The sequence below is a fragment of the Balaenoptera musculus genome, chromosome 8 (genome assembly GCF_009873245.2).
Source record: "Balaenoptera musculus isolate JJ_BM4_2016_0621 chromosome 8, mBalMus1.pri.v3, whole genome shotgun sequence".
Taxonomy (NCBI): Eukaryota; Metazoa; Chordata; class Mammalia; order Artiodactyla; family Balaenopteridae; genus Balaenoptera; species Balaenoptera musculus.
The window spans coordinates 45,369,935-45,442,023 of NC_045792.1; the positions used below are offsets into that span (position 1 = coordinate 45,369,935).

General features: G+C 37.5%; 1 protein-coding gene across 1 annotated transcript; it reads right to left on the reverse strand.

The window, feature by feature from the left end:
- Positions 1-5,542: 5,542 nt before the first annotated feature.
- On the reverse strand, positions 5,543-38,300 carry EED (embryonic ectoderm development). Its single transcript, XM_036861744.1, is given in 13 exon segments — positions 5,543-5,878; positions 6,295-6,368; positions 7,103-7,261; positions 15,522-15,627; positions 18,163-18,296; positions 20,104-20,195; positions 25,111-25,192; positions 25,841-25,966; positions 27,018-27,083; positions 30,346-30,438; positions 32,409-32,561; positions 37,786-37,943; positions 37,946-38,300. Coding segments are annotated over 13 exon segments (1,542 nt in total). The 5' UTR covers positions 38,118-38,300; the 3' UTR covers positions 5,543-5,751.
- Between the last annotated feature and the right edge of the window lie 33,789 nt (positions 38,301-72,089).

Sequence of the window (72,089 nt, forward strand, 5' to 3'; positions counted from 1 at the left end):
CTACCTCTGTACTTATGGTCATGCAAAATAATATATTTTTTTCTATTGCTTAAGCCAATTTTAATTGACTTTGTTGTTACCTATGGCTGATGTTATAATTAACACAACTCTTACTAGAATATAAGCTCCGAGAGGGCAGGGACCCTGTCTGTTTTGTTTGCCACTCTATCTCCAGTGCCAAGCCCAGCATCTACCCCCTAGTAAGCATTTCATAGTTATTTACTGAATGAATGAAAGTATATCAATGATCATTAAATACATCCGCGGTTGACACTTGACTAGATAGTATAAACATCTAATTAGGGAGCCTGACTCTTCTTGATTGTGAGCCCTTCAAGAACGGGACTCTATGTTTGCTCCCCAGTACCTGGCATACAGTAGATCCTCTCTACACGTTTGTTGAATAAATGTTCTATGATACTGAATTCTGCCAACTTTCCAGCAGGGGGTGCACACAACTAGGTGTTCTGGGCGCTAGGTACTCTCCTTTATCGGCTCATCAGCCTCTCCTCTGCCGCCTTCCCCTCCACCTTCCCCGCAAGGAGCTAAAGACCACAGCAATGCCTACGGGGAAGCCCAGGAGAAGGGACTTTTCCATATTCAGAACCTCAGTGTCTGTCCTGTCCCAGCTTCCAGCACCTGTTAGAGAAAGCTGAGAACATGCTCTATAAACAGAGAAAGTTCTCTTTAGTTCAGGGTCAAGCAAATGTTTTCTGTAAAAGGTCAGATAGTACATGTTTTGGGCTTCCTAAGCCATAAGGTCTCTGTGCTGACATGCCTTTATAACACCAAGAATTGTGGAACCAACCAGCCTGGGAGACTGCCCTACCTCTGTACTTCTGGTTATGCAAGATAATATATTCCTTTATTGTTTAAGCCAGTTTTAGCTGGCTTCATTGTTAATTATAGCTGAAGATATAATTAACCACCCACAACTAGAATAAAAATTCCAAGAGGGCAGGAAACTCAATAAGTACATACATAAAAGAATAAGTAAAATAAGTAAAAGGAATGGCTGTGGCTCTGTCCTAAAAGCTTTATTAACAAGAACAGACAGGGACTTCCCTGGTAGTCCAGTGGTTAAGAATCCACCTTCCAATACAGGGGACATGGGTTCAATCCCTGGTCAGGAAACTAAGATCCCACATGCTGCTGGGCAACTAAGCCCACGTGCCACAACTACTGAGCCCATGCACTCTAGAGCCCATGTGCCACAACTAGAGAGCCCGTGTGCCACAGCTAGAGAGCCCACGCACCACAACTACTGAGCCCGGGCACCGCAGCTACTGAGCCCATGTGCTCTGGAGCCCGTGCGCCACAACTAGAGAGAAGCCCTCACACTGCAGCGAAGAGCCTGTGTGCTGCAACGAAAGGTCCTGCAATGAAGATCCCGCGTGCCACAACTAAGACCCGACGCAGCCAAAAAAGAAAACCACAAGAACAGACAGCTGGCCAGATTTGGCTGAGCCCTGCTTTAGGTAAACAGGCACTGCCTAAGGCAGTGGTTTTCAAACTTTAAGGTTTGTCAGAATCACCTGTAGGGTATGTTAAAACACTTATGGCTAGGCCTCACCTGAGTTTTTCAGTAGGTCTGGAGTAGGGCTGAGAATTTTAATTTCTAAGAAGTTAGGGTTGCCAAATAAAATACACGATGCCCCGTATATCTTAAATGTGAATTTCAGTTAAATGGTGAATGATTTTTAGTTATAAGTATGTCCCAAGTATTGCATTATTATCTGAAATTCAAATTTAATTTGGTATCCTGTACTTCATTCTAAGTCTGACAGCCCTTAGGCAAGTTCCCAAGAGATGCTGATGCTGCTGGTCCAGGAACCACACTTTGAGAAACACTGACCTGTACAATCTCTTACATACTGGAGCTCTGCTATTTCAGAGGTCTTAAGCTGGGAAGAATACCCACCAGCCCAACTCAAGAATCTGAGCACTCAGTCTGTACATGTGAACATGTTCCTCCTTCATTCACAAAAGGGTTTTGTGCCAAAACTAGAAACTTTAAATATGCACTAATTTTTTAAAACAATTATCCATTTATTGTGCACTTACTATGTGAGAGCTTGTTTTCCAGGCTCTAGAGATAAAACAAGAAATAAGGATGATCAGGCCCCTTGCTCTCATAGAGCTGATGTCTGGGACTCATAGTGGCTGTCTGGGGGTAGATATGACTGGACATCCATCTGAGAAGTTACTGGCCTGCACATTGTCAGGTATTTACTTAAGACATATAAACTATTTCGTCTATCACCATGGCTATAAACAGGGACCCTGCAGTTAGAAATTAGTTCAAATCTCAGCCCTGCCACTTACGACACTGTGCAAGGTATTTAACAGCTTTAGTCCTGATTCCTCCTCTGTAAAACTGGGACAATAATTTATACTTCATGAGGTTGTTGAATAGTAAATAAAATAACTCACATAAGGAACTTAGCATAGTTCCTTGGTAGGGAATAAAATAGTCAGTACTCAACTAATAGTATAGCTACTACTATTGAAAATTCAGTGGTTTTCAAAGTGTGGTCCTTGGGCCAGCGGCATCAACAGACCCATGAACTTGTTAAAAATGCAGATTCTCTGTGCCCCACCCCAAACCTACTGAATCAGACACTCTGGGATGGGGCACAACGATGCGTGATTTAACAAACCTTCCAGATGATTCTGATGCATGTTAGAATTTGGAAAACACTACTAAAGAAAATATTATAAGAAGCCAGAAACTGTATGTGCTAGGGGTTAAGAATATCAAGGCCAATAAGGCACAAATCTTCCCTTTCTTTTCCCAGGACAGCTTTACATAAGGCCTAGTGGTGTTCATCTCTCTATTCATAGTGTGTGTGTGTTTGTAGTCCATATGCCCGAAACCCATCAGAAATTCATTTAAGCAAAGATTTCTTAGCTCATTTTTCATTCAACATCCCATTGAGGGCCTAGTGTGAACCAGTGTGTTGAGATTGAGATTAAAAAACATAAGGAAACACTTCTCTGTTTCAATAGCTTTTACTCTGGCACTGATTTCATAACATAGGAAAACACAACAGTGCACGCATTTCAGTGGGATGCTAAAATAAGAGTTTCTACCAGAGATATTATGAAGGGAAGTGGAAGAAAGGCAGTTAACTGGGAAAGGTAGAATCTGTTTCCAGAGGGCAAACATTTAACTGAGCCCCTACAATGTGAATGCAGAAAACAGCTCAGCTACCCGGAAAGCCTCTGCCAAAGCCTGGCAAGGCCACCAGAAGAAAAGAGAAAGGGCATTGGCTAAGTGAGGGGCCCTGGCCAGGAAGGAGAGAGAGACTCCAGTCTATATGGGGTCTTGAACAGCCCCTGTCAAGTCCCAGTCTGTTCACAGCTGTCTCTCTTGGATGTCCTGATCTTGGTTGTGGCCCAGAAGACTAGAGAAAGGCCGTAGAAAGAGGGGAGGCCTGGCAGGAAGCTGAATCAGGCCCCCATCTGAGAACTGGGACAGAAACAATGCTAAATCCCAGACACAGAGGTGACCCAACAGAAGAACTGTTAACAATTCTCCACCACTCCCAACAGTAGCCTTGAACATGAGTTTGAGAGGTACTAGTTAGCCACAGAGAAGTTTCAAATGACTGTGGAAAGTTGTATGGGGCTGGGTTAAAATAAGCATAATCTGTGCAGCAGAATCATCTGGGTGAGTTTTTAAAAAAATACTGAATTCAAATCTCTCAGGTTGGGGCTCAGAGATCAGTCATATGCTCCCTAATGATTCTGGTGCACTCACTCTTTCCACCGACCAGCATCTGGGAACCATTGCATGGCACAGGTTTATACAGGGACCTAATTAATGCAATGCTTTGCACACCTGGCCAATTAAGTTTATAAATAAGTGACTCTCTCCTGTCTACTAGGAGCTCACATTTTAAGGCAAAGGTAATAAATTATTATTTTAGAAGGCCCTTCACAATGGGTTTTGACTTCCAAGAATTACAAACCCTGTTGCAGCCAGCTATTTTCAGGGATTTGAGGGAAACAATACAGCAACATAGGTAGCTACTCAGAACTGGGATTATTAAAACCTTGATTTGCAATCAGTCTTTCAGAATGATAAATCAAACGTTTTTTTATACAAAATTTTAGTGGTTTAAAAAGTAATTTTGCATTAAAAAAAATCAAATAATGGCCAATAGAGTGCTATACATTACTCACAATGATTTTCTGACAACCCATGATTAAATGGTTTTAGAATTAAACACAAATACACACTCACTCATTACACAAAACATAACAGAAATCACCCAACGTTTTACATTTCACATCAGCCTGGGGTAACTGAAGCAAGGAAGGTGAAATGAGTCTGCTTTTATTCATCTGAAGTCTCGCTCTGCATCAGAAAATAACCACAAAACACCAAGAATCTCTTTAGAAATCCACCAGTTCAATTCCAAAATGATAGTCATTTTCTACAAATCACAACAGGTTAACCACTGCGCCACCAGGGAAGTCCCTTTAATTCTGTTCTTGCCACTGCGTACAAAGCACCCTATGTTTGGGACAAAAATCACCAACTACTTTTTTTTTTAAATAAATTTTTATTGATTGATTGATTGATGGCTGCGTTGGGTCTTTGTTGCTGTGCGCGGGCTTCCTCTAGTTGTGGCGATTAGGGGCTACTCTTCGTTGTTGTGCGTGGGCTTCTCATTGCGGTGGCTTCTCTTGTTGTGGAGCACGGGCTCTAGGCGCACGGGCTTCAGTAGTTGTGACACGCAAGCTCGGTAGTTGTGGCTCAGAGGCTCTAGAATGCAGGCTCAGTAGTTGTGGTGCACGGGCTCAGTTGCTCCACGGCATGTGGGATCTTCCCAGCCCAGGGCTCAAACCTGTGTCCCCTGCACTGGCAGGTGGATTCTTAACCACTGTGCCACCAGGAAAACCCACCAACTACTTTCAACCCTATGATATCCTCAATTTACTTATTTCTCTTAACCAATACCCTTCTAGAAAAGGGGACAATAACTCACTATACAAACGTACTCCCCATTTCTTTCATTTTTCAACCCACTGCATTTAACCTTCTATGTCCTCTCCTTCCTTGCTCTACTGATAGTATTTCCCTAAGATTACTAATGACCAAGTTGTAAATCGAATGGCAATAATATTTTTTAACTATAAAGATAGGTTATTACAACATTACATGTCACAACTCTTACAGAATTTACTTATTACAAAATTATTATAGAAGAAATCATTAAGAAATATAAAACCATAGGAAATACAATTTCCAATAAAGATAAGGGTTTAGTGTGGTCAAGTACTGTTCTAATTGCTTCACATGTATTAAATCACTTGATTCTTTTACTTACCCTAGGTCAGTTAGTGGCAGAGCCAAGATTAAAATTCAGTTTGTTCTAGAGCTTATACTTAATCACTATATTATATAGCTTTCTCCAGTTACACAAATAAAACAATAATAATCACTGCAAAAAGATAAGGTGTAATTTTATTACTTTCAACATTTCTTTTCATCACAATGAACAAAACAAAATAAACTAAAATACAACACAGCTTTACAAAAATAAATTTTTATTAAAAGCAGTAGAGTCTGAGCAGGAGACAGTACAAAGAGTGTAAACAATGTAAACATCACTACATTCAGCTCAGCTTGATTGAACGCTGAAAGACAACTCTAAATGCTCTATGTGCCCTTACTAGCAAGATACGTTAGTTCTACTGTACACAGAAAACACACTCTAATTTTGATTGAGAAAAAGTATTTTATCGAAGTCGGTCCCAGCGCCAAATACTGGCATCATCACAAACAGCTATAAGAATGCTGCTATCCCTGCTAAAACTGGTTTGTCGAATAGCAGCACCACATTTATGATGAGTCAGTGTTGTGCATCTAGGGAGAAAACATGACAACAGGTTAAATACCATGCATATATAATGCTGTCAGTATCTAACTTAAAACAATGAATCAGAAAATGAATAGATGTTCCAAGTCATATAGAAAGCACTTGAAACCAGAATACACTTCACTAAGAGCCCAATCTCAAATTTCATAAAATTTGGGTATATTTTAAATCCAAGAGGCACCATGTGACTTATCTTAAAAAAAGAGAAATAACTTATTACCAAAGTACTTGGGAAAAACAATCATTATTAGAATAAAAAAGAAATACTTTACAATACTCTGAGAATGTAAATGTTACAAATGATTTAAGGATGTAATTGATACTTGCAATGCCTTCCTCTATGCTGACATAACACTTTGGAGAAAAAGTCAGAAATTATGAAGAGGAATTTCTAAATACTTACTTGGCTTTATGAGGATCTTCTACTTCTAAATCCCAAACATAAAGTTTGCCAACCTGATTGCCCAATGCAAGCATCTGTATAAATATATTAAAAAAAAAAAATCAAATTATTAAAATAAGCTATAAAGATTTCAAACAATCCTAAGACATCTTTCTTATTTCAGAAAAACATCAGCTCCAGCCTATGGCAACGTTCTTAGTTATTTCTTTGCATCTTATATTTCCTATATTGTGTAAATGAGGATAAGAGCAACTAATGCTTCACAAAGATGTCTTGAGTAAAATAAGGAGGTTATTTTGCAAATTTACAAAGAACTTTACAATTTATTTACATAGTTAGCATGTACTCTTTATTCTGCCTTAAAGAACTGTAGTAAAAGCCATAGGAAATTTCCAAAGCTTTCATATAGAAATAAATACCCAAGTAATTTGTTATCACAAAATTCTAACACCAAATTTTAAAAAAATTTTAGGTAACTAATATTTTGTCTCTATCTTCCACGTTGGTTTTCTATATAAAAAGATTAACACCCTAATCCAAAACAATAAATCTTAGTAACAGATGTTATGGAAAGTAAACACCTAACTGCCACCATTGACACCTGTCGATTTTATTTATAATAAGCACTGCAGATGGTGTGCAGAGCCACAAGGGTAGAATAAATAACATCAAAGGCTAAAGCAATTAATACAAAAAAATCAAGGTAGATTAAACTTAGAGGTAATAGAATACAGATACACTACAGAGAAAACTAAAATTGCCATGGTTTTAAGTCAAATACTTTCACAATGTAAAAATATGTTGCTACCTTTTGCCAGAAATCCATAGAAAACCTCATGTACCAAATGTCACACTGGCTGTAATCAAATCGCCCAAGAATAGTCACATTAGACTCACTGGGTTTAATTTTATCTATATCATCTTCCATTTTGCCAGGTTTCCAGCATACAATGGCATTTTCACAAGACTTTAAAAAAGACAGAAATGAGAAAAAAAGAAATGTTAATCAAAGAACTGAATTTTAACCATTAAAAACAAAGCTTTTTCTCTACTATCATTTCAGAACTCACAGCTCTTAGAACCTGGTTATCCATCTACTGAGTCCAGCGATATACATTCATTTATATTTACAGAGTCAGTATCCACACTTACGGACAAGAAGTCTGATTATCAACAGATTTTGACAGTACAAAAGCATTACACTGTCTAGAATATTCATTTTTGAAGTCACAATTTCTCTTCCAAACCAAAACAAATTCAGCTTTAGATACTTCAGCATCCAGAGACTTGAAGTATTTTATAGCAAACGTAAAATTACAAACACTGTATTAGAATACACAGTTCTTCAATATGGCCCCTGCTTACTTCGCTAGTTTCATCTTTCCCCATTCCACTTCTAAACCCCCGTGGTTCCCTTTGTATCTGGTTAACTATTAATCCTTCTGTCTGCACTACATGATAGGTGCTCAAGAGATGTCATAGGAAAGCTAATGAATTCATAGAAGGGGCCTTAGAGATCAGATTATACAGAAGGCAATAAAAGCAGTGGTTCAATATCAAGACACTGATAAGGGGATGGGATTAAAATAGGCTGAGTTACACCTTCCCGGTCCTGCAACACTGAACCTTTACATATATTCTCTTCAAGCAGCAAGTGGTAAAGAATAGAATGGGAGGAAAAAATGCAAAACAGAGGGCACTATTTATATTCCTGTGTAGGTCAGTGATTTGCTGGCTAAGGGATATTTGGCAATGTCTCTGGCTTCTAGTTAATAAAGGCCAGAGATGCTGAACACTTTGCAAGGCAAAGAACAGCTCCTGCCACAAAAAAGAACTGTCTTACCCAACGTCCACAGGGCCAGGACTGAGAAATCCTGGTGCAGGCAAAGAATGCCTCCTGGAACTTTACAGGATACAGCCTAACAGCCCCATGTGGTAGCTCTGTGGGGTCACGGGGAGATTAGGGAGTGGACAATATGCTTTTTTTCTTCTCTCCCCTTTTTGGATTATATAAAATCCCAGGGATATGGATCTGTTATACAAGTTCTTTATTGTAAAGTATCTTAGAGATCACCTAGTCTGATGACTCTTAACTAAGTACACAATTGGATTGATATAGACTGTACAGCTTTCTTTAAAAATTCAGCTTGACCCCAACCCTACTGAATCACAAACTCTGAGAGGGGAGGCCAAAGCAGCAGAATGTAAAACACTTCTTTAAGTGCTTCTTACTGACTATACTGGTAAAGGATCCTTAATCAGTGGAGTTCCCTCATGGAGAACTAAATAATTGCACTAATGGATGGCTGTACTAGAAAATCATCTAGAGAGTTTTTAAACATTACAAATTCCCAGGTCCTTATGCCAGATTTAGAATATCTGGGGATGAAGCCTAGGAATCTATTTTTGCAATGTCCTCCCAATAGTTCTAATGTGGAGCCAGAGTTGAGACCACCAATATTCAGTTCAGCTTCCCATCTAAAATGCAGAAATCCTTTCCTGTATCCTCTGATTAAGTTCTAAGAGCAGAAATTTTAGAGCTACTCCTTTTTAAATTCTGCTTCCAAAACAGATGAAGTAGAGGTACTCTTTCCTATTTATCTCGTCAAGTACAGCTTAAAAGTCTGAAGGGTAGGGAGGAGGCAGACTGGTTAGGGGCCCTGGGACATGAAGGACATTGAGTTGCTTGGTTTTCTTTTGCCTCTTTATGTATCCCAGACTGGATGCTAGAGAAGGTAGCAACTCAACAAAGCTAACAAGTGAAGACAAAAAAAAAAAAAAAGCCCCAACAAAAGCCTACTCTCTGCAAAGGACCAGGAAAGTGGCAACCTAACATGAAAGAAAATTTTCAGGTAAACACTTAATACCACAGAAAAAACAGTGGACCCGTCCACACATGTGGACCAGCAAAGTCCCAGTGGGGTCCCTTCTCAGATGATAACTAAACACTTCAAATACGTAACACCCTGACTCCTCCCTACCCCTCATGGTAATGAGGTGACTCTCCTCCTCCTCCTCTGCCTGGGGTGGTATTAGAGGAAGCCTAGCAGAGTCAGAACGTTCACAACCACCCACCACTCTCAGTGTCAGTGGAGACCACTCAGGGAGCAGTACTGAGGCCTCCCAACCCCTCTTGCTAGGGTGGTATCACCTGAGGCCCAGTGAAAAGCCTGAACTCCCACCCCAGTAGTAAAGAGACATCATCACCAAGTCAACCAAGTGGGGAACCTGAACTTCCCTTGCCACCTGCCAATAATGAAGCAGCACTCCCCTTCCCCAGCTGAAAATTTATCAAAGGAAGCCTGCTTAAATATCAGTAAGATCCAGAGTTTCCTAACAGTAACCAAAATATCAATATCTTAATCAAAATTCACTTGTCATACCAAGAAATGTAAAAATCTCAACTTTAATGAGAAAAGATTATCAAGAGATACCAACACTGAGATGACATAGATGTTAGAACTATCTGACAAGGATTTTAAAGCAACTATCATAAAAATGCTTCAATGAGAAATTACAAACACATTTAAAACAATAAAAAAGTTTCAGCAAAGAAATAAAAGATAAGAATCACATGTAAATTTTAGAACTAAAAAAACTATAACCAAAATAAAAAACAACTGAAGGGCTCACCAGCAAAAAAAGAGAGATGAAAGAGTCAGTAAATTTAAAGTTAGAACATAGAAATTACCCAATTTGGACAAAAGAAAACAGACTTATTAAATAATAGAGTCTCAGGGACCAAACAAAAATTATAATATTCACATCATTAGAGTTCCTAAAGGAGAGGGGGAAGAAAGTGGGGCTAAATAAGAATTTGAATAATGTCTGAAAAGTTCCCAAATCTGGGACAAATTATGTCCCCCAAAGACAAACCTACTACAGATTCGAGATGGTGAGTGAACCTCAAAAAAGATAAACTCAAAGAAATCAATATCAGGCATATCACATTCAAATTTCTGAAAACTAAAGACGAAGAAAAAAAAATCCTGAAAGAACACCTTACCTATAGGAAAAAAACAATTCAATGATGGCAGATGTCTCATTACAAATGACAGAGACCAGAAAGAAGGGGAACAACATTTTTCAAATGTTTAAAGAAAAGAACCATCAACACAAAATCCTATATTCAGTGAATATATGCTTCAGGAATGAAGGGGAAATGAGGACATCCTCAGACTAAGAAAAACTAAAAGAATTTGTCACCATTCTAAAAGAATGGCTACAGGAAGTTTGATGAACAGAAAGGAAATGATATAAGAAGGAATCTTGGAATATCAGAAAGGAGGAATGAACAACAGAAAAAGCAACATGAGTAAACACAACATTCTGCTTCTTCTCGAGTTTTAAAATTCTGTTTGGCGGTTGAAGCAAAAATTGTAATACTCTGATGAAGTTCTCAGTTGTAAAGGGAATATTTGAGACAATTATAAGTGGAGGAGAAAGAGAGAGGTAAGCTTCCTATACTTCACTTGAAGTGGTAAAATGCTGATATACTGACTGATCACATATATATCATATATATATATATAGTAACACCCAGAGCAAATACCTACACAAAGAAATATACTCAAAAGTAGTATAGATAAATCAAATTGGAATTCTAAAATATGTGCACATAGGTGAAAAAACCCAGAGAAATGAAAAGAATGAAAGAAAATTAAATGGTAAACTTAATGTAATAATTGGTTAGTTAAGGCTCAAATATAAATGGTCTGAATATACTAGCTAAAACACAGTTTGGCAAAGTGAATTAAAAAAATATGACCCAACTATATGCTGTCTTTAAGAAACTCACTTCAGGTATAACAATACATGTAGATTAAAGGTAAAAGGTTTGAAAAAGATGGGACTTGCCTGGTGGTGCAGTGGTTAAGAATCCACCTGCCAATGCAGAGAACACAGGTTCGAGCCCTGGTCCGGGAAGATCCCACATGCTGCGGAGCAACTAAGCCCGTGCGCAACAACTACTGAGCCTGCGCTCTAGAGCCCGTAAGCCACAACTACTGAGCCTGTGTGCCACAACTACTGAAGCCCATGCACCCTAGAGCCCATGCTCCACAACAAAAGAAGCCACCGCAATGAAAAGGCCGTGCACTGCAATGAAGAGTAGCCCCCACTCGCTGCAACTAGAAAAAGCCCGCGCATAGCAACCAAGACCCAACACAGCCAAAAATAAATAAATAAACTAAAAAAAAAAAAGGTTTGAAAAAGATATACCATTAATTAAAGGAAAGCAGGAATGGCTTATACTACTGTAAGACAAAGGAGCCATCAAAGCAAAAAATTTACCAGAGACAGAGACGGACCTTACATAATGATAAGAGGGTCAAGCTACCAAGACAAAGCAATACCAAATGTGTATACACCAACCAACAGAGCTGCAAAATGTTAACAGAACTGAAAGGAGAAAGGGAAAAAGCCACAATTACAGTTGAAGACTTCAACAATTATTTCTCAATAATTTATTAATTATTAGACAGAATAGTGGACAGAAAATCAACAAAGACACAGAAGAATTCAACCACACTGTCAACTGACAGGATCTAACTGACATTTATAGAACACTCCACCCAACAGCAGAGTATACATTCTTTTCAAGCTCCCATGGAACATACCCAAAACAGGGTCATAAAACAAATCTCAAAAAATTTAAAAGAATCAAAATCATAAAGAGTATATTCTGACCAAAATGGAATCAAACTAGAATCAATAAGAGAACGATAACAAGAAAATTTCCTAGCACCTAGAAACTACACAACACACTTCATATCAAAATTTTTATGAGATGCCGCTAAAGCAGTGCTGACAGGGAAATTTATAGCACTAAATGCTTACATTAGAAAAGTCTCAACTAAATAATCTAAGCTCCCGTCGTAAAAATAGAAGAACAAAAACAACTCACAGCAAACTAAAGGAAAGAAGGAAGACAGGAGATAACAGAAAAAAATTTGACAAACCCTTAAAAAGAGTGACAGAAGAGAAGACATAAATTACTAATTTCAGGAATGAAACAGGGGCTATCACTAGAGACCTTGCAGATATCAAAAGGATAATAAGGGAATACTACAAACAACTCTCCACACATAAATTTTATATTAGATGGAATGGATTAACTCCTCAAATAGCACAAACTACCACAATTCACCCGATATGAAACAGTTCATTCGAATAACCTTTTCACTTTTAAGGAAACTGAGTGTTTAATTTTTAAACTCCTCCTCAAAAATTTCTAGGCCTAGAGGCCAGTATTATTGAGACCAAAACCAAAGGCAATATAAATAAGAAAACTTCAGACCAATATCATATCTCATTAATACATATAAAATCTTTAACAAAATATTAGCAAATAGAATTCAGCAACATATAAAAAGAATTATACAGCAAGACCAAGTAAGCTTATTCCAGTGATACAATATTCAGAAACAATCAGTGCAATCCACTGCATTAACAGGCTAAAAAAGAAAAACCAGTGATCATACCAGTTGATGCAGAAAAAGCATTTGACAAAATTTAACACCCATTCATGATAAAACTCTGAAATAATTAGGCAAAAGGACAGCTCTCAACTTGATAAAGAACATCTACAAAAATCACAGTTGATAGACATACTTGTGAAAGACTGAATTCTTTCCCCCTTTAACATCAGAAACAAGCCTAGGATGTCTGCTCTTAACACTGCTATTCAACACAGGACTAGAAGCTTACCAGTGAAATAAGACAAGAAAAGGAAATTAAGAAAAATACAGTTCAGAAAGGAAGATATAAAAACTGTCCTTATTTGCAGATGAAATTATGATCTATGTAGAAAATCCCATGTAATTAACCAAAAACAAACAAAAACCTTCCTGAACTATAAGTAGTTCAAACAGATTGAAGGATTCGAGATTAATACACAAAAATCAATTTATTTCTATATACTAGTAATGAACACAAAGAAATGGAAATCAGAAATACCATTTATTACACTCACTCTAAATGGAGAGACATACCATAGTCAAGGACCAGAAGACTAAGTAGAGTAAAGATATTAATTCCCCACCAAACTGATATACAGGTTTAACACAATTCCAATCAAAATCTCCCCGCCCCCCAAAAAAAATCCCAGTGAGATTTTTAGTAAATGTAGACAAGATTATTCTAAAATTTATACGCAAAGACAAAGCAACCAGAATAGCTAAAATAATATTGAAAAAGAATAAAGTGGAAGAAATCACTCTACCAACTCCAAGACTTATTATAGAGCTAGAGTAACCGAGCCTGTGTTTGTAGTACTGGTAGAGGGAACAGAATAGAAAAACCAGAATCGGCCTCATACAAGTATGGCCAAACAATTTTGAAAAAAGTACAAAAGCAATTCAAAGGAGGAAAGATAGGCTTTCAACAAACGGAGCTGGAACAACTGGATAACTACAGGCAAAAAATGAACTTTCTACCTAAACCTCATACAAAAATTAACTTAAAATGGACCATTAAATTTAACATAAACCATTACAATACTTTTTGAAGGAAACACAGAAGAAAATCTTTAGGACCTAGGGCTCAGTGAAGAGCGTTTAAACACAATATCAAAAGCATGATCCATAAAATAATAATTTTTTAAAAAAATCAATAAATTAATTGAACTTTATCAAAATTAAAAACATTTGCTCTGTAAAAGACCCTGTTAAGAGGATGAAAAGACAAGCTACAGACTGGAAGAAAATATTTGCAAACTAGTTATCTGACATAGGATTTATATTTAGAATATATGAAGAACTCTCAAAACTCAACACAGTAAAAAACAAAACAAAACAAAAACCAATCCAATCAGAAAATGAGAAGATATGAAGAGACATCATTGAAAGGATATATGGATGGTAAATAAGCACATGAAAAAGATGTTCAACACCACTAACCATCAGGGAAATGCAAATTAAGACCACGATGATGTATCACTACACACCTATCAGAACAGCTAAAATAAAAAATAGTGACAATACCAAATGCCGGCGAAGATTCGAAGACACTGGATCTTTCATACATTGCTGGTGGGAATGTAAAATGGCACGGCCACTCTGGAAAATAGTTTGGCAGGTTCTTAAAAAACTAAACGAACTTAACCATGACCTAGCAATTGCTCTTCTAGGCATTTATCCCAGAGAAGTGAAAACTTAAGTAAGTCCACACAAAAACCTATACACGATTGTTCAATAGCAGCTTTATTTGTAATAGGCCCAAACTAGAAAGGATCAAAATGTCCTACAATAGATGCATAAGGTTAAATAAACTGTGGTACATCCATTCCATGGGATACTACTCAGCAGTAAAAAGGGAGACCTATTGATACACACAACAACTTGGATGGCATTATACTGAGTGAAAAAAAAAATCTTAAAAGGTCCCATACTGTAACATTCTTGAAATGACAAAATCACATGTGATAAAATAACATAGAACTACACACGCACATTGTACAATGTCAATTTCCTGGATTTGATATTGTATTATAGCTATGTAAGATGTAATAACCAATGGGGGAAATTGGGTGAAGGGCAATATGGGACCTCTCTGAACTGTCTTTGAAACTTCCTGTGAATCTAATTTCAAGATCAAAAGTTAAAAAATAGAAAGGTAAAACTATACCCTCATGGCCAAGGAAAAAATAAATCAGGCTCTGCCCAAGAAAATGTGAAATGCCCTGAAACCTGTATCAAGAAAAGAAACTAGATAGCAGTTTCTCCAAATCTGACAATCCTAAATGTTCAGATGACATCACCACCAACTTCTCTAAATTATCAGTAAAAAATATATATATAAACATATGTATCAACATACTAGAGCAGGGGTTGGCAAACTACATCCCATGAACCAACTCCATCTGTCTGTTTTTGTACATGTAAGTTTACTGAAATGAACACAAACATTAAAAAAAAAAAAAAAAAACCAACCACACTACTGGCTTTAGATATTGGTTATCTTACAGTAACACTGGATATCAGAGAACAGTATCAACTTGCAAGTTAACATTTTTCATCTTATTGGAACACAAATTATAATTCATCAGGATGTTTTATGTCTAAAACAAATTTCCAAGTCTTTCGATGTTATCATAAGACTTAAAAAAAAAAAAAAAAAGCAATTTCCCATCTGTTATCCAATTTACCAACTGCATAAAAAACTGTGCTCCCTGCAAAGTTCCAACTCACACAAACAATGGAAATACAGCTTAACAGCAGTTACCATACCTTGGAAAGTATCAAATCACCTAACCATCGCACACAATCGACATAATTTCTATGTATGTCTCTGGTAGAAAAGTCAGGAAAATGAATTTTCTGAGAAATAAATGGCCTGAAATGGAAATATCAAAAGTTAAGAGAAAAACGTGTAGCAAAAGCTCACTAATTTTCCTTTTTGGATTTATAAAACTTTGAAAAATAAAATATATGAATACTAATTCTTTTGTGTTTCTACAAAACTAAATACCTTCTTATCTGTTTACTCGGAGCTAAAATCTCATTCCATTTTTGTTTCTACATTTTACGCCATTATTAGCTCTCAACTGAATTTTGTATTCATCCTATGAAATTTCATTTATAAAAATTGCACCTTCCTGCCTTACTACATATAGGCCAAAATTAATCACTTCAATTCTGGCTATCCTAACCAATAACCAAAAACACCTGATTACAGAGCTGAAAATTTCTCATAGAAAATACTAAGCTACCTACTCCATCCTTTAAAATTAAGCATTAATGGTCTATGAAAGTAAACACATCTAGATTATTTCAAAAGATAATTATCTTTTAGGAACAATGACATATCATTTCAAAGTCTGCTAAAGGTAAAGTTAGGTGAGAATCCTGCCCAGAACAACAATTTCTGAAGGTGACATCTGACAGGAATTCGACATTTATTAGTTAGAACTTCTCCTGTATTTAGAAAAGTAAAATATGGTGCAACTTTTCCTTAAAGATGTTTGTGAGAAGACCATAAACTAGAGAAGTTGTTACCAATTCTGAAGTTAATTAAATGTATACCTAATATTTCTAATCTAGTAAGTGATTCAGTTTTATTTATTTTTATTTATTTTATTTTTGGCTGTATTAGGTCTTTGCTGCTGCACGCAGGCTTTTCTCTGGTTGCGACGAGCAGAGGCTACTCTTCATTGCAGTGCACAGGCTTCTCATTGTGGTGGCTCCTTTTGTTGCGGAGCACGGGCTCTAGGTGTGTGGGCCTCGGTAGTTGTGGCACACGGGCTCAGTAGTTGTGACTCGTGGGCTCTAGAGCGCAGGCTCCGCAGTTGGGGCTCACGGGCTTACTTGCTCCACGGCATGTGGGATCCTCCCGGCCCAGTTCTCAAACCCGTGTGTCCCCTGCATTGGCAGGCAGATTCTCAACCAATGCGCCACCAGGGAAGCCCCTGATTCAGTTTTTAAACTGAAGTAACTGCAGAAGTATCATATACCATGAATTAGTTGTGTCTTGGGCAACTCACATGTCCTCTCTTTGCTTTTCCCTCATATGTAAAAAGGATGTTGGGCTGAATCATTTCAAATACTCTTTCCAATTCAAATTCTGGGATCTTTTCTTTTCTTTCTTTTTTTCTTTTTTTTTTTTGCGGTTTGCAGGATCTCAGTTCCTCAACCAGGGATTGAACCCAGGCCATGACAGTGAATGCCTGGAATCCTAACCAGCAGGCCACCAGGGAACTCCTGGATTTTTTCTTTATTAAAACATTAAAATGCTGTTAATGATCTGATATAAATTCTTAACTGCTATAATTTTATTAATTACGTTTTAGCCAAATATATATTATAACTATGGCTAAACCTCTCTCAAGAAGACCAGCATAATTTACTGTTATTTTCTGTAAGCTGTAAAATATAATTTCTATTTATTTCAGAGCTCTAGAAAATATAAAAACATAAACTGAATATTATACTAAGCCCTGGTGTTTTAAAATAAAAATTGAAAGTCATACTAACTCTTAGAGGCTTGAGATCTGATGCATGTCTGTGTATTAAAATATTTACTGATAATTACAAATTCAACTACCAATCTATTAATAATCTGGCTTGATAACCAGAAAATTAACTCTGCTAAAATGAAAAGGGCAAACAAAGTTAACATTTACAAACATATGATAGTCACAGTGAAAGTGTTAATAATAGCTTGATAAGATTCTGAAAAAGATAGTAAATGAATTAAGAGTTGAGGTTTTTAAAAAATATACTAAGAAAACTGCCAAGTTCCCACAGCTAGTCCCTCCCCTTGGTTCAAAGCTCCTGCTTTTGAATTTTCTCCATTTAATGAAGTGAGTATCACTTAAAGGAAAGCATTATGTTATCATGAATTAAAGCTAAGAACCCCATTTAAAATTATGATTTACTTCTTCTGTTTATATAATCATCTTACACAGATGTGTGAGTTTTCAAATAATTTATCTTCTTAGAAACATAATCAATATAATAGTTTCAAGGCATATGAAATTTAAGGACTGAAAATAAAGCTCTTTCATTATGAGTGAAAAATAAAAATAAAAATTATGATTTACTGTCTTGAATTAGAACTTACAGTATTGACAAGCAGTGCTAATAACATTAGCACATGCATACCTAAATAAAAGTAAGTGAAATGTGCTACTAAATTAAGATAAAAATACAACTGAAAGGGATTTTGAAAAATGAGCCACAAACATATTAGACAAAAATAAAGGCCTTCCATTTAAAATCAGTGAATTGTATGGCATATAAGTTATACCTTAAAGTTATTAAAAGGGGATTCTAAAATCAGTGTTGGAGACGTATACAACAATTTTGGAAAAAGTAAAACGCTATTCAACAGCATGAGATAGCAAATTGTTTTAAGTACTACAACTGTTACCTGTTAGTTTTATTTGGGTTATAATCATAAGATTCCTTAATTGCATTCATCATTCTCTTTGAATTGATCCTCCAAAGTTTAAGAGAGTGATCCATACCACAGGACATTATTTTTTCACCCAAAAGATCATAATCCTGTATGTAAAACAGAAAAGCTTAAATTAAATATATAAATTATTTCCCCGAATTATGCTATCTAATTTTCATCTGATGTCCAGTATTGTGAAAAGTGTATTTTGAACCACCATACTAACATTTTGGGTTTCATATATGTAGGCCATAAGTCACAAAGTTTTTACTGCTTTTGAGATTTATTTTAACTGATGTGTCACCACCACAATATATGAGCTTATATAATATGGAAGGCAAAAAAGTAAACTGAATTTAGTTTTATCTATTCAATTATCTTTATTCAAATATTTCCTTTGCTTGATTTTGAAGGTGAATCGAATGATGAGGTAAAACAATTATTCTATGACATAAAAACCTAAATGGTTATGTTACTTTTCTTTGTCTAACCCTGATCAAGCAATGAAACTGACATCTGTATGTGAAATTATGAGTCCTTAAACAATTGAAATTTTAGATTATTTGTACACCTAAGTCACAACACTTCAGGTACCTTGGTTTTAGAGTTCACTTTTTAAATGAATAAAGGAAAAAATGTCTAAAAAAGGAAATAAGATATTTAAACTTTTTCATTTGCTGTTTACTAATTTTTACTAAGCTCCTAACAGATCATCCATTATAACCTTATTCCACCTCATTTCATAGATAAGACACTGAGGCACAGAGATGATATTTAATTTAGCACATGGTACATACATGTGTTAAGGAAAATCTCACACATCAATCCTTCTAGCAGTGAACTCTTATTGTTACAGAGAAGAGATACAGACTCCTGCTCTCATTTTAAGAAATAACAGTAGAGAGTTCTATTTAAGGAGAGTATTTTCCTCACTAATCTAGATATTCTGTTAATCCAACCTTTGAATTAATCATGGACACTGTTTTACACAGCCTGAGAGCTTTAGGTTTGGTGTTTATTGAATCCACAAGTCTGGTAGCTGCTCTTTTCCTAATAACCTCACTGTCAACAGCAACAAGACACCCTTAGAGCCAGGAGCTCTCATTAGTTTTTAAGGAAGGTCAGTAGTCTTTTCACACATAAAGCCAGGTGGAGATTGCTATTGCAACTTCTAGAGAATCTAAGTTGCAAGTTCTAGAAAATCCTTTAAGGTAGGTATAATTCTCACAAAAGTATACAAACCCTAACTATAGGAATAGTTAGTACCTCCAATTAAAATGTCACAAGCTTCAAAATATGGTGCCCCTTTAAATAGTTTTAAAAAAAAAGAAGAAAAGAAATGAGCTATAAGGCTACTAAATAAGTAAGCTCTACACAGAACACAAGTAAACCTGAAATAACATAAAAATCTGAAACTTGACTAAAAACATTTATATCATTACAATAGATCAACAGATTATAATACATAAGTATAAAGATAACACCATGCCATCAAAGGGAAGAGTTATCTAAAACTCAGTGTGAACAACACTTCCTAGAAATGAGTAACTTATATTTCAACTTCAAATAAAAGATGAAAAAGCTTCTTAATTACCAAGTAGGTTAACCTTTTCCTTTAATAACTGAGAAACAACAAAAGTTAACTTGGTGATTTTAGATTAAAAAACGAAAAGAACAAGTTCATAGTACTCATTCATGAGAATCCAGGCACTGAGTACAGATAAAACACAAAGAGCCTATTTGCTTTACTTCTTCATCTGTAAGTTAAAACCTTCTCTGTCACAAGTAAATGAAATAACTGTCTGCCAGACTAGATGAAACAAACCACATGCTTTCTTATAAGGAAAGAGTTCTATGGGTATTGTTCACAGCTTTGTACACCTGAAGGTCACTGCCCTGTAGCTTTCAACTTACAGCACTTAGAACTTCATCTCTGTGCCCTTCTACACCTCCAAATATTGCCACCAGAGTGTCCGTTTGGATATTCCATAATCGTAAAGCATGATCTAGTACAGACATAAAAAAATTAATATGAACTTTTATCATTCATTTACTGTGGACTTTCAAAAGCTCTTTAAAGAAGAAAAAGCTACCAAAGTTTGGACTAAACTTACTCACAGTAAAGATTAAGAAGGAATCCATACCATATAGGAACTTAAAATGATATCACCTGTAGATTTAACTAGGTATGAGCTCATACTTTCAAGATAAGAAAGAAATATTTCTCTGGTCCTAAATTTGATTATTGCATGTACCATAGAACAAGGTACTAGCTTTTCTCTCTACCATATCCACATTTACAAATTGAAGAGGACAAAGTAGATTTATAAGATTTCTATAGTAAATCCCAAAATAGGATTGAAACATACATAGTGACATAATTTTAGAGTATTATAGACCTTTCAAACATGCTATAACTGTAAATTGAGCAATCTAATTTTCCACTAAACATCAGCAACAAAATAAACAGACGGCAATATTCATAAATATAATACTATGCAGAGCTTGAAATATAGCAATGTCCATACTGTACATGAATATTGACATATTACACAGGTAACACTAAGAGGCAGTAATATATTGTGTTAGTGGAAATTAACATTGCTACAAAAATGATTTCTTGATTCCAATTTGTGTCCAAGTTTTTGTGCAGACATATATTTTCATTTCTCTTGAAGACATACACACTTAGGAGTGGTAATTCTATGTTTAACTTTTCAGGACTGCCAGACTGTTGCCAGTCCTTACATTTTACATTCCCACCAGCAATGGATGAGGGGGGTTCCAATTTCTCCATATCCTAGTCAACATTTTATTGTCTGTCTTTTTGATTATAGTCATCCTAGTAGGTGTGAAGTGGTATCATTTTTTTAATTAACATCTTTATTGGAGTATAATTGCTTTACAGTGTTGTGTTAGTTTCTGCTATAAAACAAAGTGATTCAGCTATATGCATACGTATATCCCCATATCCCCTCCCTCTTGCATCTCCCTCCCACCCTCATCCCACCCCTCTAGGTGGTTGCAAAGCACCGAGCTGATCTCCCTGTGCCTTGCAGCTGCTTCCCACTAGCTATGAATTTTACATTTGGCAGTGTACATATGTCAATGCTACTCTCCCACTTCATCCCAGCTTACCCTTCCCCCTCCCCGTGTCCTCAAGTCCATTTTCTACATCTGTTTCTTTATTCCTGTCCTGCTCTAGGTTCATCAGAACCATTTTTTTTTTTTTTAGATTCCATATACATGTGTTAGCATACGGTATTTGTTTTTCTCTTTCTGACTTACCTCACTTTGTATGACAGACTCTAGGTCCACCCACCTCACTATAAATAACTCAATTTTGTTTCTTTTTATGGCTGAGTAATATTCCATTGTATATATGTGCCACATCTTCTTTATCCATTCATCTGTCGATGGACACTTAGGTTGCTTCCATGTCCTGGCTATTGTAAATAGTGTTGCAATGAACATTGTGGTACATGACTCTTTCTGAATCATGGTTTTCTCAGGGTATATGCCTAGTGTGATTGCTGGGTCATATGGCAGTTCTATTTTTAGTTTTTTAAGGACTCTCCATACTGTTCTCCAGAGTGACTGTGTCAATTTACATTCCCACCAACAGTGCAAGAGGGTTCCCTTTTCTCCACACCCTCTCCAGCATTTATTGTTTGTAGATTTTTTGATGATGGCCATACTGACCGGCTTGAGGTGATACTTCATTGTAGTTTTGATTTGCATTTCACTAATGATTAGCGATGTTGAGCATCCTTTCATGTGTTTGTTGGCAATCTGTATATCTTCTTTGGAGAAATGTCTATTTAGGTCTTCTGCCCACTTCTGAATTGGGTTGTTTTTTTTTGATATTGAGCTGCATGAGATGCTTGGATATTTTGAAGATTAATCCTTTGTCAGCTACTTCGTTTGCAAATATTTTCTCCCATTCTGAGGGTTGTCTTTTCGTCTTGTTTATGGCTTCCTTTCCTGTGCAAAAGCTTGTTTCATTGGGTCCCATTTGTTTATTTTTGTTTTTATTTCCATTTCTCTAGGAGGTGGGTCAAAAAGGATCTTCCTGTGATTTATGTCATAGAGTGTTCTGCCTATGTCTTTCTCTAAGAGTTTATAGTGTCTGGCCTTACATTTAGGTCTTTAATCCATTTTGAGTTTATTTTTGTGTACGGTGTTAGGCATTTTTCTAATTTCATTCTTTTACATGTAACTGTCCAGTTTTCCCAGCACCACTTATTGAAGAGGCTGTCTTTTCCCCACTGCATATTCTTGCCTCCTTTATCAAAGATAAAGTGACCATATGTGCGTGGGTTTATCCCTGGGCTTTCTATCCTGTTCCATTGATCTATATTTCTGTTTTTGTGCCAGTACCATACTGTCTTGATTACTGTAGCTTTGTTGTATAATCTGAAGTCAGGGAGCCTGATTCCTCCAGCTCCGTTTTGCTTTCTCAAGATTGCTTTGGCTATTCGGGGTCTTTTGTGTTTCCATACAAATTGTGAAATTTTCTGTTCTAGTTCTGTGAAAAATGCCATTGGTAGTTTGATAGGGATTGCACTGAATCTGTAGATTGCTTTGGGTAGTATAGTCATTTTCACAATGTTGATTCTTCCCATCCAAGAACATAGGATATCTCTCCACCTGTTTGTATCATCTTTAATTTCTTTCATCAGTGTCTTACAGTTTTCTGCATACAGTTCTTTTGTCTCCTTAGGTAGGTTTATTCCTAGGTATTTTATTCTTTTTGTTGCAGTGGTAAATGGGAGGGTTTCCTTAATTTCTCTTTCAGATTGTTCATCATTAGTGTATAGGAATGCAAGAGATTTCTGTGCATTAATTGTGTATCCTGCTACTTTACCAAATTCATTGATTAGCTCTAGTAGTTTTCTGGTAGCGTCTTTAGGATTCTCTATGTATAGTATCATGTCATCTGCAAACAGTGACAGTTTTACTTCTTCTTTTCTGATTTGTATTCCTTTTCTTTTTCTTCTCTGATTGCTGTGGCTAAAACTTCCAAAAACTATGTTGAATAATAGTGGTGAGACTGGGCAACCTTATCTTGTTCCTGATCTTAGAGGAAATGGTTTCAATTTTTCACCATTGAGAATGATGTTGGCTGTGGGTTTGTCATATATGGCCTTTATTATGTTGAGGTAGGTTCCCTCTATGCCTACTTTCTGGAGAGTTTTTATCATAAATGGGTGTTGAATTTTGTCAAAAGCTTTTTCTGCATCTATTGAGATTATCATATGGTTTCTCCCCTTCAATTTAATATGGTGTATGACATTGATTGATTTGTGTATATTGAAGAATTCTTGCATTCCTGGGATGAACCCCACTTGATCATGATGTATGATCCTTTTAATGTGCTGTTGGATTCTGTTTGCTAGTATTTTGTTGAGGATTTTTGCATCTTTGTTCATCAGAGATATTGGCCTGTAGTTTTCTTTTGTTGTGACATCTTTGGTTTTGGTATCAGGATGATGGTGGCCTCGTAGAATGAGTTTGGGAGTGTTCCTCCCTCTGCTATATTTTGGAAGAGTTTGAGAAGGATAGGTGTTAGCTCTTCTCTAAATGTTTGACAGAATTCGCCTGTATCACTGTGTTTTTGATTTGCATTTCCCTAATGATTAATAATGCTGAGTGCCTTTCTATGTGCTTATTGGACATTTGTGCAAGTTCTTTGGAAAGATGTCTATTCAAAACCTTCGGCTGTTTTTAATTTGGTTGTCTTTTTATTACTGAGCTGTATGACCTCTTGATACAAGTCCCTTATTAGATACATAATTTGCAAATATTTTTTCCTTTCTATAGGTTGCCTTTTCCTTCCTTGAGCATTACTTACAGAAAAATTCCTATTCATTTTGAAAAGCTGTTTGAAAAATGCTCTTACTGACACAGTGGGGGAAGAACAGGGTTAAAAAGTTGTGACATTAAGAACAAGTAACGCATTATGGCCTATGTTACTTGTAAAGGAATACTTGAGCCCAGCTAATGTTATTAAGAGAAGAGAAAAAGTTATCAGCTCTCTTCTTAGGTGTCTATTTCCAAACAAGCCTTGATAGTTAAAGAAAAATCACACTGAAACATGTTTCATGTAAGAGTTTTAATTTGAGGACATCTTTTAATATGAGCAGATTGTGGGGGTTAGGTTATCGGTGTGACAAGCCATTAAAAGAATAAACTTGACTAGAATAATAATGTAGAAATGAAATGAGAAAGGGCAATCGAAAACAGAATGTAGAGATAAGAACAACCCAAATCATTTTAGAGAGCTCAGAAATGATTAAGAATGATTAAGAGGACTGTCTGAACCCAGAATAAACTTATAATGCCGACATAGCCATACAGAGCAAAGCAATGCTTTCTCTTTATACATAAGGGAAAAATTTCAAAGAGCTTACGCTGGATAACTTAGCATTTTAAGGAATTCTACAGGGAATCCTTTATAAAACAAAAGTTTTATATAGAGAGAGTCAAAAAAAAGCAATATCGATCTTCAGATGCGTTATTTCTTACTACATGATTGGAAAGAATGGTAAGATGACTTGCAAAACTACCTTCAAACTATTAAAAATGTCATAACTTTGGTGATCTGCCACTTAAAATTAATGAAGCTTAATATGATAATTCAATTGCAGATAAAGTTCTAAAACTATCATAATGCAATATGGTAAATAAGGGTAATACACACTTAATCCTCAGTACCAATTATTTTATTTACATTGTATGTTAACAGTGTATTTCAAGGTCCCATCCTCCAATTCTTGGTTTGGAGATGCTAATGTAGCCTAAGATTTTTCTAAAACTTACTTCTTTTTAAATTTGGCTTTTTTCCTTAGAACGGTTTGTCCCTAAAATAAAAAACTCACTCCCAAATAATAGAACTAAAGAAACATATGCTTCTCTTACCTTTACTTACTGACAGGAGAAGATTTGGATCTCTTGGATGGAATTTCAGCTCATTGATAGCATTTCCATGGCCAACATAGTGCTATAATAAATTTAAAACATTTCTTCAACTTTCATATAAAAATCAATAAATTCTTTTTCATTAATCTTAGGAGAATGGAAAAATAGTTTCACTTGAAGTAGCGGTTCTCAACCTTGGCTGCATATTAAAAGCACCCAACTTGAAGGAAAAATAAAAGATGTTCAAGTCCCATTTGCAGATATTCTGAGCCACAGCAAGGATTTAAAAGATTATCAGATGATTCTAATGTATCCCCAAGGTTAAAGTGATTTGTGAAATTTCTTTTAGTATCAACTTCCAAGGCTTCACTTTTCAGTTCTTTACAAGGCGCTCTTGACTCTATACCCCCTATTTAGGGGATTTTGGAAAATGAGCTCACTCTTTTCTTATTGTTCATTTAAAGCCTCTCAGACTAAAGCAAGACAAAAGGACAGAAATTATTTTAAAAGAAAATAGTTCAAATGATAAAATTTTCCCACTTATTCCTTAATTTGCATTACCCAAGTGTGACAAAGGTCTCAAAAGACTTGTCTAAATGAAGCAATAGGCAAAGTACAAACCAAATTAGAAATTGCACAGACATTGACTCTGTTTTAAATTCAACGTGACAAGCTTTTGCAGGTGTGCATTCAAAAAAAAGCAGATCTGTAATTTAACAAGAAAACCCACCTTTATGCATTGCATTGTTATGGGATTAATTATCCTAATTATGCCTCTAGATCCAGCTACAGCTAGCAGAGGATGGCTTGTATTGCTATCATATGTCCATGCACAAGTGTAAAAGTTCTCATCAGCCTAAGAAATGCCAGTTAAGAAATATAATTTGTTTTTGAAAAGTAAACACATCAATGATCACAATACTATTCACAAAAACCTCCAGAGAACTGCTGAAGTTTTTGACAAAGAAGTTCCCATTTTTCTTTACACTACCAGGTTTAACCAATGGAGATTTTAGGTCTAAAATCTACACCAAATGATCAAACAAATCCAGTCCTTCCACTCAGATTTGATTACTATTTTGCTGTTTGCACAACTATTTACCTCTGTCTTTTGAAAGCAGCCATAGGCAATGTGTAAATGAATGGGCATGGCTGTGTCCCAAATAAAAATTTATTTACAAAAACAGGTGGCCAGCTCTATAGGCTGTAATTTGCTGATCCTGGCTCTATCTCAGTAACTCTATGTGCCTCTAGATAAAGATCAATAACTATTCAGTTTTCCACCTTTTCCTGTGTGATACCTTCCCAATACGGGCTACAGGTCACTTCTTTTCTTATCACCTAAGGGAAGACTAAATGTTCCTGCTTTTTCTTATTTGCCAGCTTTTTCAAATGGATCTGGAAGAAGTCTTATCACCAAACTTTGACTGTTGTACCCTTTGGCTTTTTAAAGCTTTTTCTTTATAAACCCATGTTTTACAGTATTTCCTAAACAAATTGCACATGTTTATTTTTTCTCTGTAGGCTTTGATGACCAAATACTCAGTATGACTGCCAGGCACAGCTTCTGATTAACCCAAGTTCACCAATATAACTGCCCTGAAATGATAAAATTCCAAGCAAGGTCAAAGAAACAGGAAGTTTCTGCTATCATTTTCTATTACAGGATTTCCAATGCTCATCTCCAGACACGCACACTGTCCTCCTTCATATCCACCCTACAATGGCTTTCTAGGAATCAGGAAAACTAGATACTAGGAATCTTTTGGGTGACAGTGAAGGAATAGCATTGGTTAAAGTTAAGAAAGGACAATGTAACCTTAGAGAACTAATTTACAAAAGTTTTGGGGTACTTATTGAAAGTCAATTTCTTTAGCCAACAATATTGAAAACCCAGGAAAGGATACATCAGCATCCACATAAGATTGCAACAACCGGATTTCTCCTTGTGAGTGACATTCATATAAGGTAACCTAATGAAAACAAAAATACAGTAAATTTTATCTCAAATGTAGAAACACACTCTTCAGCTTTTGAACATATTTTAGTCACAAATGTATCTCAAAGATGCTACAGAAACTACTGCTTTAAAAGAGCTCCTTTAAACTTAAGGAAGCTATTGTAAAGCCTAATGCATCACATAATTTCCAGAATATATTAAATACTACAGTAATAATAATGGTTTCTATTTCCAATGTTTTCAACTTTTATCTCATCCATGTAATTGCACCAACTCTTCCAAGTAAATAAAGTTGAATACCTCACAGTAAAGTATAACTACTCCCTAAAATTGTAGTTTATCTTTTTTTTTTTTTTGGCTGCACCACAAGGCTTGCAGGATCCCAGTTCCCTGACCAGGGATTGAACCCAGGCCTATGGCAGGGAGTCCCAACCACTGGACCATCAGGGAATTCCCGTGGTTTATCCTCTTTTAAAGCTTTAAAGTCTTTGGATAGTTTTAGAGCATTATTAATTACATATAAGAAAATCTAGGACTTCCCTGGTGGCGCAGTGGTTAAGAATCCGCCTGCCAATGCAGGGGACACAGGTTCGAGCCCTGGTCCAGGAAGATCCCACATGCCATGGAGCAACAAAGCCTGTGCGCCACAACTACTGAGCCTGTGCTCTAGAGCCCGGAGCCACAAGTACTGAAGCCCGTGTGCTACAACTACTGAAGCCCGCGTGCCTAGAGCCCGCACTCTGCAACAAGAGAAGCCACTGCAATGAGAAGCCCGCACACCGCAACAAAGAGTAGCCCCTGCTCGCCACAACTAGAGAAAGCCCACACACAGCAACGAAGACCCAACGCAGCCAAAAATAAATAAATTAATTAAATTAAAAAAAAAAAAAGAAAATCTAAAATTTGCCTAATAATTTTCTCATGGACACTGCTCATCAAATATTAACTTTCTGATATACAGTGGCCTTTTTGTCACATATTCTAATGATATATACACTTTATTCAATTATGTACAGTTGTCCCTTGGTACCTGCCGGGGATTGCTTCCAGAACTCCCCACAGATACCAAAATCCGAGGATGCTCAAGTTCCTTATATAAAATGGCATAGTGTATGCATATAACTTCACACATCCTCCCATATACTTTAAGTCATCTCTAGACCACTATGACATCGAATACAATGTAAATGCTATATAAATAGTTGCCAGCACAAAGCAAATTCAAGTTCTGCTTTTGGAACTTTCTGGAATTTTCTTTTCTGAATATTTTTGATCCACACTTGGTTGAATCTGCGGATGTGGAACCCACAGATACAGAAGGCTTACTCTATAATACTAAATTTTTTATAAATTTCTTTCCATTCTTCTTACAGCTTAGTCATGTTAGCAATAACCTGTTATTAATCTTAATAAGAGTCTATAAGAACTCTATAAAGATCCTTTAAATCATCTATTATCACCTATTAATAAGATAATTTCTACATTAATATTCTAAAAAAATTCCTTATATGGATGCTAACTAGGTTGGCTTAAAAGATTATTTTGTTTTACTTTTCTTTCTTTTTTTAAAAAAAGAAGTCCAAACAGCAGAGCTTTTTATAATTCAGTAACGTATAATTCAATGTCATTTTAAATGAGAACAGGGATTCTTTTTGTTAGAAAGCCTGGAACATTACAATAAGCATACTGGAGCACAAATTATACTAATTCTAATTATACTAATATGATGGTGAAGTTAGTGAAGTATAATCAGGCTTATAGTGGTGTCTTAAAAGTGGATTCAAATGAATTAATGGATTATGTTCCCAATTTTCGGAAAAAATAACCTTAATCTCTTCTTCAAACTACATCAATTTCCCTCTGAATTGTTGTTGTCAAGCTACATATCACAACCTATATTTGGCTAAACACCAAAAAAACCTGTTATCCCAGGTTATCAACTTGAGTATTGAGTTTCAAATTTTCATAACTTCAATGACCAGTAAAAGCAACAGAGCCTTAAATGTAATTAAAACTTCCTTAAAGACTTCCAGGAAATTACTTAAAGCCAAATTTTACTTTCTAGAAAACAGGAATAGCAAAGTTCTAGCCCAGAATAGATGCATGTGTGTTTGTATGATCCTCAAACTTTCCGAATAAAAAAGGAAAAAAGCTTGGAAATATGCTGACATTTGAAAAATACTCAGCTGACAACTCCCAAGTTAGTTTTGATTGAGAACAGAATACTAACACTAAAACAGCAAACAAATATAGGAAACGGCGTGCATTAAAAACCATGGTCTTTTATTTCTCTAAAAAGCTTAGCACAATTACTAAAGAAGCATAAAATTTAATTTCACTCAATTAAAATAACTTATGGAACACCTCAGATTCACCTCCTTTCCCTCCCCTCTTGTGCTAAAGGTAAAAAAAGTGACTTTGTTTATTGTCAATCCATACCAATTAGTCAATTTCTTCCATCTTTCTTTTTCCAAATACGCCAATCTATTTCTCTGTTATTTCTCATAACTCTTAGTACAGTACTAATGAATAAGCAGAATGTCAGCTAATATAGTAAAGACTTATCAGGAGGACAATTTTTCCGTAGTGATTTCAGATTAACAGAAAACTCCTGATTCTCCCTGGTAAGCACTAGGGAATCATCCTTTTTCCCATTCATTTAGAAGTGAATGGAAATAAACAAGTCTTTGCAATCCACTTTTTCAGCCCCAGGTTTAACTAAAAAGTTAAATAACCATTTACATCAAAACATGCCCAGCATGGTTTTTTCCATGCATTTTCTCAGTTCAAGATACTCTGGCTTCCTAAAATAAAAACAATTCAAAACAAATATTTATTGCATATAAGTAAAATATTTTCAGTAACTATTACATAAATCCACTGGATTTACGCTTTCCATTTACAGAGAGCAATTAATTATGTTTACTATTTTTAAGAAATCACAGACTTCTTACCCTAAATTGACAAACAACTATTACAGTCACTTCTAAAAAGCAAGGTCAATTTTTTCAGCCACTCAAAACAAAATATTTATGAGTACAAAATGTAAATAGAAACCTGTTTCATGAACAATTGGGAGGATGTATGAAAGAAAGATATATTTTCAGTCATGAATATTACTTTTAATTTTGTCAGTTTCTAGAATGCTTCACTTTTACATAAAGGAACAATACTGTCAAACCAGCTATACAAAGTTTACTTCAAAATCATTACACTTCAATGTTGTATTAACACCAGACTCTGATAAGCCAAATGCCAGTCCCCTTAACACTCACTCTGTTGCTTCCTACAGTTGCAAACACTAATGGATCTCCTTCTTTACTGTGCCAGTTAAACTGAACTCCAAACAATGGTTGATTATGATCTTCCTATAAAATAACCAAGAAATAAGAAAAATTAATATATTTTAGAAACCAAAAATGGTACTAAACTGACCATTCCCATTATAACTTTTTTCCAAAATGCAAGCTGCAATTTTATATATCATACATAAACTGACTTTTGACACTTAAAAGGTATCTGTTAGTCCAGTTTTCACATTTTAAAATACTGGTGCATGATAAAGCTTTATAACAATTAAAGATTTAAAGCAGAGGTTAGGTAACAAGTACTCATCAATGAAAATACTTTGATAGTTGCCTTCTATATTCTTAAACCCAACTGCACGCTTCTGAATCAAAATAAAATGGATAATTGTGGCAAAGGCATTTAATCCCTTAGGACATAAGGACACAATTTATTTTTCTGAAATAACAAATAACCTAACAGTTAATATAGTTTCTCCAGTACTCATTAAACTTTATTAGGTTTAATTTCCCTCGTACAGTGAAGCATATCAGACTCCATTCAAATCATTGCTTTCTACAGTTCTATAAAAACAACTTTAAATAACCTTGAATTTGGGTCCTAAAAGAAAAACAACCCAAGAAGTTTTATAATGAACAAGAATACTTGAACAGTGGGGGCCAGGGGAGGCAGTGGGCTGTAACATCACAGTTACCAGGAGGATATAAGGAGATGTACAAAAAACAAGTATTCAGGGTTTTTTTTCATTTTTATTTTACATTGGAGTAGAGTTGATTAACAACGTTGTATTAGGTTCAGGTGCACAGCAAAGTGATTCAGCCATACATATACAGCTTTTTCAAATTCTTTTCCCATTTAGGCCACCACAGAATATTGAGCAGAGTTCCCTGTGCTACAAGTATTCAGTTTTGTTCACAAAGTTATTTTTCAGCCTTAGGATTATACTGACAATCTCCTGGTGTTTAATAGTAACTTTCATATTCACTTTAAGGCACTGTTTTCACTTTTAAAGTATAACAACATTCATTTCTTATCCTTTAAAAAGCCATAGCTTTAGGCTTTGGAAATATTTAATCAAAATATCCAAATGGCAGTTAAAACCACCTTCCAGATATACTACGTAAAAACAGGTTAATATATCTAAATATTAACATGAAACTACAATGGACACTTTGCTTTAGAAGAAGGAAAAAAAAAAAAAAACCACCACCACTGAGATTAATTTTCCTCCTTTTAAGACAGTATAATTTGACACACTGAGCAATGAATTTTGCTACATAGACAGGAAAATAATTTCCATAAAGCCATAGCTTCTTATGCTTTCCGAAGACTTTAAAGTATATTTAGATATTTTAAAAAGAATCTATCTAACATATGTATAAGATAATATAATGCATATTTTTGCTCAGCACAGGAAAAACACCCCCAAATTTAAAAAACAGGAAATGAATACATGTAAAACATTTAAAGTAAATATCAGTAATCCTTTTTAAAAATAAAAAGACTATTGAGGAAGGCAGTAATATAAATAACTCCAACCTATTATTTTTTCCAAATATTGAATATTCAAAAAAATTTTAAATTTCTACTTTTTCTTTGAAAACAATTACAAATAAAAGAGTTAAATTTTTAAAGACTGCACAAAGTAAGACATCTGTTTCAATTTATGTTAACTCAAAGTTAATGAGTCACATTCAGTTTTTTTCAGTAACAGGTACCAGGAAGTGGTTTATGCTTTTAAGTTTTACCAAAATATGAAGAGTAACATTTCTCAAAATCAATAAAAACAGTAAAGAAAAACCAGATGCAATACTAGGTACTACCCATTTAATGTAAAACAAACAAAAAAAAAGCTAAACAAATGTGGAATGGATTATAATAACTATGCAGTCTGCCCTACAAACAAAACTTCAGATTATTATAATTTTATAATATTTTTAACTTAGAGTATCTTGAGCATAAAATGTTTACCACTGAGAAATAACTCTGGAGCCCATCATTCAGCACACAGACTGTGTCTTTCTGTACATACCTTGAGACTATTTACACATTTGAAAGAATATTTGCATTTCTTTGACTTCCATTTTCCCTTCCCCCAACTTTTCCTTCCAGGCGCGTTTGGCGTATTTGTAGGTGTATCAGGGCGTTCAGTGTTTGTACCACTTTCTATACTGACAGCATCATCCTATGAGCAGCAAATCAGAAAAAATTATATGAAACAGCAATACTGTACTTAGGAAATGAGTTCATACTGGGTAGCTACTGACTGGCCTAAAAGAATTAATTAATAAATCCTGCAAGAAATGAAGAAATTTATTCTTGTCTCCAAACAAGAATAAAACACAAACACATTAGGATTTGTGGATATTTGATATTTCAGCAAAAATATAAACAAAAAAAGCTAACCATGATGATGCTAATGGTAAGAATAACACTGCCTTTAAATAACAAGGCACTGGTCTGTGCCAGCCACTTTACTGCATTGCCTCACTTCATCATTACTGCTCTTCATACAAGGTACTGTTAGATAAGGAAGTGTTGCTTAGAGAGCCTAAATGGTGTCTTGCTGGTTAGGGCTGCTGGGATTCAAAACCAAAAGCTATGACTCCTAAATCTGACTGACCTACATGTCTTCATAATTTATTTGACTGCTGCTCAGTTTGGAGCATGAGAGTGGGTGGCCGTTTGAGGCTACAGTGTTAGTGCTTCCTACTTTAGATGAAAATCCTGATTATCATTCAAACTCTGCTTATTTATAACACTTAAACCATTTAGAATTTTTTTAGGTTCTACATGTTATGTGCTATATACAAGTGAAATTTGACTCATAGCTCTAAAATACTCATACAATAGAGCTCCAAAAACTCACTGTAAAGTAAAATCCTTCCAAATGTAGAAATGACTGCAGGAAACCTTGAAAATTCACCTAATTTATACCGTCTCCAGTCCACAAGCTATATTAATGGTCCTCTACTCTGAGAAGAGGATTTCACTACCTCCTTTCATTACACATTCCAAAGTGTTCCTTGGAATAAAGAGATTTATTTAAACCTATATCACCTTAGGGCAGTAGTTACTAAATTCATTCCAGAGGAAGCTTTTTTTCATGGAGTGCCTATTAACATCTATGAGAACACATATTAGGAACCATTGTCTTAGAGGTTATTTTTAAATTACTGCTTCCTAAAGTTGGTTTTATGATATTACAGAATGTTAAAAATTAACTGGAGTATCAAAAAGTATATTAAAAATTCATATTAATTCACTTAAAAACTATACGGTATTATACAGTAGTTCTTAGGGGTGGTTTTTCAAAATGAATGGTTCCTACCAAAATGGAACGCTTTTAAAAAAAATACACAAATCATTCTAAAATATACTGGTTATCTAGGGTGAAAAAAGAGAATGAAGTGGATAGATGGCACACAGTAATGCCCAATATCTAGACTGTAATTTAATGTAAATATAATCAGCTTTTATAGATACAGAAATGTAAAACTTTAAGAGTTCAGTTCCTAGGTTGAAATCACTGGGTTTTTTGTTGTTGTTGTTGTTGTTTTAATATTTATTTATTTATTTAGGCTGCCCAGGGTCTTAGTTGTGGCATGCATGTGGGATCTAGTTCCTTGACCAGAAACTGAACTCGGACCCCCGCATTGGGAGTGCAGATTCTTACCCACTGGACCACCGGGGAAGTCCTGAAATCACTGTTAATCTCTATTTCTCCCTACCTTTCAGTTGTATTTACACAGTTAAAACCTAGCGTAGAAAACAATTCTGTGTTTCACTGGAAAACTATGTAACTACTGCACGCTCTTCCATGTTATCAGATTCTAGCCCCCTTCACTGCCTTTGAACAATCTTACATCTCTTACACTGTGCATAATCCAAAGGTAGAGGTTCAAAATGTCTTCCCTTTCACTCTGAAGAGAAGTTTTTGTCTCCATTTGCAATTTCATCTCTACATTCCTTTAATCCATATACATTTGTACCATTTGACTTACACTTGCCCAGTTCCCTCACATGAGTAAAATGTTTCTGAAAATTTATTCTTTTTCTGAAAATTATCTTTCAACACTAGAGAAATGAAATAATAAAATGGTTAGACATTTATTCACTAGCTTCTTCCCAGTCTGGAAAATTCTTCTTTCCATTCTAAAAATCCAACTGCTAATCAAGAAGCCACACAAAACATTGTTAATAATTGGGGCACATTACATGTATGTGTATGTGTGTGTGTGTATGTGTATAAACTTTTAACCACTTAATTTACCCATCTCTTGAAATAGGCAAATCAAGATCAAATGGAAATCAAACAGAGTCAAATGGAAATGAAATACAGTCACAATGCTTTCATTTTATCCTTAAATTCAAACCTTTCCTAAGTATCTAATATGTGTACAAGCTGACTTCCACCTTGGTCCCTCCGCAAAACATAGAATGGTACTACGCAACAGATATGGCACTACCATCTGCATTTGCTCAACAAGGAAACAGGGATAGTAATTTGGCCCTTAATCTTGCCACAGGCTGCTTAAGCAAAAGACATGTCTCCAGATTCAGCCTTCTGATCTCACTACCAGACAACAATTCTTCCATAATCTAACTACTCTGCAGTCATATGAAAAAGTTAATAAAATGGCAGATACATATAAAACAAACTTAAAATAGGTCAGATGTTAACTAGATTTATTGTGCTGATCATTTTGCAATGTATACAAATATCGAACCATTATGTTGTGCATCTGAAATAATATGTTATTAGTCAATTATACCTCAATTGAAAAAAATTTTAATGTCCTTTCAATTCTTTGATTCACTTTAACTGTAGCAAGCGCTCAGACTACCTCCACTCCAACTCAAAAACATCACATTCTTTCCTCCACTTGCTTTTGGCCTTCCTGTCATTATTTGGCTCCCTCAAGAGTAAAACCACTGCCCTTGTTAGCTTTTTCTGAACTCATTTTTATACAGAGTTCTCTACTCGCTTCCCTTAACCTATGTCCTAGATCTGGGTCCCTGGATGCAATTCAGAGGACCTGTGACCTTAAGTGGCAATATAAACAAATACATAAATAAATTTAAAGTTGCATTTTAATATTCACTATCTTTAAGTGAAATCTATTACTTCCTTCTATTATAATGCAGGCAGCATACATGCTAATATTACTGTAGCTGTGACTTTCTCACCAATGAAATCAGGTATTTTTATATCACATTATAGTTGTTGCAGATCTCAAAAATTGTCTATGCCCATCATTACTATCAGAGTCACTGCTAGACCTAGTTACTTAATGTGCTAATAAAGAAGCACTTCACATTAAAGCACTTTATTAAAACAAATCTTAAATTTGTTTTAAAAAATTCTGTAACTTTTTTATAATTTTATCACTAATTTTGTTTGTAATCTTATATATTGTATTTTATACGTTTGAAACTATTATTCTGAGAAGGTGTCACAGGATTCATTAAGGTGTCCGAGGCACAAAAAAGGTTAAAAGTCCCAGCCAAATGGAGGAACCAAAACAGCAGCTTAGTCCAATCATCTAGTTCTGAATAGCTTTAGTATGCATCAAGGAGTACATTCCTCTTAAGGGTCTGTAAAAAGAATATAACCTTTCAATTTATTTGGTCCCCTGAAATTTTCCTCCGTCTAATAGGTTATTGACATTTTCATTACATTTCTGCCTGATGAATATGTGGAAGGGCCAGAAACATAAGTCTAGACAATGTGATTACAAAAGAAGTAATAGTAATTAACACTTGTATGGTACTTATTAAGGGGCAGGCACTCTTTTCAGCACTTTATCTATATTATCTCATTTAATCCTCACAAACATCCCATGAGGTAAATACCGTTATTATCCCCATTTTTAAGATAAGAATCTAAGGCAACTAGGTCAAGCACCTTGCTCAAGACCAAGCAACCGGTAAGCAGTAGAGGGGGGATTTTAACCTAACAGATCCAGTTTGTGCTCCTCGTCACTAACCTAATCTGCCTAGACAAATTTAAGAAGAGGTGGAAATAAAACAGATACCCAGGGCTGGAATGAAGAGGGTCAAAAATGTTAGATCCCAATATATAATAAGATTGGAAGCACACAACAGGAAAAAAAAAAAACAGATTTAAGTAACATTCAACACCTAAGCTTTTCCAGAAATTCAAGTCCAAATCCCACAAACTGACAATCTCCCAAATATCTTTCTTCTATCTGCAAAAAGAATTCTTTCCCATCTGTTTCAGTGAAATTCTGGTCTTGACACCATGCCATATACATGCTTCAGTCGGTGATGCAGTGATGTAGAACTTAGGAACTGGGTGTGTAAGATAAAACATTTATTCTTAAAACTAGCTAAACTGAGAAAAGAAGAACTTACACCACCCTCCTATAACACTTAAAGGTTTAAAAAAGATAATCAGATGTTGTTACCTCGGAGAGTTCATATTTCAGAGTAATTCGTTGAATGGAACTGTGAAGACATTTTGCTGACCTTATTGATATAAACTTAAAACATGAAACTGAAATTAATGTCACTTCGGTCATTACTGGCGTCTCACCTAAAAACACTGGGATCAAACTGTTGGGACGGACTAGAGTATTACCAAGATCCATTTAAGAGTTTAAACAAAAAATCTGATTCCAGAACACCTTACACATGCGAAGCCACGAGCCCACACCTAAAGACATCTACCCTGACCACAGTGGCCTAAAATCTTCCAGGTCATCCCCTTTATCTTAGTGAAAACTTACAAAAGAGTAACTGTCCCTTCTCATTCCTTCCTCAGGGTCGTTTCCCCCTCCAAGTCAGTAGACGACCCTCTCAATTTTCCTCCTCCTGAAGAGAAGCCGACTGTCAGGCACGCCCCTTCTCCGCGACAAGACAGGAGCGGACACAAAAGCCCCTTAAAAGAGTCACCGAAATCTCTAACGTCTAAGAGCTACTCTTCCCATCCTGGACAGTCGGTAAGGGTCTAAGAGTGACATGGCCCCTAAATTCTTTTTTAAAAGTCCATTAACACACGCTGGCCCCTCCTTCCAACTGTCCTAGAAAAACCTCTAACTTGCCTTTTAAACTACTGGAATCTCAGATCCGCACTCTCCCAAAATCTGCCTAAAGGCCCAGACACTCCGCATGCACGCAAAAGGATCTCAGAGCCCTCTGACCTCCACCACCAGCTTTCTCTTAAACCACTCTCCTTCGTCAAGTTTCCGCTCGCTCTCGGCCGCAGCTCAAAATCCCCGTAGAGACAAGTTCGATGCTCTCCTCCACGCCCGCGTTTTCCTGAGTAGAGGGTGACACCTCTCCCTCCCCCCACAGCCGCCTGCCCGCCCCCGCGCCTACAGTTTAAAAAGAATTTGAAACTTTCACTGCAAAGTCCCGTCCGGACTGCTCAGTGCTGCACTCACATTCTCGTCTCCAGAGAGGTCCGGGTTGCTGTTCTCGTCGCTGCTCAGCTTCTGCTTCTTGGCCGCAGGCATGCTGTTCCCGCCGGCGCTGTTAGACACTGCCCTTCGGAATATTCCTCCGCCTCCCTCCAGGTTCTGCCGCCTAGGGCGGGGCCTCGCCACACCGCCGTCAAGCAGCCGTCCGGAGCTTGCCGCAAAGTGCCACTGCCGCCGCATCCTCCACCCACTCCCCCACTGTCGCAAACCGCGCCCAGCCGCCGAGGCGGGCGTGCGTGCGACCCCGACACATGCTGAAAAAGGGGCGCGCGCGCGCGCCCTCCGCGCGGCTTCATGGATCCTTCCCTTTCCCCACTCCCCGTCTTGCCCTTTTCCCGCCGCCCTCCCGGCAGTTTGCACGGAGAGGTGTGATCCTTGGCTTTCGAGGGCAATATTTCGTACGTCCCCCTTCCCCTACGACCGCCTCGAAAAAGGAGAGGCGGAACTCAGAGGATGCCCCCTCACCCCCCTTCCTCCTTCCAAAGACGCTTCAGCCGCAATTGGCCCAATCCTTCGATCCCCGACCCGCTGCAAGGACTCGAAAGTCTGTGGAATGGACTAGCCTATCAATGTCCCAGGAGACGGGGGGGCGAGACGAGAAGTCACCTCTTGGTTTAGCGGTATATGCCAAGTGTCCTTAATCTTGAACTCGGAGAATAACGCTCTCACAGTATTCACGGAACTGATCACAATCTAATTTTCGTTTGCGAACAGAAATTTTTAAAATTGTAGACTGCTTTCTCACTTTCCTCCCCTACCTAGCAAATGGGAGTTACCCGCTAATGGGTGCGCATGCGCTGGGGCGTATTCTCGCGCTTGGTTGTCCGGACCCGCCTCCTCCAAGCCCCTCCTCTTTGAAATCTTGTTTGTGAACCAGGTAGTCTTCCACCGGGTTTCCGTAGTCAGGATGGATTTCTAAACGCTACAAAATCATAACCCCTGAATGCCTCCTAGTTTCTTGATGAATATTTATTCTAGTGAATGTTTATTGCGATGAATGATTATCCTCGTCCAATTGGTACCAATATTGGGTAGGGTTTAGGTAGGAATATACTAAAATTATAATTCTAGACTCCAATGAGTGACATTACAAAGTGCTTCTTTTACCTGTTAAAGGATTATCAAGGCCCTAAACAACGACAAGGCCTAAAAGTCAATGGTCATCTCCAAGCATGTATGAGACTGTGAGACAAATGACGGACAATATTTTTTGGCACACCAGATACAATAAAATTCTAGGGGAAGGCAACAAAACTGTTATGCTTCACCAAAATGTTTGCTGTGTTACCATATCTGGGCGGTTGACAGGTGCCAAATACATTGGTGAGCCTCGTGGATTTGTTAGATGGGTGATTAAGACACATAACCAAATGAATAGCCCAGAAAAGGAGAACTATGACAAGAAATAAAAGCCAGTTCCCCCTCCCTCCACCTGTTTTGGAACTTAGCTGTGACAACTTATATTTCTGGGCCTCATTGTCCTCATCTGTAAAAATGAAGCTATAGGAAGGGACCTAATATTTCTTGATCACTTACTTGATATTATATATTTTTTTGTCTTTAGACCTCATTACATCACCCGTTGGATAAACAGTATAGAGTGGCCCCACGATAAAATTCTAGTGTACTAGAACTACTTCTGCATGATGCCCTTAACATAGAGAATATCATTATCTCTTGTTTCATTAAACTGCAGATTGCAAGTCACTCTTGGAGATAAGGAGAGAAGTCAGTTGAGGATGAGCAAGGGAAGGTAAAGCAAACGCAGGGCAGAATAAGATTTTGCAATGAAGACTCAGGAAAATAACGAAGCTGAAAAAATTAAACTTCATATCTTAATAATAGTAATTGCACTTGTTGAACTCCTAATGTGCCAGGCGCTGCTAAGCACTCCTCAGTTGGTGAGAGAGAGATGAGACTGGTATGGAATCACCACTGAGAAAGTAAGATGTGCTTTGGTATGACATTTTCAAGGACAGAGACAAACATACCCCACTTATCTGTTGATAAGGATGTTTGTGAATACAGTTCTACAAATAAAGGATAATTAAAGCATTTCCAATCCAAATTACTCTGTGTATCTGGGATCAGTGGGAGTCACCTTCTACTAATAAAATCAGAAAAGTGCTGAACATTTGGATAAAGGACATATGGAAGGAAAGTGCCTTTCAGCATGCATGTTATCCATAACACAGCAGAAAATATTTTTAAAAATATTTAGTTTTATTAAAACTTGGAGAGATACTTTAAAAATTTGATGAGTCAGGGATAATAAATGGAAATTAGTTAATGTTCATTATTGCTAATGTTAAAAAGTTATTCTGACACTTGTTAAAACAGTAAGGAACTTTATTTAGGACTATTGTAATAAGTGTCAAGACTATCACAGTAGGAGAGAGAGACAGGGCTCAACTCTGAATACAGCAAGGATAGGTGGGGATTTATAATCAAAGAGAAGAGTGGCAGGGGGTGAAAGAGTTCAGGACATGCCACCTGCAGTATGCTGCTTTGACATATTGATTTTTTTTTAATTTTTAATTTAATTTTATTTATTTTTTTATACAGCAGTTTCTTATTAGTTATCCATTTTATACATATTACTGTATATATGTCAATCCCAATCTCCCAATTCATTACACCACCACCCCTCCACTTTCCCCCCTTGAAGTCCATACGTATGTTCTCTACATCTCTGTCTCTATTTCTGCCCTGCAAACCAGTTCATCTGAACCATTTTTCTGGGTTGCACATATATGCGTTAATATACGATATCTGTTTTCCTCTTTCTGACTTACTTCTCTCTGTATAAGTCTCTAGATCCATCCACGTCTCTACAAATGACCCAATTTCGTTCCTCTTTATGGCTGAGTAATATTCCATTGTATTGTGTACCACATCTTCTTTATCCATTCGTCTGTCGATGGCATTTAGGTTGCTTCCATGTCCTGGCTACTGTAAATAGTGCTGCAATGAACATTGGGGTGCATGTCTCTTTTTGAATTATGGTTTTCTCTGGGTATATGCCCAGTAGTGGGATTGCTGGGTCATATGGTAGTTCTAGTTTTAATATTTTAAGGAACCTCCATACTGTTCTCCATAGTGGCTGTATCAATTTACATTACCACCAACAGTGCAAGAGGGTTCCCTTTTCTCCACACCCTCTCCAGCATCTATTATTTGTAGATTTTCTGATGATGCCCATTCTAACTGATGTGGGGTGATACCTCATTGTAGTTTTGATTTGCATTTCTCTAATAATTAGTGATGTTGCGTAGCTTTTCATGTGCTTCTTGGCCATCTGTATGTCTTCTTTGGAGAAATGTCTATTCAGGTCTTCTGCCCATTTTTTGATTGGGTTTTTTGTTTTTTTTAATATTGAGCTGCATGAGCTGTTTATATATTTTGGAGATTAATCCTTTGTCAGTTGCTTCGTTCGCAAATATTTTCTCCCATTATGAGGGTTGTCTTTTCGTATTGTTTGTAGTTTCCTCTGCTTTTGCAAAAGCTTTGCAAAAGCTTTTAAATTTCATTAGGCCCCATTTGTTTATTTTTATTTTTATTTCCATTACTCTAGGAGGTGGATCAAAAAAGATCTTGCTGTGATTTATGTCAAAGAGTGTTCTTCCTATGTTTTCCTCTAAGAGTTTTATAGTGTCTGGTCTTACATTTAGGTCTCTAATCCATTTTGAGTTTATTTTTGTGTATGGTATTAGGGAGTGTTCTAATTTCATTCTTTTACATGTAGCTGTCCATTTTTCCCAGCACCACTTATTGAAGAGGCTGTCTTTTCTCCATTGTATATCCTTGCCTCCTTTGTCATAGATTAGTTGACCATAGGTGCATAGGTTTATCTCAGAGCTTTCTATCCTGTTCCATTGATCTATATTTCTGTTTTTGTGTCAGTAGCATATTGTCTTGATTACTGTAGCTTTCTAGTATAGTCTGAAGTCAGGGAGTCTGATTCCTCCAGCTCCATTTTTTCCCTCAAAACTGCTTTGGCTATTCAGGGTCTTTTGTGTCTCCATACAAATTTTAAGATTTTTTTGTTCTAGTTCTGTAAAAAAATGCCATTGGTAATTTGATAGGGATTGCATTGAATCTGTAGATTGCTTTGGGTAGTATAGTCATTTTCACAATATTGATTCTTCCAATCCAAGAACATGGTGTATCTCTCCATCTGTTTGTATCATCTTTAATTTCTTTCATCAGTGTCTTATAATCTTCTGCATACAGGTCTTTTGTCTCCCTAGGTAGGTTTATTCCTAGGTATTTTATTCTTTTTGTTGCAGTGGTAAATGGCAATGTTTCTTTAATTTCTCTTTCAGATTTTTCATCATTAGTGTATAGGTATGCAAGAGATTTCTGTGCATTAATTGTGTATCCTGCAACTTTAACAAATTCATTGATTAGCTCTAGTAGTTTTCTGGTAGCATCCTTAGGATTCTCTATATATAGTATCATGTCATCTGCAAACAGTGCAGTTTTACTTCTTCTTTTCCAATTTGTATTCCTTTTATTTCTTTTTCTTCTCTGATTGCCGTGGCTAGGACTTCCAAAACTATGTTGAATAACAGTGGTGAGAGTGGACATCCTTGTCTTATTCCTGATCTTAGAGGAAATGCTTTCAGTTTTTCACCATTGAGAATGATGTTTGCTGTGGATTTGTTGTATATGGCCTTTATTATGTTGAGGTAGGTTCCTTCTATGCCCACTTTCTGGAGAGTTTTTATCATAAATGTGTGTTGAATTGTGTCAAAAGCTTTTTCTGCATCTATTGAGATGATCATATGGTTTTTATTCTTCAGTTTGTTAATATGGTGTATCACATTGATTGATTTGTGTATATTGAAGAATCCTTGCATCCCTGGGATAAATCCCACTTCATCATGGTGTATGATCCTTTTAATGTGCTGTTGGATTCTGTTTGCTAGTATTTTGTTGAGGATTTTTGCATCAATATTCATCAGTGATATTGGTCTGTAATTTTCTTTTTTTGTAGTATCTTTGTCTGGTTTTGGTATCACAGTGATGGTGGCCTCATAGAATGAGTTTGGGAGTGTTCCTTCCTCTGCAATTTTTTGGAAGAGTTTGAGAAGGATGGGTGTTAGCTCTTCTCTAAATGTTTGATAGAATTTGCCTGTGAAGCCATCTGGTTCTGGGCTTTTGTTTGTTGGAAGATTTTTAATCACAGTTTCAATTTCATTACTTGTGATTGGTCTGTTCATATTTTCTATTTCTTCCTGGTTCAATCTTGGAAGGTTATACCTTTCTAAGAATTTGTCCATTTCTTCCAGGTTGTCCATTTTATTGGCATAGAGTTGCCTGTAGTAGTCTCTTAGGATGCTTTGTATTTGTGTGGTGTCTGTTGTAACTCCTCCTTTTTCATTTCTAATTTTATTGATTTGAGTCCTCTCCCTCTTTTTCTTGATGAATCTGGCTAATGGTTTATCAATTTTGTTTATCTTCTCAAAGAACCAGCTTTTAGTTTTATTGATCTTTGCTATTATTTTCTTTGTTTCTATTTCATTTATTTCTGTTCTGATCTTTATGGTTTCTTTCCTTCTACTAACTTTGGGTTTTGTTTGTTCTTCTTTCTCTAGTTCCTTTAGGTGTAAGGTTAGATTGTTTATTTGAGATTTTTCTTGTTTCTTGAGGTAGGCTTATATTGCTATAAACTTCCCTCTTAGAACTGCTTTTGCTGCATCCCATAGGTTTTGGATCGTCGTGTTTTCGTTGTCATTTGTCTCTAGGTATTTTTTGATTTCCTCTTTGATTTCTTCAGTGATCTCTTGGTTATTTAGTAACGTATTGTTTAGCCTCCATGTGTTTGTGTTTTTTTACATTTTTTTCCCTGTAATTGATTTCTAATCTCATAGCATTGTGGTCAGAAAAGATGCTTGATATGATTTCAATTTTCTTAAATTTACTGAGGCTTGGTTTGTGACCCAAGATGTGATTTATCCTGGAGAATGTTCTGTGTGCACTTGAGAAGAAAGTGTAATCTGCTGTTTTTGGATGGAATGTCCTGTAAATATCAATTAAATCTATCTGGTCTGTTGTGTCATTTAAAGCTTGTGTTTCCTTATTAATTTTCTGTTGGATGATCTGTCCATTGGTGTAAGTGAGGTGTTAAAGTCCCCCACTATTATTGTGTTACTGTATATTTCCTCTTTTATAGCTGTTAGCAGTTGCCTTATGTATTGAGGTGCTGCTATGTTGGGTGCATATATATTTATAATTGTTATATCTTCTTCTTGGATTGACCCCTTGATCATTATGTAGTGTCCTTCCTTGTCTCTTGTAACAGTCTTTACTTTAAAGTGTATTTTATCTGATATGAGTATTGCTACTCCAGCTTTCTTTTGATTTCCATTTGCATGGAATGTCTTTTTCTATCTCCTCACTTTCAGTCTGTATGTGTCCCTAGGTCTGAAGTGGGTCTCTTGTAGACAGCATATATATAGGTCTTATTTTTGTATCCATTCAGAGAGCCTGTGTCTTTTGGTTGGAGCATTTAATCCATTCATGTTTAAGGTAACTATCGATATGTATGTTCCTATTACCATTTTCTTAATTGTTATGGGTTTGTTTTGTAGTTCCTTTTCTTTTCTTGTGTTTCCCACTTAGAGAAGTTCCTTTAGCATTTGTTGTAGAGCTGGTTTGGTGGTGCTGAATTCTCTTAGCTTTTGCTTGTCTGTAAAGCTTTTGATTTCTCCGTCGAATCCAAATGAGATCCTTGCTGGGTAGAGTAATCTTGGTTGTAGGTTCTTCCCTTTCATCACTTTAAGTATATCATGCCACTCCCTTCTGGCTTGTAGAGTTTCTGCTGAGAAATCAGCTGTTAACCTTATGGGAGTTCCCTTGTATGTTATTTGTCATTTTTCCCTTGTTGATTTCAATAAGTTTTCTTTGTCTTTAATTTTTGTCAGTTTGATTACTATGTGTCTTGGCATGTTTCTCCTTGGGTTTATCCTGCCTGGGACTCTCTGTGCTTCTTGGACTTGGGTGGCTATTTCCTTTCCCATTTTAGGGAAGTTTTCAACTATAATCTTCTCTTCAAATATTTTCTCGGGTCCTTCCTCTCTCTCTTCTCTCTCTTCTGGGACCCCATAATGTGAATGTTGATGCGTTTAATGTTGTCCCAGAGGTCTCTTAGTCTGTCTTCATTTTTTTTCATTTTTTTTTTCTTTATTCTGTTCCGTGGCAGTGAATTCCACCATTCTGTCTTCCAGGTCACTTATCCGTTCTTCTGCCTCAGTTATTCTGCTATTGATTCCTTCTAGTGTATTTTTCATTTCAGTTATTGTATTGTTCATCTCTGTTTGTTCTTTAATTCTTCTAGGTTTTTGTTCTTTAATTCTTCTAGACCTTTGTTGAACATTTCTTGCATCTTCTCGATGTTTGCCTCCATTCTTTTTCCGAGGTCCTGGATCATCTTCACTATCATTATTCAGAATTCTTTTTCTGGCAGGCTGCCTACCTCCACTTCATTAAGTTGTTTTTCTGGGGTTTTATCTTGTTCCTTCATCTGGTACATAGCCCTCTGCCTTTTCATCTTGTCTATCTTTCTGTCAATGTGGTTTTTGTTCCACAGGCTGCAGGATTGTAGTCTGGCGTTCTAATTATTTTGAGCTGAAGGCACCTGAAACACAAACTTCTCTGAGCTCCACTTATCTGCCTAAAGATAGATCCTCCAGAAGGAACTCGACTCTCATAAATCCCCTCTCCGGCAGTTTCATCAACCAGGGAAGACTGACTCTTATCACAGAAGAGGAGACTAGAAGTCAGAGCTCAGCACCACACTCAGAGAAAATTTGTCACAAATGACCATTGTCTCCCTTCTATTCTAAGGGCCCATTCATCTTTCCAAACCATTACTCTCCCCTAAGTGGCGTACATCCTCTTTCCCCTTTCCCTACTGAGATGATATAAACTCTCAAATATCACTGCTTTTTTTGATATTCACTTTTTTCCCCTGGCAATGCTCCTGTGCATACAATATTAAAAATTAATAAATTTTAAAACATTTTCTCCTGTTAACTTGCCTGTTTTTAGTTTATTTCATAGATACAGCTTTCAAACCTAGGATGGTAGAGGGAAAGTCTTTCCACCCCTACAGGGGGGTTGGTGGATGGAAATTTATTAGAGGAGACCTCAAGGGTAGGGGGATTCTTCCTAAACTGACTTGCCAGTGTTTTCAGATATCAAAGGTGGAGGATTCTTTCTAAACTGACTTAGCAGAATTCTTGGTACAACTGAACTAAGCAGGTCGAAGGATAAGGTCTAGTTGAGAACAGGGCTCAGAGGATCCTGACTAAAGTTTGGTTAAGGAGTCTTTAGTCAGGATCCTCTGAGCCCTCGTTTTTCTTTTCCTTTTTTTTTTTCTTTAATTTTTATTGGAGTATAGTTGATTTACAATGTTGCATTAGTTTCATGTATATAGCAAAGTGAATCAGTTATACATATACATATATCCAGTTTTTTTAAGATAGTTTTCCCATATAGGTCATTACAGAGTATTGAGTAGAGTTCCCTGTTCTATATGGTAGGTATTTATTAGTTATCTATTTTATATATAGTAGTGTTATATGTCAATCCCAATCTCCCAATTTATCCCTCCCCTAGCCCTCTTCTAATTTAACATATATAAAACATCGCAGGTATACTATTTAGAGTGCTATTTTTATGGTATTAGTTTAATAAATACAAAAGATTAGTTACCTATAAAAAGTCATAAGTTTTTCAACACTGAATTCCCTTACTGTGAAAGATTTCAGAAACCATCGCAGTTGGAGAGGTCTTACCACCTCCATTTTACAAATGTGGAAACCTTTGCTTAGTGTAATTAAACAATTTGCCCAAAGACACACAGCTTTTCAAAGTGGCAGAGCTAGGGATCATATTCAAGTTTGGTTGATTGGAAAGTACTTTTGCCTCAAGATGAAGGACCCAGGCCACTCTAGATTTATGTATTTCTATTCAGAACTTGATATTTAGAGTACACAATATTTTATACACCACTGAAGAACATCAAAAAGCTGTCTCACTTGGGACAGAAAGAGGACATAACTGGAGAAATGGGAAATCCAAATAAAGTCTGGAGTTTAGTTAATAGTTATGTGTTTCAATTTCTTAATTTTGACAAATGTACCATGGTGATGTAAGATGTTAATGAGAGAAACTTTGCAACTATTCTGTAAAATTATCCCCTACGAAAAACCTTATTTAAAAAAAAAATCTATCTTAGATTGTTGAGAACTCAAGTCAGAAATATCCCTTAGGGCTTCCCTCATGGTGCAGTGGTTAAGAATCCACCTGCCAATGCAGGGGACACAGGTTCAAGCCCTGGTCCGGGAAGATCCCACATGCCGCGGAGCAACTAAGCCCGTGTGCCGCAACTACTAAGCCTGCGCTCTAGAGCCCGTGAGCCACAACTACTGAGCCCGCGTGCCACAACTACTGAAGCCTGTGTGCCTAGAGCCCATGCTCTGCAGCAAGAGAAGCCACCGCAATGAGAATCCCACACATCGCAACAAAGAGTAGCCCCCACTCGCCACAACTAGAGAAAGCCCACACGCAGCAACAAAGACCCAATGCATCCAAAAATAAATAAATTTATTTAAAAAAAAAAGAAATACCCCTTAGCCCTTAAACAAGTAGTTGATCGATCTTGGAAAACTCTCAAAGATCATGTATTTTTAAAGAAAAAGAAAATTCACAGCCTCCCTTTGTATTGTCTTCTAGTATCTTTTAAGCTTCATATCAGGAAATGAGTTTCAAAAGCTAAATTAAATCCTTACCATTTCAATTGAAGTCTATTTCTCATTCATTCAACAATTTTTGTCTCTTCTGCTTCATAAATAGCAGCTGTTCATCATCACCCAGGCAGTGTGTAATCATACGCTTGCAGATCCACTTTTCTGTGAATAGAACATCTATGGCTTCTTTGAACATTTTTAAATCAATCAGGAGGAATTTACTGAATGCCATTTATGTGCAAAGCAGTAAGGTAATTGTGAGGGGTGGAGTGGGGGAGGAGGGAAAAAGGGAAAATAAGATACAGACTCTACCTTCAAAAAGCATAATATTCTTCCAGCAGTAAAAAATGTCTCAAGCATTTCATAAATATTTACTGAGTACTCACTCTGTGCCAAGCACTGTTCTAGGTGCTGGAAATACTTGATAACAAGCAAAACTAGAGCTTACTGTCTAGTGGGGAAACAAATATTAACCAAATAATCACACAAATAAATGTAAAATTACAACTGTGAAATACTATGAAGAGGAAGTACAAGGCCAGGGCTGCTGCTAGCCTGTGTAGTATCTTTGTGCTATTTTTTAAGAGGCACTTCCATAGACAGAAACAACCTAGGGTAGGCACAGCTTGGCAAGCATACTATGCCTTTGATGAATTAGAAAAAGGCAGCCCTTTTCCAGGCAACACAGCCCTGCTCCATGTGCAAGTCTTTGTAAGTAGAGTACAAATTGGATTTTAGCCACTATTACCTCAGCTGGGAACCATTGTTAAGATGAACAACCTGCACAAGTGTACACAGCAACCCTACAAAAGTTGCCATGGACATACAACAAAGTGAGATTTGGTAGGGTTTCCCTGAGGAACAGACAAAAGAATGAGAACCAAAGAAGAATGGGAGTTAACCAGGTGAAAAGGAAGAACGAGAAACATTCAAGGGGGTAGCAACAACATGTGCAAAGGCCCTGGAGCAGTATAGGAATACATGCCATTGGGAAAGTGAAAGGTCAATGTTGATGAAAGACTGAAAAAGTGACAGAAGCAGTGGTGACAGATAAGGCTAGAAAAAGTAGGTAGGGGGTCAGATCATGTAGGACCTTGCAGATCATCTTAAGATTGCAATGTACAAATAGATCTCCTGCTGATAAGACTTATACAGAAAGAATTCAAAGGGCATTACTTTAATTTTTTGTTGGCATTGCATTTAAATACAGCAAAATGCACAGGTCTTCAGTACACAGTTTGATGAGTTTTGACATAGGCATAAACCCATGCCATCTGCCTCCTCCTCATGCCTCTTTCCATTCGAATCCCGACCCCGACCCTTACCCCCACCCTCCAGGGCAAACCACTATTCTGGTTTCTTTCACCTTATATTGGTTTTGCCTATTCTAGAACTTCGTGTGAAAGGAATAATTCTTTTGGCTCTGACGTCTTTTGTTTGGCATAATGTTTTTGAGGTTTATAGAACGGTGTTAACTGTCTGGTCAGTGGTTCTCAAACTGTAACAGGCATAAGAAGCAGCTGGATAGCTTGTTAAATCACAGTTGGCTGTGCTCCACCCCAGAACCTCTGATACGCTATGTTGAGGTGGGGTCCCTTCATGTGCACTTCTAACAAACTCAAGGTGATGCCCGAGCAGCTGATTCAAGGACCACCTTTGAGAACCACTGGTCTAGATGATAAACTCAGAACTGTCTTATGAACAGCTTCTAGAAATTTATCTATTCATTCAGTAAACATATTTTTTTTTTTTTTAAGAAATTCACGTTCTTTTTATTTATTTATTTATTTATGACTGTGTTGAGTCTTCGTTTGTGTGCGAGGGCTTTCTCTAGTTGCAGCAAGTGGGGACCACTCTTCATCGCGGTGCGCGGGCCTCTCACCATCGCGGCCTCTCTTGTTGCGGAGCACAGGCTCCAGACGCGCAGGCTCAGCAGTTGTGGCTCACGGGCCCAGTTGCTCCGTGGCATGTGGGATCTTCCCAGACCAGGGCTCGAACCTGTGTCCCCTGCATTGGCAGGCAGATTCTCAACCACTGCGCCACCAGGGAAGCCCCAGTAAACATATTTTTAAGAACGTGCTATGTGCCAGGCACTTTCTAGTTTCTGGGGATTCAAAAAAAAAAAAAAACTAAAACATCTTGCCTCTCCTCTAGTAACTTACAGTCTGGTAAGAAGACAGAGGTAAACCAAATGAATATTTCTAACTGTCTGAGAAAGTCTCTTCACTCAATAATGGACAAAATATTTTAAAAGAGAAAGTGCTCTTGCTTTCCCAAATCGATAAACCACTAAAAGTAAAAGCAAGGCTGTATAATCGATCCCATCCTAGACACAGGATTCCTCACTGCCATGCTGAATGCAAAGATGATCAGTAAGATTGACTTTATTGAGCGTTTTCCATGCATCCAGTACTGTGAAAATTGTTTTCCATGCAGCTTGTCTTTTAATTCTCTCAGTAACTCTGTGAAGCTAGTACCATATTATCTACACTTTATGGATGAGGGAACAGTAGCTCAGAGAGGTTAAGGGACTAGACAAAGGCCACTCAACAAGTAAGTGGGAGAATCAGAATTCAAACCCACATCTGGTTAAGGAAAATTTATTGGGATCAATTATAGCCAGAATAAAATCTCCCTTGTGATTATGCAGTGACTTTGCTTACCAAGTACTACCTTATGATCGCTAGTTCAACCTTCTGGTTTCCTTGATAGCAGGAAGGAAGTGCCCTAAAGAGTGGATATTTGTATTTTAGTCATTGGAGAGGTATATTTCACAGCATAATGTTAATACTTGGGTGTATGGTTTATAAATAGGTATCTTGTTAGTTGGGAAGGGGCTGGATTATGAAAAGCCTTCTGCCATTAGTCTGTGGATAACGGGTGGTCAAAGAAGAGCTTTCCCTTTGGCAGATATCAGCAGGTAACACTGGAGGCAGGGAGGGGAACTCCAAGGCCACTGCAACACTGCAGACCTGAACTCAGACAGTGCCAATGAAGGTGCAAAGTAAAGGGTTGTTTCCAGAGGTATTTAAGAAATGTAATCAACTGGACTCTGTAATTATGGACTGTGAGGGATGAAGAGAGAGGGCCATAGAGTGACAGGTTTATAGTTTGGCTGACTTCCTGGGTGGTGGTATCTCTAAATAAGATAAGAAAAATGGGAGGAAAAGCAGGTGGACTTTTTAACTTTTAGTGTTGAGCAGAGAGACATGTAATTTTACTTCTCCCCATATCTAAATATAGTCTTCAAGGGCAAGTGGAAATGACAATGATCTATCATTAATCTAAGGGAAGAGTTAGCTCAAAAAATGGAGATAATTCTAATGTCTTGTGCTTTCAAAAGAGTTTTGTATGAGCATTAAATGAGACAATCTGTGTGGAAGAGCTTGAAATATTGTTATTTGCATGAAAAATTGTTGAATGATAAATTTATTTTGTTTTATGAAAGAAAAGCTTGCTTGTGCTTTAAAATCACCAGCCTTGATTTTAGGAATAGCAAGATTTTATCTACAATTTTCCCCTTATAAAATAAAAAAGAAGTATGAAGAAAAATATATTTTGATTATAACTATCTTCTGAGACACTACTGATTATAGCTATCTTCAGTGACTATCTTCTGAGACACTCAGTGCTCTTTTCAAATGTAAATCAAACCCAGCAATGTCCCTGGATGAAAATGTTAAGACAAAAAGAATCTAGAAAGTTGAACAAAGAGTTAACATTCATTGAAAGTTTGCTATATGCCAGGGACATTGCATGATTTATCTCATAATCTTCACCACATCCTTGAACCTCTATTTTGCAGATGAGGAAGATGAGACAAAGAAATTAAATTACTAGCTCACAGAGGTGTTAAGTGGTGGAGCTAGGTTTGAATGCACACAGCCTAAGGCTGGAACTTGAGTTCATCTCTGCACCATATGGCTTCCCACTGAAATGTCAACATGTTTATCTCTGGGTGGGTGGACCTGAGTATATCCTTTATTTCTTTCTTTCTACTTCTCCGTGTTTTTGGTAATAAGCATGTATTACTTTGGGATTGGAAAAAAAGGTTATTTTAATTTAAAAAGCAATCAGCTAAATGAATTTATTTTAAATAGCCCAATTCTCATTCATTCCCTGAAAAAAAACACCTCTGTATCTAATTTTGATTTTAAGCATTAAGTACCTTGCTGTTTGAAGACCAAGTTTTGTCTGGCACATGGTTCATATTGTGTGCTTAATTCTCTGAAAAATAAACTACAATTATTGCCAGGTTAATGAACTGTCATTATCTTAGAGTCTGGAATATTAGAGATAAATTCACAATTCTGAAATAAAAGTTTAGCTATCAAAGCCAGAGAAACAGGAGTTGTTTTTTTTTTTTAACATTTATAATCTTTAAATTGTCTGAAAGACTGTTAATCAGCCTTAAGAAATTCACTACTATCTATAAGTTAAAGTCAGTGCCCAAACAGTCCTGAGATCTGATGTTTAAGTTAGAAATGTGAGTTAGCACGTTAGAGGTGCAAAATTGCATTTCTAATTTCTTTGCCAGTATTTGGTTTTCCTTTTTCCCATGTCCACATTGGATTGTTATTGTATGATGCCTCAGGAGTATTAATCTGTTGGATCAGATAGTGCTATTTCTGTTGGAATAAGGCAACATCACGGAAGTTTTTGTGTTGAAAGGGTAATTACATAGATTAAATAACATGGACTTTGCAAAAAACATGAGCACTTGGGAACAAAAAACAAAAAACAGCCTCTAGAACAGTGTATACTTGGATTCACTGAACAGTCCACCATCAGTATATATAACCAAGGCAAGAAAAGAAATATACTTAATGTAAATATGCTTGATACAAAAATTACTTGCTGCTTTTGAAGATCTGTGTATATTTAAAAATATGCCTGAGAGAGAACCTTCAATAGGTTTTAGGTACAAGGCAGTTTTTGCCTAGTGAAGATGTGATAAGTAAAAATAAATCTGCTTTTAAAAAGGGAGTAAGAACTAAATTAAAAATTGTACCTTTCGGGCTTCCCTGGTGGTGCAGTGGTTAAGAATCCACCTGCCGGGGGCTTCCCTGGTGGCGCAGTGGTTGAGAGTCTGCCTGCCAGTGCAGGGGACACGGGTTCGAGCCCTGGTCTGGGAGGATCCCACATGCCGCGGAGCAACCATGCCTGTGAGCCCCGACTACTGAGCCTGCGCGTCTGGAGCCTGTGCTCCACAACGGGAGAGGCCGCGATAGTGAGAGGCCCGCGCACCGCGATGAAGAGTGGCCCCCGCTTGCCCCAACTACAGAAAGCCCTCGCACAGAAACGAAGACCCAACACAGCCAAAAATAAATAAATAAATAAATATAAAAAAAAGAATCCACCTGCCAATGCAGGGGACACGGGTTCAAGCCCTGGTCCGGGAAGATCCCACATGCTGTGGAGCAACTAAGCGCATGCGCCACAACTACTGAGCCTGTGCTCTAGAGCCTGCGAGCCACAACTAGTGAGCCTGTGCACCTAGAGTCCATGCTCTGCAACAAGAGAAGCCACTGCAGTGAGAAGCCCATGCACCGCAACAAAGAGTAGCCCCCTCTCACCGCAACTAGAGAAAGCCCATGCACAGCAACGAAGACCCAACACAGCCAAAAATTTAAAAAAATTAAATTAAAACAAATTGTACATTTTGATTTTTACTCCAGCTTGGGTTCTGACTTTATTTCATTTCTTTGAGCAAAAGGTGACTTCTGGTTCTTAGAACAAAGACTTGATAGAGCTAAAGCATTCAGAAAGCTCAGAGTGAAAATTGTGAAAAGAGATTTTGATGAGTTAAGTGTAAATGAATCAGAAACATATGGATTACACTCCTCAAAGTGCCCATGAGTTTAAAAGTGTAGAGGAAAACATGCTCAGTAAAATGCTCAAGGGCATTCTAGAGCTCAAATACTTGAAATATTTAAGATTTGAGGTGTGCACTTAATGAGACCATGGCCATCCATATCTAGGGTAAACGTGATAATTTCCCTTAACTTCATTTATCCATTCCACATTTCCTAAATCTTATGCCAAAGAACGAGGATGCTATATTAGTGAGCGTTCTCCAGAGAAACAAAAGCAGTAGGGTGTGTGTGTGTGTGTGTGTGTGTGTGTGTGTATGGGGGGTAGTGTTTAAAGGAATTGGTTCACTCAATTATGAAGGCTGGAAAGTTCAAAATCTACAGTTCAAGTTCAAAGGCCATTTGCTGGCAGAATTTTCTCTCTCTTGCGGGTGGTCATTTTTTGTTCTATTCAGGCCTTCAACTGATTGGATGAAGCCTACCTGCATTATGGAGGACACTCTGCTTTACTCAGAGTCCACTGATTTAAATGTTAATCTCATCCAAAACACCTTCACATGTTTAATCCAGAATAACGTTTGACCGTATACCTGAGTACTATTGCCAAGCCAAGCTGACACGTGAAATTAATCATCACAGATGCCTAGTTGGCTGATGTTGTCTGCTTATTTTATTTGACATTTAGAATGATAAAGCAATACCAGTTGAAATGAATGACTAGAATTCACTAAAAAGCTTTTAGATCTGGAAAGGCCATTGGAGACCTTCTAATGGTATTTCTCAATGCAGATGCTATTAGCATTGACGGCAGAGTAATTTTGATACGTGGGCGACTGTCCTGAGCATTGCAGGGCATTTAGCACCCCTGGCCTTAACCTCTGAATGCAAATAGCTCTCCCAGTCATTGTGACAAAACCACCCCTCAGATTTCCAAACACCTTAGGGTAGGGTTCTTCATTAGGAACCACTCCCTACTCTCTTATAGAGGAAGAAATAGATTTAATAAGGTTACTTTTACTATATCTTATATGCAGACTATTACTTTCTTTTTTTTTTCTGATTTGACGGTGTAATTAATTGTATCAGATTATTTCACAGTAAATAATGTGTCAATCTATAATTAAACTATATAAAATGAGGTTTAGCATATAAACTGCAGGGGAGGGATAAATTTGGAATTTGGGATTAACAATACAGACTACTGTATATAAAATAGATAAACAACAAGGACCTACTGTATAGCACAGGGAACTATATTCCATACCTTATGATAACCTATAAAGAAAAAAAATCTGAAAAAGAATAGATGTATATATGTATAACTGAATCGCTTTGCTATACACCCAAAGTATTGTAAATCAACTATATACATAGTTATGCAAAGTTGGGTGAGGACTTCAGTCATGAAGCCACTAGGGTTTTGGTTAACACACATGTACATTTTTGGTATTAAACTAAAAGCATGGATAAATTACCCCCAATTTTGAAAAACTTTTTGAAAAGCTGGTTAGTTGGGGAAGCATTAATCCAAAACAGTATACACAAAAAAATTGGATGTCACTGTTGATACTGAAAGGGATGACATTTCTGGGGTGACAGTTAGCTTTGTTTTGGTTAACTAAAACTCACTCTTTCAACATGAGCTTAGATGTTAATTGCTCCAGGCAGTCGTGGCTAACCACACAAATGCACTTCACTGACATCCTATATTCTCCCAATCACAGAAATCATCTTTGTAGATTGTAGTTCACATTGCTATTTCCCCCATGAAACTGGAGGCTCCGGGAGGTCAGGGACCTTGTGAAGATTGTTTACCTGACTTTGTAAACTTCTAACCTTGAGCCAAATGCCTGGCATGTAATTGGACTTCAAAAAATATTTGTTGGGTAGGTGAATTAGGAGGGACAGTATAAAGAAAACAAACTTCTATCTTTACTGAACCCTATGCACATTTCATTTTCTACTGGGAAGCCTAGGGAACTGTAATATCTAATCATCTGTGTGTTCCACAAGGCCCTAACATTGCACCTGGCATGCATAGTATCTCTTACACTTTATTGAGGTATAATTTATATATAATAAACTGCACTCATTTAAAGTATACAGTTCAATGAGTTTTGACACCAGTGTAACCCTTGCCACCAAGATATAGAATTTTCCATTATCCCAAAAGTTCCCTAGCACCCTTCTGCACTCATTTTCCTCCTCTACCTCCATCCTATGCAAACACTGATTTGCTTCCTGTTGCTATAGAATAGTTTGCATTTGCTAGAATTTTATGTAAGTGGAACCACACAGTATGTAGTCTTTTACACATACACTTCTTGAGATTCATCAGTGTCGTTGCATGCATATGTAGTTTGTTCCTTTTTATTGCTGAGTATGTATTACATTGTATGGATACATAATAATTTGTTTATCCATATACCTGTTGATAGACAATTGGGTTGTTTATAGTTTGGGGCTATTATGAATAAGGCTTCTATGAATATTTACGGACAAGTTTTTGTGTGGACGTATGTTTTGATTTTCTTTGGGTAAATGCCTAGGAGTGGAATTCTTGATTATATGGCAAATGTATGTTCGTCTTTATAAGAAACTATCAAACCATTTTCAAAGTGGTTGTACCATATTTTTATTGCCACCAGCAATGTATGAGTGTTCCATTTACTCTACATCCTTCTCAGCACTTGGTATTGTCAGTCTTTTTAATTTTAGCCATTTTGGTGGGTATGTAATGGTATCTTATTATGGTTTTAATGTGCATTTTTCTGGTGACTAATGATGCTGAAAACATTGATTATCCATATATCTTCTTTGGTGAGGTATCTGTCCAAGTCTTCAATCCACTTTTTTTTTTAATTGTTTGCCTTTCTTTTATTGAGTTATGAGTTCTTTATATGTCCTGTGTACAAGTCCTTTGCCTACTATACACAAAATATTTTTAGTAGTCCATGACTGTCTTTTCACTTTCTTAATGATATCTCTTAAAGAACAAAACTTTTTAATTTTGATAAATTTCAGATTATCAATTTTTAAGTAATTTCTTCTTTTTTCTGTTCTCTGAGAAATCCTACCCCAAGGTCACAAAGATTTTTCTTTTATGTTTTCTTCTAAATGTTTTATAGTTTTAGCTTTTACATTTAGATCTATATGACATTTTGAGCTAATCTTCATGTATGATGTGAGATAAAGACTGAGGTTTAATTTTTTTCCATTTGTATATACAGTGGTTCCAACACCATTTGTTGGAAAGACTTTCCTTTCCCCATTGAAAAACTTGGCACCATTTTCAAAAAATCAACTGATCATAAATGTGTAGTTCTACTTCTATTCTATTTCATTGATCTGTATGTCTGTCCTTTCACCAATACAACATCGTCTTGATTACTCTAACTTTATAGTGAATCTTGAAATCAGGTATTATCTGTCCTGAACTTTTGTTCTTTTTTTTTAAAATTTAATTTATTAATTTATTTATTTTTGGGTGCATTGGGTCTTCATTGCTGCGCGTGGGCTTTCTCTAGTTGCGGTGAGCTGGGGCTACTCTTCCTTGTGGTGCACGGGCTTCTTATTGCAGTGTCTTCTCTTGTTGCAGAGCACGGGCTCTAGGTGCACAGGCTTCGGTAGTTGTGCTGTGCAGGCTCGGTAGTTGTGCTGTGTGGGCTCAGTACTTGTTGCACACAGGCTTAGTTGCTCCACAGCATGTGGGATCTTCCCGGACCAGGGTTTGAAACTGTGTCCCCTGCATTGGCAGGCGGATTCTTAACCACTGCGCCACCAGGGAAGCCCTGAACTTTTGTTCTTTTCTGTGTATATTTTTTATGCCATTTAAGTGTTTATCCGAGAGATGATCCTATTCACCAGGGCCAAGCATAACTTTGTTTCTTTTCATAGCCCTTGATGACTTTAAGTGTCTCTAAAGCCATAAAATGAAAGGATCATGCTTTCCTTACTCTGCCATTTCTAGTTTATTCCCCTGTCCCAGGAGACTACTTTGTTCTCTGGCCAGGAGATTCTTTGGCTTACCAATGGATAAAACTTGGTTTTAACTAGACAATGTAGAGGGTCATGAGATGGGTAGACAGGGGTACTTCTACACATGCTCAGGTGAATTGCAAAAAGAGATTTCTGTGTAACTTTACAAAACTTATTTGGGGATGAAAATTATGACAAATAGATGAAGCCTGTCCTTGTTATCCATAAGCTAAGACTAAATATTTTTACCTGGCTTTTTTGTTTCCTAAAGACTTTTTCATGTATGTGATACGCCAGGAAAACTGTTCAACACTTACGTTCTGTAGCTTCCTCACCTCTGTGCTCTAACGTTGCCATCACTTGAAATGGCTTTACCCCTCATCTTAGAATATCTAAAGTTTCTCCTTCTACAAAACTTTTTGTAATCTTCTCAACCAGGAGTAATTGTGCCTTTTCTAGCTCTCCCATGACACTTATATTTATCTCTTTATTGCATTTATCATAGTAATATAACAGCTTGTATTTATTGACTACTTCTTATGTGCCAGACATTGTATTAAGTACTTAACATGCATTATCATTTTTAATCATCATAGAAACATTATTTAGGTAGATATTACATTATAGATAGATATTATTATCTAATTGACAGATAAGGAAATTGCGACACACAGATAAAATAATGTACCCCCAAGGTAACACAATTTTAGAGTTAGTGTTCTAACTAAGGTCTGTTTGACTATGGAGTCTGAATTCCTGACTGATATGATGTCCTGTCTCCAAATAGGGCCTATTTTGCCGGCCTCTCTCAGAAATTCTGGGGTACTACTGAAGGCCATCAATAATCTTATTTGCACATGGCCACCTAGTATACTGGAAGAGATGGCAAAGACTTTGGCATTACTCATGAGGCCCCAGGGATACCATAATTAAAAAGCCCCGAACAAAAAAAGATGCAGGAAAGATGCTCCCCACAGCGCCTGTGTCCCAGACAGGACAGGAAGTGACTCTTTTCTTTGCCTCTAGATAAAATTTCTGTGAGTAATGTTTTGAGTTGGCACATTTGGCATCACTAAAATAGCCTTTCGTTCCAGCCCTTGGGGAATTTGGTGAAACTTCTTTGTCAAAACGAGCTACATAATAGGAAGAGCTAAACCACTTTTTGGTTCTTCTTTTTGAAAATATATTTGTTTCAAATATTGAAAGTAACACATGTACATTTTGGATAATTTAGAAAATACAAGGAAACCACAAAGAAGAAAACTCTTATATCTTAGCACCCAGAGATAACCACTATTAATATCTGAGCCTTCTAATCTTCCTCTGTGCACAAACATGAATATACACATATTTGGAAAATATAATTGATACCATGTTACAGTTTTGTAAGCAATTTTTACAACAGCATATAGAATATTTTCCTTTGTTTTCCTGAAGCATCCTTTTAATGGCTGCACAGTGTTACATCATAAGGATATCCATAATTTATTTAACCACACCCCAATTGTTTGGCATTTAAATTGTTTCTGATTTTTTTCATATATATACACATACATGTTTATATCCACATGTGATTGTTTCCTTAGGAGAGGGAAGGGGGAAGGAAGCTAAATCACTCATTCAAAGTTATTGTTTCACTCTGGCAAAGTTGTACCAGTTAATACTCTCGGTGGAGTTGGGTTACCATCTGGTGACTAAAAGATCTCTAATGCCTTAGGGGCCAGATCCTGAAAGTGTTGCCAGAATTGTAAGGAAAGATCCCTCCAGTGGGAGCAGGAAGAATAGTGACAACAACGAGAAAATACTAAGCAAGCTTTTCAACTTTCAAACCAGAATGCCAACTTTGCCATATGCCACTGTATGATCAGGCCACTCAAGATGACTGTTCTCTTGCTCTCTGTACATCCCCTGCTCGACCAGTGCCTGCTTCACCTACACCCTCACCTGACTGACCTTCCTACATGCTTGCCCCAGGCCCCAGCTAATGATTGTTCTAACTTTAGCCACGTGATAGCTTATTAAGGGGGCAGTGGGGACCGTGTCCCTCTGCTGGTTTCCTGGTAACTAATAAGCCAACCTGACATCAATTCCCCATATAACTGGTAACCTCCCCCTGCTCCCGGGAGCGAAGACGGCCGCCATGTCCTACCTGCCGTCTGCCGCATACAGTGGGCTGTCATTCCAGGACCTTGCGTCAGACACGTAAGATCCCCCCCATCCATTAAACCATTGATGTCTCTGTTGCTGACTCTGGGCTCTTCCTTCAGTCTTGAAACTGGGAAAAGTACAGGTCTTGTAGGCCTGTGGGATGCAGCCCAGCACCACCTATTTATTGGTCTATACCGCAAAGGTTAACATGGATCAACAATACAAAATCGTGTACTTCAAGCTCTTAACAGAAGTGTCAGCCTTAATGCAGCTAATCTGCTGTGCCACAACCCCACCCCAGGCTAAATTATTTGTGGGCAGAATCCATTTCTGATTCATCTTGATATCCACAATGCCTTCACACTCAATAAATGTTTTCTGAATGAATGAAATCAATATTATCTTACTTACTCTAATTTATATTGACTTCTTTAGAGGATTTAAGGGAAGCAAGCTCCTAGAGTTGTTATCACAAGGATTGAAAGACTTTACCACTTGAGAGCAGAATTAGACCAGCTGAAACCACTTTTACAGGTTGGACCTTCTGGGCAGAGACCTCTTCCACAGTCTCACTAATCCACATAAATAAAAAGACCTTGAACTAATTGTGTTCAAACTTGCATTTGGAACCTATCCAATTGTGACACGCTTGTGTAACTGGGTTTTATAATATATATGAATTTTTTAAAATCCCTGTTCACATCAGCAGGAGAAAGGTGCTTTTTCTGAAACTGCACAACTCAGATGGGACTCGAGCCCAGCCAAATTCCAGATTGGGACTTGAACCCCTGGGCTGGGACTCACACCCACTGTCTTTTAATTGAAATCGCACACCTGGTCTCAGGACTTAATGAAGCTCGGGTTCTTTATGTCTCAGTGCAGAAGGAATTCAGCAAGAGGCAAAGTGATAGATAAGAAGTGGATTTATTTAGAGAGATACACATTCCATAGACAGAATGCAGTCGGTCTCAAAAGGCGAGAGCGGCCCCGGGAGAAGCACATGCCACGGACAGAGTGTGTGCCATCTCAGAAGGGCAAGAGGCCCAGAAATATGGGTGGTTAGTTTTTATGGGCTGGGTAATTTCATAGGCTAACGAGTGGGAGGATTATTCTAAGTATTTTGGAGAAGGGGCGGGGATTTCCAGAATTTGGGCCACCACCCACTTTTCTGGCCTTTTATCGTTGGCCTGGGAACTATTATGGCACCCATGGGTGTGTCATTTAGCATTCTAATGTATTACAATGAGCGTATAATGAGGCTCAAGGTCTACTGGAAGTCAAATCTTCTGACATCTTGGACCTAACCGATTCTAACCAGTTTATGTCATATCCTCAATGGCTATGTCATTCTTTTAAAGGTCGTGCCATGCCCCCTTCCCTCCTGTTTCATTTCCACAAGATCTGTGCTGAAACTTGATGACCAGGTTCTGTTCTTTCAGGTCAAATTCCAGGGAAACAATTTTCACTATCACAGGGTGGATTATAGTGAAAATATTTCTAAGCTTTTGCAGGCCCATAATAATAATGCTGTGTTAATGCCTTTATAAGTGTTACCGAGTCCAAGCTCGCTCTGCTGTCTACACAACTGGCCAGTAAATCAGGAGGTGAGGTGTTGAGGCAAATAATAGCGACTTTATTCAGAAAGCCTTCAGACCGAGAAGATGGCAGACTAGGGTCCCCCCAAAACCATCTTAAAGGGGTCTGGATGTCAGTTTCTTTTTTTTTTTTTATATTAATAAGAGAAAACTTTAATATATTTCTCTCAGGCAATGACTAAGCAAATGATAAAACAATAAAAATGGACATCAATGCTGTATTCAAGAAACAGAACATTTCAACTTTTCAAGAATCTATAGAATGGTTATAAAAACTTATTAAGTCACAAAAAACCCTCTTTATGTTCTAAAGTTTTTAGAAATAGTATAATCACTGACCATAGTGTATTAAAACTTGGAACAAACAACAAAACCAGAAAACTAGATGGAAATTCAAACACTTTCTCTTAACCAACTGTTGGGAAAAGAAAAACTCCAAAACAAGTTTTAGGGTATCTGGGGAAAAAAAATAAAAAGACTACACTTCAGAATCTGTGTGATTGCGTAGAGCAGCACTCAGAAGAAAATATGCAAAAACTTCAATAACTATTAATAGAAATATCCACTAAATATCCAACATAAGAATTTAGAAAAGGAGCAACAAAATAAAATAAATCAAAGGAAAGCAGAACAAAATCAATAAAGATAAACACAGAAAATAATAAATTAAATGAAGATTCTGTGTTTATCTTTATTGATTTTGTTCTGCCAGTTTCTTTTATAGAACAGAGAGGGGGAGGAGGTGAGGAAGTAAAGGAAAAAGGCCATTTATCTTACATAACATCTCGCATGGCCTGCATCCGGGAGGGGATGTGTTAATTTCTTCTTTTCTGCAGCCATGCACAGGTGGGCAGGGTCAGAATATCTCTCTGTGAGCTGAACAAAGACACTTTAGTTTAACAGTCAGGCAGAGGGGTAGGGTTCCCTGTGACAGGCCATTATGTATGCTTACAGCTATAGACAGTGATTATAATAACAAAAGCAACGAAAAGCAAAGGTTAAAGTAAAAGAAACTGATCCAACATGGAGTCAGAATTGGCTCTTCCCTGTTACATAAGGAGATGGTTTACTTATCTCTAACACTTATTCATGTCATGCTAGTGAAAACAACATAGGGTATCTTCCATGGTCAGTACATTTGCATGAAATAAAGAACATTGTGTGGGGTAGAACAAGGCCTTAAGAAGTCCCATAGTTTGTGCTGTACTGATTATAACATAGAAAAGATGCTATTTAGTTTATGTTCTGAGCACATATATTTGTATGCAAACTGTTAATGCCTTTTTGCTTGTGAATGATAAAGGATTGGAGTTTTAGGTCATTTTTGGTAAGAACTGGAGTTTTAAGGTAAGGCGTTAATGCCAAAAGCTCAGCTTCTCTGTACACCAGTGCCGAATCAAATCTCAGAGACAGAGTTTTGGGTGAAGTAGAAAAGGATAGCTTTATTACTTTGCCAGGCAGAGGGGGAACACAGTAGGCTAGTGACTCAAGAACTGTGGCCCCCTCCCTGGGGAACAGGGAGAGGTCTTACAATCTGGGCTCGTGGTCAGAGGTATGCGATAAGGATCAAGGCAGTAACAGTTTTGCATTCTTCTCATGGGTTGGTGGTGAGGTAAGTAGGAGTCAGCATCATCAACCTTCAAGTCCAACTGGTCTGGTGTCTACATGTTTGTGGGCAGCATACCATCATTAATCCTTAACTTCTCCCACCTAGAGGAGGTTTCAACATCTGCAAAATAGCTCAAGGATATTGCTGTGTGTTCTATTGATGGCGAAACAGGACCTTGCTCCAAGGCTGCTCTTGACTGTTTCTCCCTGGTCTCGCATCCCCTCCCTTCCCTAATTAGCAACTGCCTGAATCTGCCATTGGAACTCAGGGAAGGTCATGGAGGCTGAATGAAGGCTGTTTCCTGTAATCAAAGAAATGGAGGACAGAGAAAGGTTTTGTGCCCAGGAGCGCCACAGGGCCCTGCGCAGTATCAGGGTTGTCAACTTAAAAAGAAATATGTACAATCTAAAAGTTGAAGATTATGTTTTATTCGGCGGACATTCTGAGGACTTCAAGCCTCCGAGTCAGCCTCTCAGATCGCTCTGAGGGACTGCTCTGAAGAGGTAAGGGAAGAGTCAGGATATATAGGAGTTTTGCAACGAAAATCAGGTAATTGGAACATCAAAAGGTTACTGTTAATTAAAGAAAATCAGACATCTCAAGTTAATGAATTTAGAACTTTTCTATGTGTGGGAAGATGCAAGAGTCTGGGCTCATTGAAATCGTTCCTTTGATATGCACCTTAGCTGTCTAGGGCCAGTATCCTGCTGTTTCCCATCCAAAGTTCCCTTAGGGCTCACCTTGGGGGTGGGGAGGGGGCGCTGTAACATGATGGCCTGCTGGCCACAATATCCTTTGTTTACTGATATGGCATCCTTAGTCCACAGCGTCTTTTTTTTTTAGTATATATATATTTTTTTAATAAATTTATTTATTTAATTTATTTATTTTTGGCTGCGTTGGGTCTTCGTTGCTGCACGCAGGCTTTCTTTAGTTGCGGCAAGCGGGAACTACTCTTCGTTGAGGTGCGCGGGCTTCTCATTGCGGTGGCTTCAATAGTTGTGGCTCACGGGCTCTAAAGCACAGGCTCAGTAGTTGTGGTGCACAGGCTTAGTTGCTCCGCGGCATGTGGGATCTTCCCGGGCCAGGGCTCTAACCCGTGTCCCCTGCATTGGCAGGCAGATTCTTAACCACTGTGCCACCAGGGAAGCCCCACAGTGTCTTTTTAAACTTCTCCGAGCCTTAACTTCCTACTGTATAAAAAACTTGGGAATCGGGGCTATTGAGGGAGGTTGATAATGTACTAGCATCATCTCTTTCCCACATCTGCTTTCCTGGTTTTGCTAGTCTGTATATCTATGAGTCATAAGCAACTTAGAGTCAGCATGGTGGAATGAAGACCTGTAGAAGACCTGTTATAGTTCCAGCTCTACTATTTAAAAACTGTGAAATCGGGACTTCTTGGCGGCGCAGTGGTTAAGAATCCGCCTGCCAATGCAGGGGACACGGGTTCGAGCCCTGGTCCGGGAAGATCCCACATGCCGCGGAGCAACTAAGCCCGTGTGCCACAACTACTGAGCCTGCGCTCAAGAGCCCACGAGCCACAATGACTGAAGCCTGCACGCCTAGAGCCGGTGCTCCGCAACAAGAGAAGCCACCGCAATGAGAAGCCCACGCACCGCAACGAAGAGTAGACCCTGCTCGCCGCAACTAGAGAAAGCCCACGCCCAGCAACAAAGACCCAACTCAGCCAAAAATAAATAAATAAATTAATTAATTAAAAAAAAGATTCCATCATCTCTTCCTTTTGTTCTATCAACAAATATGTAACCCTTAGTTGACCTATTCCATTCTCATAGTTTCAACTATGGAATATATGCTGATAACGGCTGTTGGTGTGTAGCTCTCTTGTTGAGCTTCAGACCTATATGTTCTACTACTTATTTGACATAACCACCTACATGCTCCAGAAGGTCAAGGTCAAATGTTCAAAACTCACTGAACATCTTTCTCCCTTTACTTGCTCCTCTTGCCTTGGTGACTAATACCATCCACTGAGTGGGCCAATCCAGAAACCTGGTATTCATCTTAGATTCTGCCCATTCAATCACACCCTTGTGCAGTCAGTCCAAAGTACTGTAGTTTTACTCCCTTAATAGTTCTCTAATATCATACCCCTCCTCTTCAGTCCACTGCCATCACTTAGTTAAAATCCTCATAAATTATTTTCTGAGTTACTTACATAGTTCTCCTGGCCTCCCTACTTCTTTTCTGGTTTCACTCTATTCTCCTCATTCTTGTTACAGTAAGTTTCTAAAACATAAATATAACCATGTCATAGCCATTCTGCTTAAAACCAGTTAGTGGCTCTGAATAACTTTCAGGATAAAGTCGAATTCCTTAGGTTATCACATGAGGCCCTTTAGGATCTTGCTAATTTTGAATTTAGTTTCCTAGCTAATCATTCTGCCACATTACCTTCTTTCCAGACACAGATTCTTCTCTTCTTATGAACAAGTTCATTTCCAAATGGCTGTTCTTAGGTCCACTTGTTCCCAAGACCAAACCAACTAAGAGATGTTTAAGCTTGCAGGACTAGGATACAGTTCCACCAAAAAGATTCTCTGAAGATTTCAAAACAGACACACTTATTGTCTATAATAGCAAAAGACTACAATATAAATTCATCCATGGAGTGTTGATTATATAAGTTATGGCATATTTTTATATGTAGCTTTTAAAATGAATAAGGTATATCTATAAGAATTAATATAAAACAATCTCCAAAATACATTAAATGGGAAAAAAGTTGCAGAAATAAATGTATAATATGTGCTGACTAATATGAAAGGAAATATAAGAAACTCTTAATAGTAGTCACCTCTAGGAGGAGAACTGGGGGTTTAGGGCGAAAGAAAGACTTGTTTGCTGCTGTATATCTTTTTAAACTATTTGGATTTTTAAACATTTACAATGTTTGCTTTAACAAAACCAGTTAGTCTTTAAAATCACAAACCAGACATGCTCTTTTCTCTTGCCTTCTAATAATCTGTAAGTTATCTTTTCCTATAGACCAGTTTCCACTATGTTGAACATATGCCAGGAGAGGTGATTCCCCTCCTTGGTGAGGGCTACAAGTGTGGGAAACTCCTTGGAAGCTAAGATATCCATAAACTATGGAACTTAACTGTGGCTGTGTCAGAAGTTCTCACAGCAGCATTTTTATCATGTTCAGTCTTTAAGTTCCTAAACACACGCTGGTCTTTGTCCAGAATTAACTTTATTTAGGCGTTTGGCACTGATCTCCCTTTTCTAGTTGCACACTTGATAAAGCCTTTCATTCTGACAATCACTTTTCATTCTTTTTGCTCATTATTGCTGATGGCATCGGAATAGGCATGACTGAATGATTGGATCCTTGTCCTTCAGAATTGTCATTATTAATGAACAATTTATCCTACAAGTACATACGTTTGTCACTTTCAATTTTTTACTACATCTATTTTTGTTTCTATACTAACTGTATGTCTCTTCCTTCCAACACTGTTGATACTCTAGCTGCATTTGTTCTTACTGAACATGAAGGGTTAATACCATTTGTAGTTTTGGGGAAAAATTGGAAGCTAAGAGCAAACACATCAAATATACAAAGATCAAAGGTCATAAAGTGGTGGTCAGCAGACTGAATTTGGACTGCAGAAGTTGTTTGGCCTGCATAACATTTAAAAATGTTGAGTTAGTTATCGACATTACAAAGTTGTAGGAGGTTTCTGGTTTGCTTTGAGAGAAGAAAGGCAAGGCAGCACTGAGGCTACCTCTGGCGAGGTACAATCAGCTGATGTCGCAGGCTGCCCACCCCTGTCGAAGGACACAGCTCCCCTCAGCCCTCACTCCAGTTCACCTCAGTCCCTGACCTGCCAGCTTCACTCATGGTAGCCATTTGAATTTGCCACCCTGCAAACAAAGGAATTAATGAAAATGGATTTAGAACTAGCCTAAATCCATTTACGTCAGGAGACATGACTAGGACTAAAATTACCTCACCTGACCACTAACTCCTTCCAGCATATCTGAAAGAATTGATGTGCTTTTGCTTGGGAACAGAGCTTTGTATTTATTAATGTTCATAGATTGAATGTTTTTATGTAAAGATCTGTCATGAATTGTAGTTTACTGATTAAGTCATGAGCTCTTTCATATATATGTTTCCTTTTGCTTAAAATACTCTCTCCTTCTTACCTTACCCTTTTTTATTTGTTTGTTTGTTTTTTTGTTTTTTACCTTATCCTTTTTATGTAGCTCATCCTTCAAAACTTAGCTTTCTGGGAAATCTTTCCTAATCCCCAATCTGATTTGTTTGCCTTTTCCTCATATTTCTGTAGAATGCTTCTTTTATCTTAGTATTTATCTATAGATTTTGTTCTATAATCTTTTGTTCTATTAAGATTCGGAGCTTCTTGCTAGTAGCTTGAGTTCACATCACATCCTCTAGGCCTCCTATTTTCATTTTATCATAGAGGTCTCCTACATGCCTAGAGTCAGGCATATAGAAGGCATTCAACATAAACTTGAAGGAATGAATGACTTAATGTCTTAATCTGTATGTTGTATATGATTTGCTTTCTCTTACCCTGGCAGCAACAATTTTGAGCAGCAGTGTGTAAATTGACAAGGTCTGGTTTTTTTCCCTTAAATTAATTATCGGCTTAGTTGTAGTTTGTACTGGAAAGTAGCTTTTGATATGTTAAATGTTGGAGCATAGGAAAAGTAAAGAAAGTTTAGATCTAAATTCATGAATCTTGTATGGAGCCTAAGGTTGTTAAAAGGCATCCACCCCTCTCTTCCTAGAAAAGCTATCACAGTGCCAGAATATTTAATTCAGCCACACATTCTCAAGAGTGTCTAAGACATCAAATTATCAGATAAATGACTCAGAGTAAGATGGTATTGGGGCTAGATGAAGTGGGGAGAGGAGTGCTGTAATTACTGAGTGAAGACATGCTGATGTCATTAATTTCCCCAGTGAAGAAGTTAGTGGGAAATAAATTGCAAAAATACAAGTGTAACCTAATGACTTATTACCTTTGAAACCTTGGTTAACAACTTCACCAGCATCATAATTACAAACTACTTATTAGCTGTATATACCCTTAAATTTATGCCCTTAAATTAATTCCCACCCTGTAGTATCACAGAAGGATATTTTTTTTTATCCCCAGTTCCTGGCATAGCTCCTAAGACCCTTGGAATTTCCTGAGTGATAAGGGTGATAGGAGTGTCTTTTAATGACGCCACTCTTGGGAAGCCTCTAGATAGCTTCAGGATGGGGGCTGGTGTCCAATAAGACCAAACATTGACTGGAAGTATGGAATTTTCAGCCCCACCTCCTGGAAGGGGAAAGAGGGCTGGAGACAGAGTTTAATCACAAACGGCCAATGATGTAATCCATCAAGCCAACGTAATGAAACCTTCATAAAAACCCCTAAATGATGGGGTCCAGAGAGCTTCTGAGGTGGTGAGCACATCAAGGTGCTGGAAGGGTGGCAAACCCCAACTGCACAGGGACAGAAGCTCCTGCACTGGTGAAACCGTGCAACTCAGATTTGGAACTTGAACCCATGGTCTTTTAATTGAGATCACACACCTGGTCTCAGGACTTAATGAAGCTTAGGTTCTCCATGTCTCATGGTAGAAAGAATTCAGTGAGGGACAATGTGATGGGTAAGAAGTGGATTTATTTAGAGAGAAACACACTCCACAGTCCGAGTGTGGGCCATCTCAGAAGGTGAGAGGCCCCAAAATATGGGATGGTTAGTTTTTAGGGACTGGGTAATTTCATAGGCTAATGAGTGGGAGGATTATTCCAACTATTTTGGGGAGGGGTTGGGGATTTCTAGGAATTGGGCCACCACCTACTTTTTGACCTTTTATGGTTGGTCTCAGAACTGTCATGCCACTGGTGGGTGTGTCATTTAGCTAATGTATTACAATGAACGTATTCATTATATGAATATGTTCAAGGTCTACTGGAAGTCGAACCGTCCACCATCTTGGACCTAGTTGGTTCTAACCAGTTTTTATCATTTCCTACAGCTATGTCATTCTTTTAAAGGTTGTGTCTTGCCCCCTTCCCTCCTGTTTCACTGGGACCCTTCTGGACCTCACACTATGTACCACTTCATCTGGCTGTTCATTCATATCCTTTATTATAAACCAGTAAATGTAAGTAAAGTGGCTCCCCAAGTTCTGTGAGCCATTCTAGCAAAATATCGAACCTGAGGAGGAGGTCATGGTAATCCTTGATTTATATCTAAAGGGTCAGAAGCCTGAGTGGCCTGGGACTTGGAATCCGCATCTGAAAGTGGGGCGAATCTTGTGGGAGTGAGCCGTTTAACTTGTGGGATCTGACGCTAACTCCAAGTAGATAGTGTCAGAGTTGAATGGAATTGTTGGACTCCCAGTTGGTGTCAGAGAGTTGGAAAAGACATCAACATATATACAGTCAGGAAGAAATAAGCCTCTCATGCCCTCTCACCAAGTCCTCATACCTGTAAGATTCTGTCATTGATTATTAGCAGTATGCTAAGTTACTTCAAGCAGCCCCTTTAAATCTATATTTCAACTCCCTTTACCCTATTGCTTTTCATGCAAAAATATTCATTTACTCTACAAATATTGAAATCCTATTATGTGCCGGGCCCTGTGCTAGGACCTAGGGTACAACTGAGACAGGAAGGGGGCAGGGTACAACCTCTAAAAGAATGACATAGCCCAAAGACATGACATAAACTGATTAGAACCAAGTAGGTCCAAGATGGTGGATGAGTCGATTTCCACTAGACCTTGAGCCTCAGTATATGCTCATTGTAACACATCAGCAAGCTAAATGACACACCCACAGGCGCCATGACAGTTCCAAGGCAGCCCATAAAGGTCAAAAAGTGGACACTGACCCAATTCCTGGAAATCCCCACCCTTTCCCCCAAATAGCTGGAATACCCCTCCCACTCATTAGCCTATGAAATTACCTAGTCCTGTAAAAACTGACAACCCCATACCCTAGTGCCTCTCTCACCTTCTGAGATGGCCCACACTTTGTCTATGGAGTGTGTTTCTCCCTGAATAAACCTTCTTTCTCTTTACTATGGCTCGCTCTTGAATTCTTTCCTGAACGAAGCCAAGAACCCACACTCAGCAGCTGTCCCAGGGACTCGCCTGAGACCTGGGACCTGACCATCCTCTTGTGCCCCACTCTCTTTCCTGAAACACAGTGGTGAACAAAACCAGATATGAGGCCTTACTCTCATGAGCCTAGTGGTAGGAACAGATACCCATCAAAGAATCTCATGTACAGATAGATTCATAATTACAGTAAATGCTGTAAATGAGAGGTACAGATGCTATGATTGTTCTCATCAGAAAGAGCATGAGACACTTTCCTAAGGAAGCTGAAATCTGAAGAACTGTAGGAGGATTACTAAGTGAAGATGTGGGAGTGGGTATACTTAGACTTTGCTTCTTATAAAGTCTTCTGAGACTGAGCATTCTTTATCTCCACCCTCCTAGTTCAGCACCCTCCTCCTCAAGATTTTTTTCCCCACAATTTGGTTTCTATGAAGAGCCACTCAGAATATACTCAGAACAGCATCAGGAGAAAACATTTCATAAAGTTGAAAAAAATAAAAACAAACAGATCATAGTATGTAATATTAGATGCTCAATAAAGTAAGGCCCCTAACTTCTCGTAATTGAGTACTGCTGTCCTGATCAGTTTCCTCCTCACTTTCCATGCTGATGCCAACTGAGTGCACCTGCCTTCACCCAGCCAGAGCCCCAGTGATTATGAAAATAATAGAGCTCTGAGCCAAGACTGTAGGACGACAGTGGGAGCAACGTACTTTGCTGACTGGAGTCTGGGATGTCTTCACAGAGATTTGAAATATGGTTTGAAGGATGAGGGAGAAAGGAGGACTCCAGGAGGAGGAGATAGCATCCACGATGGCACAGAGGACTGAAAGAACATTACATATTTGCAGGACAGCGGGTAGTTTGGAATTCTCTTAAATAAGTCAGGAAAACATCATAATAAAATATTGAAATTTAATCAGCTTTTTAGAAATCAAAAGAATTAAACTTTAGCAAACTCTAAAAGTCCCATAGGTAGATCTCCTCATTTCTGTAAAATCCTTGATAAAAGAGTTGTTGCTACATGTATTAATCTGAATTTTTGCAGTCGTCCTAGGTTCCAGAAACTTAGTTTAATCCCTTAGAATCTGTTTATTTTCCTGGCATACCTTATTAAAATTCTTTCCCATTTTTTATTGGCTTCCAAGTGTTACCCTTCTCTTTTCTTGCTTACCATTTAGAATCTTGTCAAATGATTTTCCACATCTTCCCAGACTATGACATGGTTGACTAAGAATTTGTTTTGGCATAGCTCTTTTTCAGTTTTCCTTTATTTGCTGGAATGGAAGCTTCTACCTAAAATGACATATGGCAAGACCTAGAGGAAAAAACGGTAAGAAAAACAATTTCAGCCTAATGAGAGACCCAACCACTGAAAGTTCTTCCATGAAGTACATATCCAGAGGGAAGACAAATATTTCAGCAATATTTTTGATTAAACAAGTTGTACGGTTCTTTATTACCATATTTTCAGACATATAGTCCTGTATGCATCCATCCTCAGTGGATAAAGGCAAACTTTTCCCTTTCTTAAAATTGAGAATGTTGCAGAATGTTCCCATTATGTGTGAAGAAAGAGTAACTATTATACCATTTATTAGCACACATGTTATGCTAGGCTCTGTGGTACATGAATCTGAATGAATGATATCTTGTTTAATTAGCTATCAGTGTGCCTAAATAGGGAGATGGTCATACAATTTCAGCATGGTGACAAACTACAGAGTTCATATAACCCACTGCCTTCGTTCTTTAGAGGATAGTTTAGTGGTCATTTAGTCTATTAACAGCCATGTGGAACTAGAGCCAGGGTCCCTGATGTTCAATCCAATGCTCTTTCTACAAAAGGCTGAGATTCTCAGGACATTTATCTTCTCATCCCTTTTCTCTTCTTTCTCTCTCTTCCCCTCTTTCTTTTTTAAAAGTGCAATTATCTCTGTTCTTTGCAAATGGGATGTTTGAAATTGAAACAGGAGGGAAGGGAACAGGGCACAACCTTTGAAGGAATGACCTAGCCCGAGGACATGACATAAACTGATTAGAACTCAATAGGTCCAACATGGCAGATGAGTCGACTTCCATTAGACATTGAGCCTCCGTATATGCTCACTGTAACACCTCAGCAAGCTAAATGACACACCCACAGGCGCCATGACAGTTCTAAGGCCCACCATAAGGATTAAAAAGTGGGCTGTTGCCCAATTCCTGGAAATCCCCACCCCTTCCTGAAATAGCTGGAATA